The sequence below is a fragment of the Gossypium hirsutum genome, chromosome A03 (assembly GCF_007990345.1).
Source record: "Gossypium hirsutum isolate 1008001.06 chromosome A03, Gossypium_hirsutum_v2.1, whole genome shotgun sequence".
NCBI lineage: Eukaryota > Viridiplantae > Streptophyta > Magnoliopsida > Malvales > Malvaceae > Gossypium > Gossypium hirsutum.
Genome location: NC_053426.1, coordinates 104,796,127 through 104,868,215, shown reverse-complemented (window position 1 = coordinate 104,868,215; position 72,089 = coordinate 104,796,127). Strand labels below are relative to the sequence as shown.

The following is a 72,089-nucleotide window of genomic DNA, read 5'->3' as shown; positions in this document are numbered from 1 at the left end:
AACTTCATGGTAGTTGGAGATCAAATTTTAAATCAGAGAGAGTTGATAAAAATTGTGATAGAAAACCGATTGTGTCTACGGGTAGTGTCCAAGGTCCATTCAAGGATACTGATATTCTGAATTGTGAGCACTACTAGAAAAAGCATCGTGGTGAATGTTGGAAGTTAACTGAGGCTATTTTCGCTGTGGATCTATGGAATATTTTGCTAGAGAGTGTCTGAAGAATGTACACCTATTACTTCTCAGAGATCTATGCCTGCTTCTAGAGGTCGCGAGTTGAGTCGAAGTGGTTCATTTTCGAGAGTGGGTGCTAAAAAAGGAAACGATGCTATACTTATCAACCGGAGGCTAGAACGCTAGGTAGAGCTTATGTTGTGCAGACTCGTGAAGATGGTGATACTAATTACAGGTATCTTTTTATTACATTCAGAACATGTTTATGCTTTGATAGATTCGAGATCTTCACATAAGTATGTTAATACTAAATTGGTTAAGTTGAGAAGTTTAAAATCTGAGACGTCTAGAGTATCGATAGTAGTGTCTAGTCCATTGGATAATTTGTGTTAATAGATCAGGTGTGTAAGAGATGTCCGTTAGTGATACAGAATATAACCTTCCCTGTTGATTTGTTGATAATGCCGTTTGGTGATTTTGATATGATTTTGGTTATGGATTGGCTTACGGAGCACGGAGTGATTTTGGATTGTTGTAAAAAGACGTTTGTTGTTCAGAGTGAAGGCGGTGATATTATTGAGGTGAATGGTGTTCGAACGAGTGGTTCAACTTGTATCATTTCAGCAATTCGAGCTGACAAACTTCTTAATTAAGGTTGTGAAGCTTTCCTAGCCTATGTTATCAACTCGAATTTTGATGATAGTCAATGCAGTAAAATTTAAACTATTTGCGAATTCCCTGATGTCTTTCTCGAGGAATTACCAGGATTACCAACAGATCGGGAGGCTGGGTTTGCAATTGAAATGTTTCCTGGGATGGCTCCAGTGTCAATGTCCTCCTACCGTATGGCACCCACAGAGTTGAAAGAATTAAAAAGACAATTGCAAGACTTATTGGATCGTGGCTTTATACGCCCTAGTGTATCGCCTTGGGGAGCTTCAGTGTTTTTTTGTCAAAAAGAAAGATGGTTCGATGCGGTTTTGTATTGGACCATCAGTAATTGAATAACTTGACTACTAAATACCTTCTACCCTGTATTGATGACTTATTCGATCAACTGAGAGGAGCTTCCGTCTTTTCAAAGATCGATTTGAGATCAGGTTACTATCAGTTAAAAGTGAAAGATAGTGATGTTTCGAAAGCAGCATTTCGTACGCATTATAGCCATTATGAATTCTTAATGATGCCTTTTGGATTGACGAATGCTCCGGCGGCATTTTTGGATCTCACGAATCGTATTTTCCAACCATATTTGGATCAATTTATGGTAGTTTTTATTGATAATATTTTGATCTTTTCGAAATTCGAATCCGAACATGAGCAACACCTCAGAATTGTTTTTCAAGTGTTACAAGAAAAATGATTATACGAAAAGCTTAGTAAGTATAAATTCTAGTTATCAGAGGTTGTATTTTTGGGTCATGCTATCTCAGCAGATGGAATTAGAGTTGATTCAAAAATATCGAGGCAATTGTTCAGTGGAAAGCACCGAGAAATGTGTCAAAGATTCGTAGTTTTCTTAGACTAGTTGGTTATTATCTAAGATTTGTAAATGGATTTTCGAAGATAGCTTTGCCGATGAAAAAGTTATTGCATAAGAATGTTCAATTTGTCTGGGATGATCAGTGTCAAGAATGTAACACTCCTAGCCCGAACCCAACACCAGGACAGGGCTCGAGGCATTACCGAAACTTTACACTTTCAGTATACTAACTTGGATCACAAAATTTCATTTGAATTTAAAACCTTTCAATCATGAACATCTCATCCCTTGTATAGGCCTTCAGGCCTATAACATATCAGAAAGCAATGCGGGACAAATATGGGCATGTTCGATTAACCTTGGGCTCCTCAGAAAATTTTCCTTAACATAAAGGGACACACGCCTGTGTAGGTGGGCCGTGTGGACCCACACGCCCGTGTATCTCGGGGCACGCCCATGCCCTTCAATCGTGGGCAATACTGACTTATCAACACGGCCATGGAACATGCCCATGTTGCCTACTCGTGGACGACACTGCCATTTTAAGACGGCCATGGTGCACGCCCGTGTGGCCTACCCGTGCACAACTTTGAGCTAAAATTTTTAAGTGCAGGGGACACACGGCCATAGCACATGCCCATGGGAGGGAACCGTGTGTCACATACAGCCTAGACACACGCCCGTGTGTCCAACCATGTCGAATTTATTAGGCTATTTTCCAAGCCTTTAGTCACCCTTTTCTACTACTTGTGCCCAGTGGTTATCAAGTTTGAGAGAAAACAAAATTTTACTCTTGTAAATGATCTTAATGAAAATAGTTGTATGGAAACCTCGTATCATTGGTTTCATACAAAAAGCTATTTCCCATCTAGTATTTATAGGTTCTTATGTGATTGTAACACATTCAAAATTTGGCTCGTTCTTGAACTCATTGCCACTTGCAGCGACCCATTATAATAGAGCATAAACAAGCATATAAAGGCAGATCATAGCCTACTTTTAAATATGCCAATTTCCATGGCCTTATACAAAAAGATGAATGCATCTTTACATGCCTTCATTTGGAAATTCAAATGAAACATATGACAAAATACTCAGAGCCCTATACATACCATTAACAACATAGAAGTGTCTTTATACCAAAGCTTGACTAGTTTATAGTGTGTTGCTTCTCCAACCATCTTCTAATCTTTATGAGTCCTCGAGCTCTGTAAAACAGGAAAAAGAGAGAGGGTAAGCATTTTCATGCTTAGTAAGCTCGAATAATCGAAAAGTAAACTTACCGAGTAATTAGCATACATCCATACTTAATTCATGAAATCATCCATTATGAAATGATTTCCTATCACATGAACTCAATCAATGAGTTAGTCACATAATCACATATCATGTAATTTAACTAGATGAGTTCACCATTCTACATTTCATTCATATATATATATCCCATGTTAATCTCGTTGAGTTTCTAGGAAATCTCGATGGAATACCCATTATCCATCAATTCATAGGAATGATCATACCACATATGCATTCCCGCGAACCTCACATCTCATGGCAGGATTACCAGTCTAGGCTAAATCCCTTCTAGTGACAAACACCCTTAATGAGCTCAGATCTGAATTACCAGGCCAGGCTAATTTTAGACCCTAATAGGATTACCCGTCCGGCTAAATCCTCAATGCACATATATTCTTTGGGAGGCTCGAATATTTAAGGAATACCCGTCCGGGCTAGATCCTTTCCATACTCGATATCATGGATTACCCGTCCGGGCTAAATCCTTACTGCAACTCATGCAGGATCTCAATTCACATATAAAACATGGTTTATCCATCGAATCCCCTTTTTAACCTTAACCGAGATAGTTGTCATCAAGCCATTATCAAAGGTGCATTTCATGTATTTTCATGCCATCAATAAATGCAAATATCATGCATTCCTAATTCATACAATTATGTATATTAGAAGTTTACTTTAAGTTATCCTAACTTACCTGGTATTCTTTTCGGGATTGTGTTTCGGTTATTCCGAAACCTTGCATTTACCACGATTGACCTTCAAAATTTGTTCCTTGGGGTCTATAACAGTAAAATGAACTCATTAATACCCCATATTTTTCATTATTTTTTCATTTCTACCACACATTTACATCTTTTGCAAAATGGTCCCTATAAGGGTTTCTCATGAAAATCAACTAGGATAAGATGTTTAATACACATTCATCTTTTATATCCCTTCATAATCCATCACAATACAAGCAACTCATGCATGGGTAAATTTTCAAACATGAACCCTAGCATGAAATATCGGTAGAAATGGAGAGAGCAAGTTACCGGGATTTCAAAAATACAAAAAACATGAAAAACGGGGCTTGGGAGCACTTACTATTGAGCTTGAAAATTGAAGAAACCCTAGCTATGGTGTCCTCCAAATTTCGGCAGCTATGGGAGAAGATGAGCATATTTTTGCTTTATTTTTCCCTTTTTATTTCATTAAAATGCCTAATGACCAAAATACCCTCATGCCCTTTCTTTAAAATTTTATCCATGCAAGCCCATTTTTGTCAAAAAATTTAGAATTTGGGAAAATTGATCTCTAAGACCTTCTAATTCATAATCTAAAGCAATTTCATACAAATTGCTTCTAGAATCCAAGTTTTGCAATTTATTCAATTTAGTCTTTAATTCCAATTGGACATCTTATACTTAGAATTTCTTCGTGAAATTTTAACACATGCATATATTCATATTCTAGGCCTCATAATAACCATAAAATAAATATTTTGATGTCATATTTGTGGTCTCGAAATCACTATTTCGACTAGGCCCTATTTCGGGATATTACAAAGAAAGTTTTAAACAATTGAAGCAGATGTTGACTAAAGCATTGGTTTTGACCTTACCAAAATCGAAAAATGATTTTTTAGTTTATAGTGATGCTTTCTTGAACGGTCTTGGTTGTGTTTTGATGTAAGACGGGAAAGTGATCACTTATGCATCTCGTCAGCTAAAAATGCATGAACGTAATTATCTGACATACGATTTAGAGCTAGCTACTGTGGTTTTTGCTCTAAAGATCTAGAGACACTACCTGTACGGTGAAAAGAGTCATATCTATATTGATCATAAGAGTCTCAAATACATCCTATCTCAAAAGTAGTTGAATTTGAGACAGCGTCGTTGCATCGAACTTCTGAAAGATTTTGATTGCGTTATTGATTACCACCCTGGTAAAGCTAATTTCGTAGTTAATGACTTGAGTAGAAAAACAGTGGTTGAATTACTAGAAATGTTTGCTCAACTCAGTATCAACGACGATGGAAGCCTATTGGCTGAATTAAAGATCAAATCAGTGATGTTTGATCGAATCAAGTCAGTGCAGTTAGATGATGACAAGTTGACAAAAAAAAAGAGAAATGGTTCATAATGGTATATTAGAAAATTTCAGCATTGATGATTGTGGTTGCTTGAGATTTCATAACTGAATTTACGTTCCAGATGTTTCTGAATTAAAATAGTTGATACTTATGAAGTTCGTGATAGTCATTTTGCTTTGCATCCTGGAGGAATAAAAATGTATCGTGATCTGCGAGAATATTATTAGTGGCCAGGAATGAAAAGAGACGTGGTCAACTATGTAATGCCCCAAAATTTATGTTTTTGTTTATGCAAATATTTGATACAATTGTGTATCTGCTTTAGTGGTTACTGTGTGTGAGGTCCCAAGTTCAAGCCTTGTCATTGGCAAATTTTGGCTTTTTCCTGAATTAAGTCCTAACTGCTAGTACAAAAGATTTATATTAAGTTATGTGTAATTTCATATCAAAATGGGCCTGGTGGTCTGATGGTTAAGTGGAGTGTTGGAGTGTTAGAGATTCTGTGTTCAATTCCCTGTATCAGCTTTATTTTTTTTGTGGTTACAAGGAAGAGTTTGAGTTGGATCAGAAATCTGAGTAGTGGAGAGAATTAAAGAGAAAATCACTAAGGGGTTATTAATTTTCAGTTTTCAGTTTTACTGCTTCATTTTTTTGGTAATTTTCGGCTACTTCCTCTCTTTTTGCTGCTGTTTCCCCTCTCTTTTACTCCTTGTGTTACCGAAATTCATTTGTTTTCCCTCATTGTTCGACTTTACATTCTTCATTACTTGCAATAGTCCTGTTTTTTCACTGTTGAGGTGCGTGTGGTAAATTTTTGATTCACTAACTCTTGTGTTACTCTAGTTAAATGTTTAATAGGGTTTTTGGTTGCTGTTTAGAACTCCCTCTTGAGGTTGGTATAATCGTTTCGTCGATTTAATTCATAGTAGTGTTCGTTCTGTAGCAGTAAGCCGACTTTTCATTTTTGCAAGTAATTGTTTTAGACTCATTTTTGGATTTCTTAAATTATCAAAATATACTGATTTTAGGTCTCTAGAGGCTCAGAAGTATTCTGCAGCAATTCAGAACCAGGTGTGCACCTGAAAACACAAAAAATAAAAATCGGCGAAAGCCAAAAAATGAAACTGTCGACGCCACACGGGTGTGCAGTCGCCAATGTGGTAGGCCGTGTGGCAGTACATGGGCGTGTGATCGACGATTCAGGCCGTGCGCACAAGACACGAACGCGTGACACGGTCGTGTGATGGCCAGTGAAGCCGCGTACGAGACACGAGCTTAACTAATTGGGCGGTGTGGGCCATACAGGCATGTGGGCCTATACGAGTGTATGGAATTCTAGGGCAAGCTGGGCCGTGTGATTCGCATGGCCAAGGCCAACTTGGGTCGTGTTGGCCCACACGGGTAGGCCATATGGGTGTGTGAGCTTTATTTTCTAAAACACTCTAAATGGCTGCTCGGGTCGCCCAAGTCGACTGGGACCCATTGTAGGGTCGGTGAGAGTTACTTGACCCTATAATTTCGTGATTTGACTATGTTTTATATGTGCCTTAGCATGCTCACCGATTTGTATGTATGATTTGTTAATTGCATATTTGCATGTCATTTATTGTATGCTGCATTGCATCGGGGTTGGGTAATGTATATAGAGGAAGTATTCTGAAAGGCTCCTAACCTTGATATCTGGCAGCACAACTGCAATTATTTGATTATCTGTCGTATTCGGTACAGCATGGTGTGTAGGGATGGGTGGGTCGATTTTATCCCCACATTGTGTATAGGGTTGGACAGCGTTGGTGTGTAGAGGCTGGTGGCTAGGACACTGTTTAATCTGTTCTATTCTGTATACTATATCTGAGATGGGCCAAGGCCCTAATATACATATCTGATTCTACATCTGAGTGGACTAAGGCCTACACTGATTTCTGTAAGGGGATTCGGCCCAGACTGATTATGATTATGATTTGATATGTGATTGTTTACATGTTTTCTGTGGGGAGTACACACTGAGTTTGCGAAAAATCTCCCTTTCTCTGTTTAATCTGTGTAGGTAATCCCTAAACTTGATGGGTCAGTGCAGCGAAGGACTCAACGGTGGCCACACGGTTTTCCACTTAGACTATATTCTGTTTACTTATGATTTAATTATTATTTGGGGAAAATTTTATGTAATTAAAGTCTTTACGGATTTTTACTTAATTTGGGACTTTGAAATGCTTTATGGTTTTTACTGCTAGTGGTAGGAAAACTCGGGTTTTCAATAAAACCAGATATTTTACAAAACTACCACGCATATGAAAATGCTTTTAAAAGCTTCCCCGTAAAAGTAATAGTTTAAATTAGATCGATTAGGACGCTTTTTCCCGGACTAAGTACAAGTTTATAATTGGAACTATTTTAAGGTCAATGCGGTTTCAAAATCACTCTCATGTGACATCGCCAAATTCGACCATAATGTCCAGGCTAGATTTAGGGTGTTATAGAGTATGTGGCTAAATGTTTAACTTGCCAACAAGTTAAGGTAGAACATCAGATTCCCACCAGAATACTGCAGCCTATTTATATTCCTGAATGGAAATGGGATCGTATCACGATGGATTTTGTAAAGAGGTTACCTTCATCAGCAAGTAAAAAAATGTTGTATAGGTGATTGTTGGTCGACTTATGACATCAGCTCATTTCATTGCGGTTAGGACTGATTGGTCATTTCAAAAGCTTGCTGAAGTTTATATTCAAGAAATCGTAAGGTCGCACAATGTCCCTATGTCAATGATCTCTGATCGAGATCCGCGGTTCACTTCAAGATTTTGGAAACAGTTGCACGATTCTTTTGGTATGCGACTTAATTTTAGCACATCTTTTCACCCACAGACTGACGGACAATCTGAACGTGTTATTCAAATTTTGGAAGACATGTTTCGTACTTGTGTTATTGATTTTGAATCGGGATAGGAGCATTACTTACCATTGGCTGAATTTGTATACAATAATAGCTTTCAATTGAATATTCAAATTGCTCCGTATGAAGCCTTATATGGTCGTAGGTGTCAAACCCCTGTTTGTTGGATGGAATTGAGTGAAAAAAAAATGATCGAATAGGAATTAATTCAAGAAATGGAAGACATTGTTAAGAAAATTCGAGATAGATTGAAAACGGCTTTTGATAGACAGAAATAGTATGCAGATTTGAAATATCGAGATATCGAATATTCTGTTGACAATAAAATATTTCTTAAAGTTTCGCCTTGGAAGAAAATTTTGAGATTTGGTCGAAAAGGGAAATTGAGTCCTCGTTTTATTGGACCATATGAGATCACGGAAAGAGTGGGACCAGTTGCGTATCGTTTAGCTTTGCCTGCGGAACTACGAAAAATTCATGATGTTTTTCACATTTCAATGCTTGGAATATATCAATCGGATCCATCTCACGTTATTTCGACAGAAGATATTGAAACTCAACCTGATTTTTTGTACAAAGAAAAACCGGTTGAGATTTTGGCGCGTGAGGTGAAAGAGTTGGGTAATAAGTGAGTTTCGTTTGTGAAAGTGCTATGGCATAGTCATAGTGTCGAGGAAGCGACTTGAGAACCGGAAGAGACAATGAGATCTCAATACCCCTACCTCTTTTCAGGTAAATTTCAGGGACGAAATTTAATTAGGGGAGAATTGTAACGACTCGATAGTCAAGAGTGTCAAAAAGTGTATTTTCGGGACTCCGTTTCTGTAAATCGGACTCGTAAATATGAAGCTACTTGTGTAGTTAATTAGGTTCTGGTTAAGTGAACTTGCATGAATTAAGAGTTATTATAATTTAAGGACTAAATTGCGCATAAGGTGAAAGTTGAATTATAGATTAAAGAAAAATTAAATGGGCTAAAGAAGCAATTATGCCTTATTCCATTAAGTGGACAGCATTAGTATGTAAATTTATTTTATATATTATAATGGTTAAAGTTAAAATATATTACAATATTAAGAAAACTTAATAATTAAGTAAATGTATATATATTATATAATAATAAAAGTTAGTATAATAGACAATAATAAAAAAAAGCCATACAAACTAAGAAAGAAAAAGAAAGAAAGAAAGAAAAAAAATGAGAAAGAAAGGAGACGCACGGTTATGGCTCCAAATTGTTCAAAGTTCAATTGGTTAGTCAATTTAGTTTATGTTATTAGAATCCCAGTACTACGGTTACCCAACCCATGTTGAAATTTTAGCAATTATTAAGTTTTTGAAGGTTGTTAATGTTGAATAATTTTGGTATTAGGGATTAAATTGATAGATTTTTAAGTTTGAAATGGAAAAGGATTAAATTGTAGAACAAATTGTAAATTTTGAGTAAGAGGGACTAAATAGTGAAAATTTTGAAATTTAGGGGTTTAAGTGAAAATAAGGATTTAAATTTAGTTTAAAGTGGATTTTGCATGAAAATATAGAATTAAATGTGAAGAATAAAAATTAGTCTCGGTTTAAGGACTAAATTGGAATTCAGACAAATATTGAGTAAAAATTTAAATATTCAATATGAAATATGAAATTGAAATTGAAATTGAAATTGAAATTTTATTGTATTGATGAATTTTAATTGTTTTAATTCCGTGGCTAACGTCATACTGGAATCCTCGACTAAAAAAGGAAAAGATAAAATCGACGTCGAATAGCTCAGAATTCCTTGTCTGTATTTCCATAATCTGAACTTAGTTACTAGTTGTTGTATTTTGATTTAATGCATATGGTAAGTGGTTGAGGTGAGTATTTGGCACTTTGATATTGAATTGAATTAAAGTTGATTGAAATGGATTGAATTGGTATATATATTACGAATGTATTGATTATTTGAATTGAAATGAATATTCATGTGTATATGTGATTATATGAAAATTTTATAATGGATATTGGTTGTTTTTGAAATGTGAAATTAAACCCTATTAACTGTATCAGGCTGAGTCGAATATAGATGGCATGCCATAGGATAGGAAGAGTTTAGGGATTTCTTCGACTTCAAGTCGATGAGGCAATAGGTGCCAATTTACTTTGGTTTAACCGATGAGACACTGGGTGTCAAATTTATGTAATGCTAGGTGCAGTTATTGCTCCGACTTTATCCGATAAGGCACTGGGTGCCAAATTGGTGTGTTGGTTAGATCCATGTATCCGTCCAAGTCTGAGTCATGTTAATAGGGGTAATTAAATAAATGGTTCTATAATTGATGTTGGATCATATTGTATGTGAATTGAAAATGGGATAGAGAATTGAAAAACGAAAAATGAGAATGTTGTGAATATAAAAGAGATATATGAGTAATGTACTCATTGATTGAATATGGAATGGATAATGCTATTGTTTAATTGAAATGTGAATTAAATTGTGAAAAAGCTATTGATATAGCAAGTATGAGAATTGGCATATTTGTGAACAAATGAAATATGATAGCATGTGTAAGTTGAATATAATGTGAAATGATATGCTGTTATATATGAATTCAAAGAGTTGGCATATGGTAGTTGTGATTTTTAAATATTAATATGTGTTTATATTTCAATTATACAATTGTAATCTCTTGTCTTTAAATATTCGGATTATAGAAATACCACTAAGTTTTACTCAGCATACGGTTTTGTTTTTCGTGTGCAGGTTAGGTATTTAACTTTTGATCACTGATTCAACATCCAACAACGGTCCTGAACTCAAATGTGGTGATGTTTATCTTTTGTGTCGACATGTACCTAGGATGTCTAAATGATACTTATTTTGTGGATGGATTGTAAATGAGGTTATAAGTGTAATGTTAGTTCAATATATATATAAACATGTGTTTGTTTTTGAAGCCATAGTATGGTATGTATAACATCCTGATTTTGAGTCTAGTCGGAACAGTGGTTTCGGGACCACAAATTCGACTAAAAAATTTTATTTTTATTATATTTTTATGGTCTACGATTTCACGGAATAATTTCGTGAAAATTTCGTTCAAAAATTTTGACGTTTGGGCACTCAATTTAGTCAAAAGGACTAAATTGTAAAAGGTTGCAAAATATGTGTTCTAGTTCACAAAGGTACTAAGTACTTGTGAGTAATGGGTTTTTAAATTGGAGATCCTTAAATGGTAAATAGCCCATTTTGTAATTAGTGGACAAAAATAGACATGGTTTTCATTAAGGTTATTTTAGTAATTTAGAAAATAAAGCCAAAATAACTAAGAAAAAGATGTCATCTTCTTTATTTTTCACATGCCATAACCGTATATGGATATGCAAGGCATGGCTAGGGTTTGCAAAACTTCCAAGCTTGATTGTAAGTCCATCTTTGCCCCGTTTTTATGTTCTTAGCTCGATTTACTTATTTCTACCATTAATTTGAGCTAAGGTTCATGTTTAAAAATTTACCCATATGTGACATGCATGCATTTTGATGTTTAATGGTAGAAAATGAGTGTTGGGTGTTAGATAAACAACTTTTGCTAAGCGATTTTACGTGAAAACGAGTAAAACGACATAATCGGTAAAAATACCTATTGTTCATAAGTACATGTTAGAGTGAGAATTTGATGTTGTTATAGAAGGGAAAAATTATCAGCATGTCATAAAACATAAGAAAATAGGATGAAGTTTAATTTCCGAACCTTGGGGAAAAAGTGCAAATATGTAAAAGTTTAGGGGTCAATATGAAAATTTGTAAAAATATGATTTATTGGCCCATTTGAATAATGTGAGTAATAAATATTTGTAATTTTAGATCAAGGAAATCGAGATTCGGGCTAAAATCGAGAAAATACCAAGTAGTGGACTTAAATAGTAAAGATGGTCATTTTCATATACGAGGTAAGTTCATATGATTTTTAATAATGCAATGTGTATTTTAATGTTATTGATTTGATAGTATATGAGATGTAAGTTTATATGTAAATAATGTATTGTTTTATTATGTTATAATATTTTATTTTCTGACATGTGATATAAGTTTTAGTATTGTTCAATTAATGGACACAAACGGTGATTTGTGGTTGATGAATTGAGATCAAATGAGAAAATCTCAATTGAACCTTCGGAATGAAAAAACGTGGTGCTAAGTGGATATACCACGGTTATACGTGTAACGTGGTGCTAAGTGGATATACCACGATTACACATATTGATACATGTAATGTGGTACTAAGTAGATATGCCACGGTTACATATATCGATTCATTAACGTGGTGCTAAATGGATATACCACGGTTAAACATGTAACGTGGTGCTAAGTGGATATGCCATGGTTATACATGTTAACTTGAAAAGTGGCGCAAAGTGTGTATGCCACAATTACATGTTAGCCCAATAGTGTGGTGCTATGTGCATATACCACTAAGTTGGGCATTAATTACGGAAGGTGGAGCTATGTGCTAAAACCATCGATATTGTTACTTTCCGAAGTGTTCACTGGGAGAAACAAGTTTGCTAAATGAAATTTAACATGAAAAAAAATGTGGGATAATACCGGAATATGAATATATGAGTTTTGAATTATGAGCTAGATATGTGATTGAATTTTTGATAAGATGAATATGGATAAGTATTATCTTGAAACTTGATAATAAGAAATTTTAGTGAAGGAATGAAATTTGGGATAAACAGTCTAAAACAGCAGTAGGGGAGTGACTTTGAAAAATCACCAAAAATGGTAGAAGTTAAACTAGAAGTGGAATGAGATATGGAATTAAAACTTATTTAATCTATTTTCATATAAAAGAAACATAGAAAACAAAGGAATTCTTTATTTTGAGATATTTATATTTTTGTAAGACTGGTTCAGACTGATTTCTTGATCCCCTATTTTGAATTTTAAAAATCATTAAAAAATGTAAAAATATATTTAAGGAACTTAATTTATATGTTTGGATTCCTTATTGAATTTATTTTTAGAAGAAATAAACGAGAACCTCATTTGAATTTGGTAGCAAAAGATAATTAAATTTTAGTGAAGAGTGGTCAGAGCTACTGAACCACGAAATAGGGGAGACTTCAATGAATAAACTGTACTAATTGGCCCAACCAAAAATTCTGAAATTTTTATGGTAAGAATACATGTGAATCTTGTTTCTAGGAAAATTAACAGATCTTAATTTGGAATTCTGTATCTCAATTTATAAATAAATTACTGACTATGACTCGAGTAGATAGCTTGCCAGAATATGAATAAAAGTGTATAGTTGTTTAACCTAAGGAAACATATTAGTAAATTGCTTATTAATTTCATATGGACTTACTAAGCGTAAAGCTTACCCCCCTCTCCATTTCTTTTAGTATTGGCAGGTCGGGGTTGGAGATTGTCGGAAGTAGCATCACACTATCAGAACGTTGATGTGAAGCGTCGATAAACTTCAAGTGTTTTCAAATGAGTGGCATGTATAGAGATTTAGTTTGTATGATAGTTGTTAGTATGATTTAGTCAAACATATTAGCTTATTATGGTTAAATCGTATATAGCCATGTAATATGGTTTATATTAGATTATTGGGTTGTAAGTCTAATTGATTATGTGTGCTTGATCCATTGCTTTATGATATGTGCATGTGAATGAATATTTCGAAATAAAAATGAAATTTTATAGCCCGTATTTTAGTTTGATGTTTGTATGTTTGTCCGGTAATGCCTCATACCCTTCCCGATCTCGAGTACGGGTAAGGGGTGTTACAGTATGGTAATTTGAACCAAAGCTTGGTATGTGCATGTGAATTTAAGTTAATGTTTTAGGTAGATATGAGGTAGGCCAAATTGATGGATTTTGGCATGTTTATAATTTTAATTTAAATGATGCATTAATGATATGTTTTGATGAATCATTTTATGATTTTTGAAATGTTTGAAATGAATGATTAGATTACGATTACTCGGTAATGCTTCAAAACCCTATTGTGGCGACGGATACGAGTTAGGGGTGTTACACAGGCGTGTCTATTGGCCGTGTGAAGCACACGGTCTGGCCACACGACTGTATAATCCCTACAGCTTTGAAATTTTTAAATGTTTTCTGAAAAATTCTTTGAGTACCTGATCTAGTCCTGGCTTGTTTTTAACCCATATTTTGGGCCATGAGGGCTCGTGTAAGGGACAATATGTTTGATTTCAATTGGTTTCTGACATGAATGTTATATGATATGAAATGTCTATTTATTTGATCTGTAAACTCTAGTAATGCTCCATAACTCAGTTTCAATGATGGATACCTGTAAGGGGTATTGCAGATATGTTATAGTTCAAAAAGTCTGTTTTACAAAACATGGATTCTCATGGTTACTGATTCTGTTGTTGAAAGATAGCATGTCTTACATGCTCATTACTCTGATTCTGTATATGCATGCCATGACACAATGCATGGGACTTGGGTTGATGTTAAAGGAGGAAGATTTTGTACTGACAGTTAATGATCTGCGTAATTAGTGGCTTGACCATATATATGTGATTGACAGTTTAACTGCATATTGACAAGCCATTGTTGCCGGGCAACTCGGGGTGGGAGGTCATCGTTGCCAGGTAACTCGGGATGACTTTATTGGTGTGTTATGGATGGATGAGTTCGGGTGAGAAATTTATTTTGCTATGTAACGGAGTTTGGGAAGATTGTTTCTAATAAATCTACATTCTGATCTGTTTGAAAAATACTGCATCTGCATAAACATACATGCTCTGTTCTGCTTTGTTATGTTCTGCTTTACTCCATTCTGTTCATTTCTATTCTGCTCTGTACCATTCACTTTTGTTCTGCTCTATTCTGTTTTGCTTTGTTCTATTGTACTACCTTTAATTAAATCTCTATATGACTCTAGATTTGTTCGTACTGGTTATACAACTGCTCTTAAGTTCTTTGCATTACTACGATTTATGTAGTATGCTCTGCTTAATTGTAATGTGTCTGGTTACACATGATGATTGGTAACCCACCCTTTGCCTTACCTTCAGATTTGGGATCGGACAGCGTACAGAAGCTCAGATTATCTTGCACTATAATAACTGTGATTTGATCTTTTGGGTTTGTAAATTATATTTGGATTTCCCTTACTTTCCTTTTGATAATCTGGTCCATATCAGTCAATTTCTGACACGAAACTATAAAATCACCTAAACTTAAAAAAATGAATTTCTGGTTTTCAAAGTTAAAATTCTGAAAAGAAATCAGTTTTCAATGCGTTGGTGTAACTCATCCAAGTTCAGCTTAAACTTCTAGGCTGGGTTTGGGGTATTACAGAAACTTAATCAAATCAAAGTCAATAATGATTTTCTTCAGGGTTCTCTTGATGAACAAGTCTTTATGAGACAACTGTCGGGATTTGAAGACTCAGTTAATCCAAATCATGTTTGCAACTTATTTAAGGTTATCTACGGGCTCAAGCAAGCCCTTCAGCAATGGCATGAAGAAATTGCCAAAGTTCTCTTGCAAATGGGGTTTCAACGCTCTCTGTCAGATGGCTCGTTGTTCATCAAATACATCAATGGAAATTGTATATCCTTGTTAGTTTATGTCAATGATGTTGTTATAATAAGTTGACACATCCCTTATCAAAACTTTCATTTCCTCTTTGTCTGCAAAATTTTTCCAATTAAATATCTTGGTAAGCTAAAGTTCTTTCTAAGTGTTCAAGTGATTCATACTCCTAATGGCTTATTATTATCTCAACCCAAACATGTTCATAATATTCTTCATCAGACAAATATGCATAAAAGAAAAGTTGTTCAAACTCCCATGAGTCCTTTAGAAGTTTTGGTCTAAAATGACGAAATTAGTTTCATTGATTCTACAGAGTTCAAAAGGTGCTTGGAAAACTACAATATTTGACATTCACAAGGTCATAGATCTATCACTTTGTCAATAAATTATCACAATTCATGCACAATCCATCTAAATTAAACTAGAGAGCAGTCAAACGACTATTGCGTTACTTGCAACAAACAAAAAATCTTAGTCTTTGAATATCTGATTGTTGTGACTCTAATCTCTACATGTATAGTGATGCTGACTGGGCCAGTGACCATAATGATTGTGGAACTACATTAGACTATATTCTATTTTATGGTTGGGTAAACTACACCCATGGTCACTTTTGTTTACTTTAGGCTACATTTTAGTCACTTATGTTTATAATGTTACATTTTAGTCCCTTACGTTATCGTGTTGTAACATTTTAGCCACTGAGCCGTTAATTGTTGTTAACGGTGTAATGGTAAGCTGACGTGACATATTAAATCATCATTTCAAACAAAAATTTTAGGTTGAATTATACAATTGGTCCCCATATTTTTTTTTGTTTTGAGCAATTTAATTTTTGTTTTATGATATTTTAACTTTCCTTTTTTTTCTATTCTTTTCTGCTTCTCTCTCTGTTTTCCTACCTTCTCCATTTCTTTTAACGTATCAGGAAGTAGAAAGTCGTCAATGCCTATAGCCAAAACCCATAAACATATACCATATGCTCACTATCAAAACCCTCCACCACCACCCATCATCTTCATTTCATCCACTAACACATTCACCACTACCATGACCTTATTCATGAAAAACCTAACAATATCATCTCCTCACCAAATAAATCCACGTTCATATCAGTCAAAAATCTAAGTAAACAACAAATAATAAGCCCTAAAAAATCACAGAAAGCCAAAGATTAAACTTGCAACAAAGAAAAAGAGTGTAAAAAAAGAGATAAAAATGGAGAAAAATATAGGGGTTAGATTCAGGTCAAGGGGTTCAAGGTACTCCGACAAATTTTGTAACACCCCTTACCCATATTCAACACCAGAATAGGGTACGAGGCATTACCGAACTTAAATGTAAGCAAACACACAAAACTGAGACATAAATTTTCGTTTAAATTTAAAACTTTTCATATACATTCAAATCGTCCCTATAACGAGCCTACGAGGCCCAAAACATGCTTTGGTAGTGGTTCGGGACTAAACTGAGAACTTTGGAAAATTTTCACAACACTTAGAAAATTTTTCATCAAACAGGGGTCACACGCCCGTGTGGCTTGGGACACACCCGTGTCCAGACCCCGTGTAACTCTCTATTTGTCATTCATGAACAAAATGAAGTTACACGGCCAAGGCACAACCCATGTGCTTAGGAAGTGTGGTCGATTTAATTTTCCAAAATTTTTATAAAATAGGTGCAGACTTCACACGCTCAGGGCACACGCCCGTGCCTGAGGCCATGTCGTCCACACGGCTGAAACACATGCCCGTGTCTCTGCCTGTGTACTTGATATTGAGCATTCTGTTTTGCAACTATTATGGTGCAGGGGACACACGTCCGGATCACACGCCCATGAGGCAAGTCGTGTGTCACACGCGGCCTAGACACACACCCTTGTATCTACCCGTGTGGACAAAAATAAGGCTATTTACCAAGCTTTTTTGTCGCCCTTCCATGCACAACCTATACAACAACATATAATACCAATCCAAGTATATACATTCAACCCAATCAGCCATAAGCAAGGCATCCATACATCATTCACATACTATCATATATTACATACAACCATCACATGCTATTCAACTTAAACCATACAAATTTCCACATCCATGAAAGGCATCATCATATACATATACTTAAACCAATATTAGCCAATTTCAATGGCCATTTACAAAATGAATTATCAACCAACATAAGCCAACACATTTGGCCAAATCAATTATGACACATAACAAAAGAACAAGTCCCTATACATGCCGTAACTCAAAATATTAAAATCATTGGTACGCAAAATGTTAAGTTGATAGTGTGAATGGATCTCCGACAGTCTTCGATCCCCGAGCTGGCTTGGTAACACTATAAAACAAGGGAAAAGAAAGGGAGTAACCTTTCAAGCTGATGGTCGTGAAACTAACTAAAAATTCGACTTAAGGCAAGCGCACCTATCGAACAACAGTATAGTTACGGTGAGACCGGAATATCGTATCTACGAGGACTAAGAGTACCAGTAGTTACTCTCTTTTTGTTATCTAGCCTAAGAATTAAAAGGTGTTTTTAAACTAAACTAATTATCTAGTTAACTAAGACTACGACAAAGATGAAAGTTGGAAAATACTTTAGAAAAACCAATGGAAAAGGCAATACCCAAGGAAGAATCCCCCTAGACTTCACTTATTACATTTTACTTAGACGATTTATTCACTTGACTTATTTCGTGGAAATCCCTAATTTATGTTAATATCTCTCTTGAAACTAAGAACAACTGACTCTAGGTTGATTAATTGAAATCTCTTTCTAATTAAAACTCCTATTGTCGTATTAACTCGATCTATGGATTCCCTTATTAAAGTTGACTCTAATCCGGTAGATTTATGTCATCCTATCTCTAGGATTGCATTCAACTCTACTTAATTATGAATGATCTACTCTTAAACAGGGACTTTTGCTCCATTGAATAAGCACATCAAAAACCTGGATTAATATCCTGAATTATTAAAGCAAGAATTAAAACTCATAATTAAGAATAAGAACAAGTATTTATCATATAAATCAAAGCATAATAAGATTCTTCATAGGGTTCATCTCCCTTAAGTATTTGGGGAGTTTAGTTCATAATAATAATGGAAAACATCTCAAGGTTTGGAAAACAACAAAACATAAAGAAACCCAAGAACTTTTAGGAAATTGGATGGAAATCTTCAGTCTTGATGTAGATCCTGGTTCCGAGGTGATTCCGATGGCTATTCACGAGTATTTTCTGCCTCCAACTCTGTGTGTCCCCCTTAATCATCCTCTAGGGTGTTTATATAGGCTTTAAAATGCTTCAGAATCCTCAAAAGTGCCCTTTTCCGAGTAGAATTAGACTTGGGCTTGACAGGGACACGGTCGTGTGCCATGACCGTGTGCAAGTGCTTCAAATCGTGTGCAATTCTGACTTGGATTAATGTTGACACAGCCATGACACACGGGCGTGTGGTCTACCGGTGTGCCTCACACGGGCGTGTGGATTGCCTGTGTGAAAGTGCCTAGGCCGTGTGAAACACTTTTTTAAGCCCAATTTGTCCGTTTTTGGCCCGTTTCTTGGTCTTTTTACTATCCTAAGCTCTCCTGAGTATAAAACATGAAATTAAAGGATTAGGAGCATCAAATTCACTAAAAACAATGAAAGATCATTCTTAAATATGCCTAGCATGGGGTAAAAATATGTATAGATTACGGTTTACCAAAAGCTTAGTAAGTTCCTATGCAAATAATAAGCATCATAAACACACATTTATCATGCAATTAACATGAAGTGAATTAACATATATGTCATTATAAATCTCCTAGTCCAACTTGGCATAGATATTATTATAACCTTAGTATCATAACTTGCACAATCATAATCTTACTAGGGGATTCTTCACATATCTAGCTCATTAAGCATAAGTCTTACGTACATACCTGTACCACTTTGCAACATATCATGGTCTTTAGCAACATTAACATTTCCGTTACGGTTCCCGTTAAACCACTTGGAATACTAAATGATACTCGGGAAATCTCACACTCATAGTACCATACCAATGTCATATCCCAGATATGGTCTTACATGGGATCTCATATCGATGCCAATAGCCCAGCTATGGTCTTACACAAAGTCTCATATCGATGTCATATCCCAGATATGGTCTTACACGTAATCTCAAATAACCCTAATGTCATGACATTTGTATCCTATCTATTCCTAAGGTTCAATCGGGATTTCTCTCTTATCGAACTTTGTCGATTACATCCAAGAAGTAAATCATAATTCATACAATATTAACGCAATTAAAACATAAATAATAATGCATTATTTACATACGAACTTACCTCGATACAAAAATAGTGGAAATGGACCTAATCCTCAAAGACTTTGTTTTTTCCCCGATCTAGGTCCGAACCTTGTTTCTCTTTATCTATAATAGAAAATTTAACTCGTTTATTAACCACATTACTCAATTCAATCCAAAAATCACACTATGAAAAAAATTATATTTTTGCCCCTAAACTTTATCATATTTACATTTTGGTCCCTAGGCTCGTAAAGTGAAATCTATTTTATTTCATCAAGACCCGAGCCTAGCCAAACACTATACATGCTTATAACATCCCACATTTTTCATTAAATTATACTATTACGAACATTTTGAAATCTTTTTACAAATAGGTCCTTTTGACATTTTCATCAAAAATCACCTAGTAAAAGTTGTTTATCTAACATTAAACTTGCAAAATCTACCATTAGACATCAAAATGCACAAATATCTAACATGGGTCAAACCCTATACCTTAATCATAGCTCAAATTAATGGTAGAAATAGCTAGATCGGATGATAACGACTTCAAAAATGTAAAGAGCATTAAAAACGAGGCTAGGATGTACTTACAATCAAGCTTGGAAGTTGAACAAACCCTAGCTATGGTGACCTTCTAATTTTCGGCACATGGAGAAGATGGACAAAAATTTTGGCTTTGTTTTCTCTTTTTATTCATTTATTTAAAATGTCCTTAATGCATAACTTTGAAATTTCATCTATTCATGTTCATTTTTGTCCACTAACTTATAGAATGGTCTAATACCAAATAAGGATCCCTAATTTAAAATCTCATAACAATTAGACACCTCTAGCATGTAGAACTCAACTTTTGCACTCTTTGCAATTTAGTCTTTTTTGCTAAATTGAGCGCTCAAACGTCAAAATTTTCGAATGAGAATTTCACGAAATCATTCCGTAAAATTGTAGACCATGAAAATGTAATAAAAACAATTTTTTTACGTCGGATTCGTGGTCCCGAAACCACTGTTCCAACTAAGCCCAAAATCAAGCTGTTACAACTTTCTTGTTGATCTTAACAGTTAGGAAGGAGGTATTAGTGAGGAGGAGCATATATCAGAAAATCGAGTCGATCTAATGGCCAATGATGGAGACAGGGGTGTAGCTGGCCCCAGCCCCCCTAAAATGGAAAATTTCTATTTAAGCCTTTTAAAATTTTTAAAATTTTAAATTAGTAAAGGTAAAATTGCACTTTGCCCCCAAAAATGATAAAAATTTGATTTAATCCTTAAAAATTATAAATATATAGACTATTAAAATGGTGAAATTGCATTTTTGCTATCGTAAAAATTACAATTTAATTTTGGTCCCTCCTAAAAAAAAATTCTGGCTTCGCCCCTGGATGGAGATTCAATCTTGGGTTGTCTAGAAGTTAGGGATTTTTTTAGATGTTTTCGAAATGAGGTCATGGTAGTGGTGAAGGCGTTAGTGGATGAAATGAAAATGATGGGTGATGGTAGAGGGTTTTGATAGTTAGCATATGGTATGTGTTTATGGGTTTTTGTTATAGGCAATGATGGCTTTCGACTTCCTGCTTCTTTCTTCATTGCCAATTTGACTTCCTAATACGTTAAAAGAAATGGAGAAGGTAGGAAAACAAAGAGAGAAGTAGAAAAGAATGGAAAACAAAAAAAAAAATTAAATTGCTCAAAACGAAAAAATATGGGGATCAATTGTATAATTTAACCTAAATTTTTTGTTTGAAATGATGATTTAACGTGCCATGTTAGCTTATGATTACACCATTAACGACAAGTAATGACTCAGTGATTAAAATGTTACAACACGATAACGTAAGTGACTAAAACGTAGCATTTCAAATATAAGTGACTAAAATGTAATTTGAGGTAAAAAAAAGTGATCATGAGTGTAGTTTACCCTTTTATGATTTCACTCCAATTAGTTGGACATAGAAAAAGTTATAATTGCATGACCTTCAAGCAAAGTTGAATATCGTGCTCTTGTGACTATTTCTGAAGCTCTTTGGTTCAAACATCTTTTCAAATAGCTTTAGATACCATTTGAATCCACCTATAATATCCTGTGACAATTTGAGTGCCACCCTACTTTGTCGACATCCTGTGTTGCATATTAAGATGAAGCATTTAGAAGTTGATGTTTACTTTTTTAACTGCTATGTTGATCATAAAGAACTTGAAGTTCTTCATATCCATGCCACTGATCAAGTTGTCGATATGCCCACCAAAGCTCCTAAAGCAACCTTTCACCGTATCTGTTAAGTCTTTTAGTTATTGGATAAATTTTATTTTGAATTAGCCTTTAAGCTTTATTTTGAATTTGCTTTATAATTTTTAGAATTATTTTGTTGGGAATCTTTAGATTTTATTAGTTTTTATTGTGTATAAATATTAAAGCTAACCGATCAATAAAGTTATAACTAATTATTCATCATATTCATACTGATATTATTTTGGACCATTTCAACTATTTTTTAACAAGAAAGTACTATTTTGGTACATAAAAGCGGACGATGACATTACATTTTTCCAATACCATGCAGAGGGAGAAAACAGAATCAAAATCAAAATTAAGAATTAAAGTAAAAATAAAATCCCTCTCTTTGTCTTATATTTTTTCCTCTTTTCTTTTATGGAGCCGGAACTTACGCATGATTTCTATCATGCCTCTTTTCACCGATGGAATTACGTGCCTTCCTCGATCACACGTGTTTTTGGTGACATCCATTTTTATTTGCCTATGTTCCTCGTCAATTTGATCTGTTTCTCGTTTGTTATTTCTTGGAGCAGTGGTATTATGGTTACGCCGTTTTTCAGCTGTTTTATTAGCCTTTGAAATGAATCCCTCTTTTGAGAAAATTCAAATTCGAAGTTCACATTAAGTTTAAACATTATTATCCAAATTTGAATTAATTAAATAATTAAAATTTAAACTTGCTAAATATATACATTTAAAATTAGTAAATATAAAAGTATTTTTTTAAATACCAATCAAACAGATAATAGTTTTAAAATAAAAATAAATCCTTTATTTATAAAATTGATTTGAATACTAAATTTCAAAAAGTTAAAATACAACCGTAAAAGATAAAAAATATATATATTTCTAATTATCCCATCAGTGATTAAAATTTAATATTTCATAAAATATAAAACATAATCCAAGAGGAAGAAAAGTAACTATTTTACCCAATCAGCTATTCAATTGAAAGAGAGATTCCCAATCACAATCAAGATAATATGAAAATCCCAATTTTGTGAGTAAGGATTCGGGATCCTAGAGAAGACATCATTATTCGCTTAGCTTGGAATGCATACATAACATTGGACATAATTTGGCAGGCATTAAATGATAACTTAAGTTTAATCATAAAATCCAATTTATCCCACATTATGATATGTTTTCTGTTTACTTACTCGGCTGCAAAAGGGCAATTTTTGCTCATGAACAAATCATGAATATTATATTAACTAGAAAATAAAATCCAGAGAATGCTCACAAATAAAATCAAAAGTTCCAAAACAGATCAAAATAGGCCAACATTTTAAAAAAGATAAATTAAAACTGCTAACGATCCCAGGTACATTATGTTTGCTAGTCAACAGAAAGCTGTCGCCGCTTGTAACGAACCATCACCTTCCCTTTCACGCCAACCACCATAGCATTCCAGTCAATCTCAGGGAAAGGTGACACAAGCTCAAACTCGAAGTTCCTCAACAAATGGCTCCATATAGCCTTTATCTGAAGGTAAGCAAACGGTTCACCTAGGCAACCATGCCTGCCGCCTCCAAAGGAAATATACGAGAAAGCCCCTGCTGCCTTGTCTTCTTCCCTCCCAACACTGAATCTATCAGGATCATATGTGTCTGGATCCTTGTAAATATAAGGAAGCCTGTTTGCAAATGCTGGTGATGTTGCAACTATGTGACCCTTCGGGATGTCATACTCTTTCCCGTCTCGTGTTTTTACTCTAAAATCACTGTGTGAGCTGCGCAGAAGCATAATCAGTGGAGGGTGAAGTCTCAGGGCTTCCTTAATGCACCGGTACAAGGTGTCCATCTCAGATAAAACATCATGATCAACATTGCTTCCATGCTTTCGCATTAGTTTTTTCTGCTCCTCCACCACTGCTGATAGGAACTCCTTATGACGAAGGAGATAGGCACCTGTCCAAGTTGAGGTAATGGAACTGGTATGCTGCCCGGCAAAGAGCGCAGCAATGAGCAAGCCAGTTATTTCAGTCTCTGTAGTTGGACGACCATCTTTGTACTTAGAGTCAATGAAGTATTGCAACATATCATTCTCGTACTTGCCAGCATTTTTACGAGAGGAAATGATATTTGCAAAGATTTCTGCAAGCTTCTTTCGAGCTTGATCACGACGGCGATGAGCAGGGATGGGCAGGTAAGGGAAGATAACACTGATAGGGAGCATGCCGTTATCAAGATCATGAAAGAGTGCAGACACATCATCGAAAAGCTTATCACGTACTTCTCGACCCAAAAGACACCTGCTAGCCGTCAAGATAATCAGATGCTCCAACTCATATTTGAGGTCCACCTCACCACTATCCCCCCATTTAGAGAAGTAGTCCTGCGCAATTCCATAATGAAGTTACACCATTGAACATATGTAACATGGAACCATTTATTCGGTAACAGAACATATCTCTTCAAATGTAGCAAGTGTTTATTATGCTTTATTCCTTTTTGTTCACAGGAGTAAACCAAGGAGTAGACTTTAAGCATGTTAAGCACAACAAATCATCAAGTAATAACGACCCTTCACACTCATCAAGGAAACAGTAGGAAACATAGATTTTATGCACGAATCACAAGAACACGAAATATGACATTGATTTTAAAGAAAGCAATATCAATGTTCAAAATAACTTTATAAGCATGTGCAGCTTGTATTTCACATAATCCACATTCCACAATGAAACAAACAAACCAATTTTACTTAACTGGATTCGTTTATCACCCACCAAACTACAATTTACTCGAAAACATAAATGCAAACTCCATGTCAGGTAAAACTTCATTTTCCCTAGTCAGATACTATGGAATTGTTGTCGCTTCTTTATGAGGGGTCAGATACGGGATCATCCAATAATGCACAATATATAAACAAGCACAACACGAACCAAATTCATAGCAAACTACTCACCTCAGCTTCAGTAACCATCTGATCTACATAACCCTTAAGTTTATTAACTCGAAGGGCCTCCGTAAAGAACCGGAACTGCTCTTGCCTTATTGAGTAATCCACATCAAACACCACACCAGGGCCGAAAGTCGGCACATTGAACTGATAAACTTCCTGTTGGCTGAGGTCCGATTCTGAAGCCTTAAAGAAGTGTGCTGAAACCTCAGGTCCGATCAAGAAAGTTATCTTCTTGTTAAACATGTTCAACGTGAAAACACTGCCGAGCTTTGGGTACTCCTCCCGGATCATCACGATGGGCCCTTTCATGAATCGAAGGAGCCCACCAATTACAGGCCAGCTTTTGATTACTGGCGGCACCTGCCTCTTAGATCTGGGCATTATGAGGAACGATATGAGTTTGGCCACTACTAGAGTGGCAACTATGAGAATACCCATGTTCAAAAACTTGTCGTCTGCTTCCATGGTGCCTCGGATTTGATAATTTCCTATCAGTAATCAGCTGAAAATCAAATAAAAGTAATAATTGTAAAACTTAAATATAAAAATTAAGCTAAGGAGAAGAATCTTTAATCAATACTGTTAGTCAAACGTTTGACTAACTTGAGTCACTGAAAAAGAAAAGCAAAAGCCCAAATCGTTGTAGCAATCTTTCGTTATATAAAATTATTTTTTGCAGGAAAATCAACAAGAATGTGACGGAGAATCCAATGAAAGTTAACCAAAATGTAAGAAAATAAACCTTACAAATAATGTAGGAACCCAAGAAATTAAAGATAAAAAACGAAGAGATTAAAGCTAAAAAATGAAGATTAAGTACCTAATTTGAGATTCAGAATGCAGGAGATCGGCAAAGAAAAAGGAACAGAAAGAGAGAGTCACGTAGATTAAAGAGAAAAGTAACAAACTGGGAGAATCATTTTTCTTCTCTGAATTTCTCAGCACCGAGAAAAATGGTTAGACAAAGTTGGTTTTAGTGAGGGATTAGTGGAAGTAAGGAGTGTTTATATAATCGAACCGAGCCGTGATTTGTCCGGAGCCGGTTTGGGAGGCCGAGTTGCATGGGCGCTCGTTGATTCTGGTAAAACCTGTGGGTCACCAAAGCCAAAGGGGCAGTTTTGACGTTGACGTGGGGTCTTATAATTGGACGAGAGGACTTTGGTTGCAAAATTTATAATCCTTGCTGTTTTTTTTGGTTGCATACGATAACACGTGAGAAGTCGGGAGGAAAGAAATTTGATACATAATTAAAGGCAAAGGAACAAATTTAGGGTAAGTGGGAGGTGTCAGACCCAAATTAGAAAACTCAAGATCCCAATATCAAATCAACCAACTTGATTCATCCCAATTAATTAAATCCAAATTCATCCTAACAGATTTTAGTTTCTGGAAGACAGACAACTCTCGTTTCCGTTAATTGTATCAATTAAATCGAAAATTAATTAATATATCTATTTAGATTTAGAAATTTAACCAAATTTTGTGTAAACTTTTTATAAATTTTAAATAATTTATTTAATTGATACATGATGATATAACTGATTCGATTATTGATCTAATTTTTAAAACCATGTTTTCCAACTCCTGGGTAGTCTTTTATTTCCTTATTGGTGCTCAACTTCCTCCTTTCGTCAGTCTTTGAGCTTTTGTTTTTTAAAGTAGCTTTTTTGCTCAATGGCCCAGCATTTAAATTTCGCCTGCATCGTGTCTCATTCTCCTTGTCTTGCTCCTTTATTGATTTAGTCCACCATCCTCTAATGTTGTCACACGCCAGCCCCTTTTCAGCTTTCGTCCGACACCTGGAGTCCAAACACATCGCCACTCCGTCTTGTCGCTTTTAGTCTCAGTCACCAGATTGCTTGGATCTCTGATCGGAGATCTCTAGATGTTGCATTTAAGCCTTAACCTTAAAAGTTTTGATTGTTACCATGGTTGTTGACTCCATATCAATGATGTTATAGACCAATAGACTGATCCAGAGAGTAACTAAAAACCATTTGGACTGTTTTTGGGAAATTTGGGTTTGTATTGCCTGGACCAAGCTGAAAAATAAAAAGCCCAACCAACTCAAAACCATAAAGCCCAAAACATTTGTAATTTTCGGCCCAAAAGGAAAAAAATGGTAATTAAAAGAGCAAAGGAAAAAATAAAAAATAAAACACTACTCCCTAGGCACCCACGCCACTCACTAGTCAATCCCTCCTAGGCTTAAGTTGGATGGGGGGTGTGTTTACCTCCGGGGAGGTTAAAAACAGCGGTGGCAGTGAGATTAGTTACTGTAGCGGTAATATTGGATACTGTAGCGGTGAGATTAGAAACAATGATGGTGTGTGTGTTTGGATTCAAACGCAGTTGTAGCGGTGAGGTAAAAATAAAAATGATTATTAAGGACATCATATTAGAATTAATATATAATAGAAGTTTTTAAATTATTTTACTTATATAAAACTATTAAAATATGTGAATTTATAAATTTATTTAATAAAATATTAAAATTTATCTTCCAACATTTTATTATAAATATTTTAATGAATTTGGCAGAGGTATTTCTTCCCCGTTATCAGCAAAATTTGGCTGCCAAATCTGAAAAAAAATAAGATTGATAAAGAAACTTTCAAGGATAAAATGGTAAATTAATAAATAAAAGTAATACCTCTGCTGTAATAGCCTAAATTTTCAGTGGTGTCGGAACAGTGATTCGAGATCACTAAATTCGAAAAATGAGTAGAAAAATATTAATAATTTAGTGAATATAAGTTAAATGTGAAGTTAGGAAAATTTTTGAAATAGCGAATAGTGTACTAGAAATAAATATTAAAAAAAATTAGAATCGAAAATGAGGTATCGAGAGTTTGAAAATTTTTAAAACGAGCCATAAATATTTTTATAAATATTTATGGAGTGTTAATAAGTTAGTATTAAAGTTTCGTCAAGAAATTTTAAAGTTTCGATGGTTAATTGAATAAAAAGGACTAAATTGTAACAAATGTAAATTTATAAAGAATGATTAAATAGCTTAAATGATAAAAGAAAGAGGGTTTAAAAGGAAAATAGACTCAAGGTCTATTTGGGCTGGACGGCAAGGGGTTTGAAATCAAAGGAAAATTGATGAATTAAGGGAAAAATTGGAATATTGCAAAATTAACTAAATAAAACTAGGACTAAATAGGAAATATCTAGATTTCTCTTCATTTCTCTTCAATTCCAGCAGCTAAAAACGCCATAGGAGGGTTCTATAAGCTGTTATTTCATACTTTTTGCACCAAGTGAGTTAATCCTTACCTTTTTCTTGTAATTTTTGTGTTTCTAAGACTTTCACAACTAGGTCCTACTATTAAATTCATTAGTTTTTGATTTCATGGATGAAATTGAAAGTCACCATGGTTGAGTGATGTAATTTTATGATGAAATAGAATGAAATTAAAGCATTAATTTGTTTATGAGATGATTCTATTAGGTAATTTCAATAGAAATTGATTTTTAGGACCTAATTGTGAAAATGTTTGGAATTAAAGTTTATTTCTGAAATTTTGATTCCTAAAGGTTGTAAACTAGTTAAAGGTGATAGAATAAAGTGTTAATTGAGAAATATCAGCTCCATTGAGAGGCTAATTGAGTAGGGACGAAATTGTTATTTATTAAAAGCTTAGGGGAAAAATAGTAATAAACAACTTGCACTAAAACAGTTTGGACAGCAGCAGTAGACTAACTTTGAAAAATCACCATAAATTGATTAGAAGATGAACAAAATATGAAATTAAATCTTATTGAGTCTAGTTTCTCATAGAAGAAACGGTGTAAGCAAAGGATTTGTAAATTATGAGATATAATTAATTTTGTGAGACAAGATCAGAATGAATTCGAGTTCCCCTGTTCTGACTTTGAAAAATCATAAAAAATTTAATAAAAATAATTAGGGACTTAAATTTATATGTACAGAATTCTTAATGAGTCTATTTTCAAAAGGAACAAACGGGAATATCATCCGAATTCTTTATGAAAAGATAATTAATTTTTAGGGAAAAAAGGTTAGAACTTTCAGACAGCAGAACAGGGGTGACTTTAAAGAATAAACTGTAATTATTGGCTAAACCAAAAATTCTGAAAATTTTATGATAAAAGATATGTGAGTCTAGTTTCAGCGAAAATTAGAGGATCCTAATTTGGAGTTCTGTAGCTCAAGATAAAAATAATTTAGTGACTATGACATGGATGGACAGCATTGAATATACATAGGTAAATAGTAAAATTACAGATAATGTTACTTGTAAGCGGGTTATAAACATTAAGGATGTGAAATAGAATGAATGTGAAGTCAATACTGATAAGTGAAAATTTTATATTATAGATCAAGAAATTGAGGATAAACGAGGAAAAGAGAGAAAATTTTGGAATAGTTCAAGAAATCTCTACAACTACGGCAAATTGTTCCGGGTAAGTTCGTACGGTTAAATTATTAAATTTCAATGTTATTTTATGAATGGTGATTAATATTTATGTATGTTAATTGTTGAAAATAATTAAATCATGTACAAAAGTTACAAAATTGAACTGAGTAATTCGGAGGAACGGAACGCAGGAAATGAGTACGATCGTTCGGTGAAAAAGATGAATTCACAGTAAATTACCCAAGTAAACCGAGATTCAGCATTTGTTGCGAACTCTCGTGTTTGCTTTCTGTTTAGCTCTTACGAGCTTCCATTAACTCATATGAGTTTCAGTTAACCCCTTTTGGGGTTTCAGTTCAGCTCTGATGAGATTCAGTTAGCCTTCGGGCTTCCATTTAGCACTTATGTGCTTCAGTTAGCCTTCGGGGCTTCCGTTTAGCACTTTTGTGCTTCAGTTAGATTTCAGGTATTAGATCACGATGTACTCAAATCCGTAAGTCGTTCCTTAAATTGACAAGTCAGTAAGTCGTAATTGTAACGTGTGGAAAAAGAAATGTAAATAATGTTATCATTATTTTTAGCTCAATTAAGTAAATTATTTTTAAAATGAGATTATGATTTACAGGATGAAAGTAACTTACTTGAAAGGTCCATATGATTTGAATTTTTGAAACTAATATTGGTAAGGTTTATGGTTTAAGCCGACGAACTTACTAAGATATAGTTAGCTTCCCTGTAATGTTTATTTCTCTTTGTAGATTAACGGGAGGGTCAGAGGATCGGATCATCATGCTCAAGTCACACTATCTCGATTTTCCGATAGATTTTGTTATAAATACTTTAAATGGTTTATATGGCATGTATAGGAGCTGATATGACTATGTTTTGTATCAACTCATGAATATATTAGTTAAGTTAATATAAGTTGATATATGATATGAATGGAAATTAATTAAGATGTTTAAATACTACTTGAAAGTATGAATGGATATAATGTTAGATAAAATAAGGATTAGTGATATTGTTATAAGACGAATATGATTTGGATGAAGATTGTATTTTTTGAGTAGTTGTTGTGTTGAGTTAGTTGCAAATTTGAAATTGCAGGGAAGGTTAGATGTTTCTAAAGGGGTTATATTGAATTTTTTTTAAAAAAATAATTATTATTATATTACGAAAAATTTTCGGAGTACTTGAATAAGTCTCTATTCATTTATAATACATGATTTAGGCCTCGAGGGTTCATAAAAGAGACTTAATGATTTAATTTTAATATATTTATTGTTTATTCATAAAATTGTTTGTAAATTAACCAATATGTTCGGTAACGCCTCGTAACCCTATTCTGGCGACGGTTTGGGATTAGGGGGTGTTACATTTATTGATATCAGAGCTCGGTTTAGCCGATTCTCGGAATAGACATGATACGTAAAATGTTTAGAAACACATGCCATATAAATCTGTGATAGTGTAATGTGTATGATCCGATTTAACCCTTGTTTTTTTATAGATTGTAAAGATGTCGGATAGACCTAAACATACTGAACAGGAAGAAGAAAATAGTAGAGTACAGACATCTAAACAAGGGACAAGTAGCGATGTTCCAATTTCCTTGATGCGAGAACAAGAACTTAGAAACATGATTATTGGAGTAATGAATCAGTGGTATAATGAAAGGATGCAGGAAAGGAATCAGACCCAGCAACCTCCTCCCCCTACAGTACCACCAGTGGTATCCTCGGTTGCTCTTCCACCTCCTCCTCTGGCAACTGAATCAAGTAAGAGAACTCCGGTAGAAAAACTCAGAAAATTTGGGGCTGAAGAATTTCGGGGCAGGTCAGATGATGATCCAGTAAAAGCTGAATATTGGTTGCATAGCACGATAAGAGTTTTTAAAGAAATAGCTTGTTCTCCAGATTACTATTTAAGGTGTGTTGTTTCCTTGTTAAAAGAAAAAGCATATCACTGGTGGGAGACAATAGAAGCTGTGGTACCAGCCGATAAACTTACTTGGGAATTTTTCTAAGCCGAATTTAAAAAGAAATATGTTGGTAAAAGATATTTAGAAAAGAAAAAGAGAGAATTTCTTGATCTTCGACAGGGAAATCGGATAGTAGCTGAATATGAAAGGGAGTTTGTATACCTTAGCAGATATGCTCGAGAGATTGTTCCTACAGAAGAAGACATGTGTGTTAGATTTGAAGAATGTCTGAATGATGAAATCAGAATGATGATAGGCGGTACGAAAATTCGAGAATTTATGGTTTTATCCGATCGAGCTCAAAAAATGGAAGAAGTGTACAACAGAAAGATGCAACGAGAAAGAAGAAATAAAAAATCTTATAAAAGAAGCTCCTCCAAAACATTTTCAGCATTTCCAATTAAAAAGTTTAAGGAGGATTCCATTAGAGCTACATCGGTACCTGAACGATCGAAGACTAGAGTAACTCAATCTGATCGTGGAATATCAATCAGATCAATTGCTAGTGAAGCCAGTGTACAAAATACTCCCAGGTCTAAATGTCAACACTGTGGAAAATACCACTTGGGTGAATGCAGAGGTAAAACAGAAGCTTGCTACAAATGTGGAGCCACTGATCATTTTATTCGGAATTGTCCTCTGTTAGAAAAAGATGAAGAAGAACAGAAGGAGAAACAGATGACTACTTCTCAGAGAAGTAAACGTGCGAGTCAAAGCAGTGCTGCAAGAGCTACTCACTCGAGTGCAAAAGATTCTGTTGCTCGGTCAGAGGTTAGAGCACCAGCACGTACATACGCCATCCGAGCTAGAGAAGAAGCCACGGCTCCAGACGTTATTGCTGGTACTTTCTATCTCTTTGATGTTATTGTATATGCATTAATTGACCCAGGGTCTACACATTCTTATATTTGCACAGTATTAGCATTAGAAAAGAAATTGTCTGTTGAACCAACTGAATATGATATTCAAGTTACTAATCCGTTAGGGCAAAAGGTGATAGTAAATTTAGTGTGTCGAAATTGTCCACTGAAAATAAAAGGCTGTGAGTTCCGTGCTGATTTAATGTTGCTACCCTTTCGGGAATTTGATGTTATATTGGGAATGGATTGGTTGACAAAATATGATGCTGTGGTAAATTGTCGTGAGAAGCAGATCAGTTTGAAATGTCAGATAGGTGATATACTTTCTGTAGAGCCTGAGAATTCAAATGATGTTGTTAAAATTATTTCAGCTTTTTCGGCTAAGAGGTTAATGCGGAAGGGTAATGAAGTATTTTTAGCTTACATCCTTGATACTCAAGGATCTGAACCAAAACTAGAACAGTTGTCGGTTGTTAATGAATTTCCTGACGTATTTCCTGAAGAATTACCGGGTTTACCACCAGATCGGGAAGTTGAATTTGTGATTGATGTAGTACCGGGGACAACTCCTATATCAATAACACCATACCGTATGGCACCAGCTGAGTTAAAAGAGCTGAAGACACAGTTGCAGGAATTACTAGACAAAGGGTTTATTAAACCGAGTATGTCACATTGGGGTGCACCAGTTTTGTTCGTGAAAAAGAAAAACGAATCTCTAAGACTGTGCATAGACTACAGGCAGCTAAACAGGGTTACAATTAAAAATAAATACCCTTTGCCTCGCATTGATGATTTGTTTGATAAGTTGAAAGGTGCTGCCGTGTTTTCAAAGATAGATCTTCGATCCGGATATTATCAACTGAAAGTTAAAGAATGTGATGTGCCGAAAACTGCCTTCAGAACTAGGTATGGTCATTACGAGTTTTTGGTAATGCCTTTTGGTTTAACTAATGCCCCTGCTGCATTAATAGACTTAATGACTCGGATTTTTCAGCCTTATTTGGATAGATTTATAGTTGTGTTTATTGATGACATACTGATCTATTCAAAGACAGAACCCGAGTATGCTCAACATTTAAGGATAGTGTTACAAACTTTGCGAAAAAAGTAATTATATGCAAAATTTAGCAAATGTGAATTTTGGCTTCATGAGGTGGGATTTTTGGGTCACATTGTTTCAGCCGAAGGGATTCGAGTAGATCTGAATAAAGTATCTGCAGTGGTAAATTGGAAAACTCCAAGGAATGTAACAGAAGTACGAAGTTTTCTGGGTTTAGCTGGATATTATCGCCGTTTTATTAAAAAAATTTCAATGATTGCTTCGCCTATGACACGATTGCTACAGAAGAATGTTAAGTTTGTGTGGTCTGACGAATGCCAACAAAGTTTTGATCAGTTGAAGAATATGTTAACAAAAGCTCCAGTGTTGACTCAACTAGAATCAGGTGTGCCATATGTTGTATACAGTGATGCATCTTTAAATGGTTTAGGTTGTGTGCTGATGCAGTCGGGAAAAGTGGTGGCCTATGCTTCTTGGCAGCTAAAATTACACGAGAAGAATTATCCTACGCATGATTTGGAATTGGATGCAATTGTTTTTGCTTTGAAAATTTGGAGACATTATTTATATAGTGAAAAATGTTATGTGTATACAGATCATAAAAGTTTGAAGTATTTGATGACGCAGAAAGAGTTGAATTTGAGACAGAGAAGATGGCTTGAGTTATTAAAATATTATGACCTTGTTATCGATTATCATCCGGGGATGGCTAATATAGTTGCTGACGCACTCATTCGGAAATCATCTTTGTTTACACTTCGGTCAATGAATGCCCATTTGTCTGTTAGTGAAGATGGATCTGTAATAGCGGAATTGAAAGATGAAGATTCAAAGTTGGTATTAAAGAAACAAATAGCTCGAGACAAGCAGGATTCAGAGTATAACATTGATGAGAATGTTATGTTATACTATCGTAAAAGAATTTGCATTCCAAATAATTTAGACTTGAAAAATGATATTCTTTCTGAAGCTCACAGTAGTAGGTATTCTATTCACCCTGGAAGTACAAAAATGTATTGTGATTTGAAATAGATGTATTAGTGGCCTGGTATGAAAAGGGAAATTTGTGAGTTTGTAACAAAGTGTTTAATATGTCAACAGGTGAAAGCAGAACATCAGGTACCAACGGGTTTATTACAACCTATTATGATTCCAGAGTGGAAGTGAGAACATGTTACGATGGATTTTGTATCCGGGTTACCTATGACCCCGAAGAAGAAAGATTCAATCTGGGTAATTGTCGATAGATTGACAAAATCAGCACATTTTATTCCAGTCAGAACAGATTTTCCACTGGAAAAGTTAGCAGAATTGTATATCTCTGAGATTGTGAGGTTACATGGGGTTCCAACATCCATTATTATGGATCGAGATACAAGGTTTACATCGAGGTTTTGGAGCAAACTACAAGAAGCTTTAGGTACAAAGCTAAATTTTAGTACCGCTTTTCATCTTCAGACTGATGGGCAATCAGAGCGAGTAATTCAGATTTTGGAAGACATGTTGAGATGTTGTATACTTGAGTTTGGTGATAGTTGGGAAAAGTATTTACCACTGGCCGAATTTGCTTACAACAACAGTTATCAATCCAGTATAAAGATGGCGCCATTTGAAGCTTTATATGGAAGAAAATGTAAGACTCCATTGCATTGGTTAGAATTGAGTGAATCCAAGTTAGTGGGGGTCAATTTAATTCGGGAAACTGAAGAAAAGGTTCGGATTATCCGAGATCGTCAGAAATCATATGCTGACTTGAAAAGAAGAGAAATAGAGTTTAATGTGGGTGATCAGGTGTTCTTAAAGGTGTCGCCGTGGAAAAAAGTATTACGATTTGGCAGAAAAGGAAAACTAAGTCCAAGATTTATTGGACCATACGAGATTATTGAAAGAGTCGGCCCTGTAGCATATCGGTTAGTTTTACCTCCAGAGCTTGAGAAGATTCATAATGTATTCCATGTGTCTATGCTGAGACGTTATAGATCAGACCCTTCACATGTGATTCCGCATACAGAAATTCAGCTTCAGTTAGATATGACTTATTCAAAAGAACCAGTAAAGATTTTAGCTCGAGAAATTAAAGAACTGTGGAATAAAAAGGTACCATTAGTTAAAGTGTTGTGGCATCGACATGGTGTGGAGGGAGCAACCTGGGAAACAGAGGAATCAATGAAAGCACAATATCCGAACCTATTTTCAGGTAACAAATTTCGAGGACGAAATTTCTTAAGAGGGGGAGAATTGTAATAGCCTAAATTTTCAGTGGTGTCGGAACAGTGATCGAGATCACTAAATCCGACAAATGAGTAGAAAAATATTAATAATTTAGTGAATATAAGTTAAATGTGAAGTTAGGAAAATTTTTGAAATAGCGAATTGTGTACTAGAAATAAATATTAAAAAAAAATTTAGAATCGAAAATGAGGTATCGAGAGTTTGAAAATTTTTAAAACGAGCCATAAATATTTATGGAGTGTTAATAGGTTAGTATTAAAGTTTCGTCAAGAAATTTTAAAGTTTCGATGGTTAATTAAATAAAAAGGACTAAATTGTAACAAATGTAAATTTATGAAGAATGATTAAATAGCTTAAATGATAAAAGAAAGAGGGTTTAAAAGGCAAATAGACCCAAGGTCTATTTGGGCTAGACGGCAAGGGGTTTGAAATCAGCAGGAAAATTGATGAATTAAGGGCAAAATTAGAATATTGCAAAATTAACTAAATAAAGCTAGGACTAAATAGGAAATATCTAGATTTCTCTTCATTTCTCTTCAATTCCAGCAGCTAAAAATGCCATAGGAGGGTTCTATAAGCTGGTATTTCATACGTTTTGCACCAAGTGAGTTAATCCTTGCCTTTTTCTTGTAATTTTTGTGTTTCTAAGACTTTTACGACTAGGTCCTACTATTAAATTCATTAGTTTTTTATTTCATGGATGAAATTGAAAGTCACCATGGTTGAGTGCTGTAAGTTTATGATGAAATAGAATGAAATTAAAGCATTAATTTGTTTATGAGATTATTCTATTAGGTAATTCAATAGAAATTGATTTTTAGGACCTAATTGTGAAAATGTTTGGAATTAAAGTCTATTTCTGAAATTTTGATTCCTAAAGGTTGTAAACTATTTAAAGGTGATAGAATAAAGTATTAATTGAGAAAAATTAGCTCAATTTAGAGGCTAATTGAGTAGGGACGAAATTGTTATTTATTAAAAGCTTAGGGAAAAAATGGTAATAAATAGCTTGCACTAAAATAGTTTGGACAGCAGCAGTAGACTAACTTTGAAAAATCACCATAAATTGATTAGAAGATGAACAAAATATGAAATTAAAGCTTATTGAGTCTAGTTTCTCATAGAAGAAACAGTGTAAGCAAAGGATTTGTAAATCATGAGATATAATTAATTTTGTGAGACAAGGTCAGAATGAATTCGAGTTCCCCTGTTCTGACTTTGAAAACTCATAAAAAATTTAATAAAAATAATTAGGGACTTAAATTTATATTTCCAGAATTCTTAATGAGTCTATTTTCAAAAGGAACAAATGGAAATATCATCCGAATTCTTTATAAAGAGATAATTAATTTTTAGTGAAGAAAGGTTAGAACTGTCAGACAGCAGAACAGGGGTGACTTTAAATAATAAACTGTAATTATTGGCTAAACCAAAAATTCTTAAAATTTTATGATAAGAAGATATGTGAGTCTAGATTCAGTGAAAATTAGCGGATCCTAATTTGGAGTTCTGTAGCTCAAGATAAAAATAATTTAGTGACTATGACATGGATGGACAGCATTGAATATACATAGGTAAATAGTAAAATTGCAGATAATGTTACTTGTAAGCGGGTTATAAACATTAAGGATGTGAAATAGAATGAATGTGAAGTCAATACTGATAAGTGAAAATTTTATATTATAGATCAAGAAATTGAGGATAAACGAGGAAAAGAGAAAATTTCAAAATAGTTCAAGAAATCTCTACAACTACTGCACATTGTTCCGGGTATGTTCGTACGGGTAAATTATTAAATTTCAATGTTATTTTATGAATGGTGATCAATATTTATGTATGTTGATTGTTGAAAATAATTAAATCATGTACAAAAGTTACAAAATTGAACTGAGTAATTCGGAGGAACGGAACGCAAGAAATGAGTACGATCGTTTGGTGAAAAAGATGAATTGACGGTAAATTACCCAAGTAAACCGAGATTCAGTATTTGTTACGAACTCTCGTGTTTGCTTTCTGTTTAGCTCTTTCGAGCTTCTGTTAACTCATATGAGTTTCAGTTAACCCTTTTGGGGTTTCAGTTCAGCTCTGATGAGATTCAGTTAGCCTTCGAGCTTCCGTTTAGCACTTTTGTGCTTCAGTTAGCCTTCGGGCTTCCGTTTAGCACTTTTGTGCTTCAGTTAGATTTCGGGTATTAGATCACGATGTACTCAAATCCGTAAGTCGTTCCTTAAATTGATAAGTCAGTAAGTCGTAATTGTAACGTGTGGAAAAAGAAATGTAAATAATGTTATCATTATTTTTGAGCTCAATTAAGTAAATTATTTTTAAAATGAGATTATGATTTACAAGATGAAAGTAACTTACTTGAAATGTCCATATGATTTGAATTTTTGAAACTAATATTGGTAAGGTTTATGGTTTAAGCCGACGAACTTACTAAGATATAGTTAGCTTACCTGTAATGTTTATTTCTCTTTGTAGATTAACGGGAGGGTCAGAGGATCGGATCATCACGCTCAAGTCACACTATCTCGATTTTCCGGTACATTTTGTTATAAATACTTTAAATGGTTTATATGGCATGTATAGGAGCTGATGTGACTATGTTTTGTATCAACTCATGAATATATTAGTTAAGTTAATATAAGTTGATATATGATATGAATGGAAATTAATTAAGATGTTTAAATACTACTTGAAAGTATGAATGGATATAATGTTAGATAAAATAAGGATTAGTGATATTGTTATAAGACGAATATGATTTGGATGAAGATTGTATTTGTTGAGTTGTTGTTGTGTTGAGTTAGTTGCAAATTTGAAATTGCAGGGAAGGTTAGATGTTTCTAAAGGGGTTATATTTAATTTTTTTTTAAAAATAATTATTATTATATTACGAAAAATTTTTGGAGTACTTGAATAAGTCCCTATTCATTTATAATAACATGATTTAGGCCTCGAGGGTTCATAAAAGAGACTTAATGATTTAATTTTAATATATTTATTGTTTATTCATAAAATTGTTTGTAAATTAACCAATATGTTCGGTAACACCTCGTAACCCTATTCCGGTGACGGTTTGGGATTAGGGGGTGTTACATCTGCTGCACCAGTGAACTTACTATTGCTTTCAACTCTAGTTGGTTTTTGGGATATCAGTGTGGTGAAAATTGATTTTGGTTGCACTAAAATGCTGAACCAAACAGGTTGCCAGTGAGGTTGGTAGCCCAACTGCACGTCACTGGGGTTAAACAGTGAACCAAAGGTAACCCTAGTCTCCCTTTATTTTGACGTTATGTATTTGATTAAAAATTCACAATGTGATCAATAATCATAAAATTAAATCACATAATGAAATTTTAAAGTGGTTAATAATATTTTAACTTTTAATAACAACTTATTTTATCATTGCATAAATTAAATCAAGAATTTGCAATAACAATTTGTGTTGATTTAAATTACCTAATAATATTTTAAAATTGTTGCTAATATTATTACATTTAACAATTTTTTTCTTTATGTATAAAATTTCAAATTTACAACCATAAATTTTGTTACTATTAATACCCTAAAATATTAAATTAGATCATTGCTTATACTATAACATTTAACAATTTATTTTACCATTATGTATAAAATTTAAATTTCATAACAATAGCGGATAGAGTTTTAACTTGATTGGTATCGCCATTATTACTAATGCAAGAGAATGTGGGTTCGAGTGCGCCGAATTGTATTATCCTCCCATTTAAGGGTTAGGAATGGACTATGAGTAATTTTAAATATTGTATCAAAAAGAGCAAATATAATAAGAATTTATAATGAGATTAATATCACAACAACAAATGTTGATGATGCTATTAATACCTTATAACTTCAAAAACAATATCTAAAAATTGGAATTAATATGAAATATACATATACATAAAAGGAACAACAAAAATTCGTGCAATTTGATTGAACTCTAAACCCCAAAGAGGGTCCAATAGCAACATATCACTGTCTTGCTGCATTATCAAGTCAAAATTAATGGCACAATTCATCGTCCGAATAGTATATATAATATTTTATTTCTCACAATTGAAAAGAAATAGTTATAAAATTTTGTTTTAATAAATTGAGCGGATTGATGTTAAGCCAACTAAGCTAAATGGATTAGAATATGCGATTAATGAATTAAGTAAATTTATTTATTTTTAATCCAACCTATCGAGTCGACCCTAATAACATTTTGTTGAAAATCTATTTGCATCGCTAAAGCTTATGGGCTTTGCGGAAGCCGTTAAACAATCCAACATCAGCACCCATAATCCAAAAAAGCTTCATTGCTTCTTGGAAAAGCCCGTCTTTGCTGAACCCATCAAAGATGGAATATCTCATTACCATCTTCTGCCTAATTATGTATATTGAAATTATATTGTTTCAAAACATAAATGTATTATATTTTAATTTTATTAGCAAACTATATTATATTCAGTAGGTCTAGATAAGATTTAAAAAATTAATTTTAATATTTTTTTTCTAAATACAAAACTAATTAATTTAAATATATTTTTAAAAACATTATTTTGTATGATGATAGGTGGTAATTTTCTTAAGAATTTAATTATTGAAAGATTGGTTCTCTGTTTGATATACTAAAAAGTATTTTTTTTTTCATGAACGTAACTTTCATTTCAGAATTGCTTTCCCTTGTATATAAAAATGTTATTCCTTTGAATAATCGTTAAAAAATTAAAAATTACCTTTTTGAAACAAAATTATTATTTTTTCTTCATTATTTTTGTAAAATATTTTTTTCAAACTACATATCATAAAGTTCATTTAATTTTAAATTTATTTTAACAACTACTGAATTAAATTTTAATTTTATTCTAATTTACATATTTATTAAATATTTAAAACTTATATTAAATTCATATATCAATTTATTTTTATTAATTTAAAACTAAATAGGTTATATTACGTGTTTATTAACAATAAACTAACTTTTTCTAAAAAAAGGAAAATGTTAAAACTAAAAGTGTATTTGATCAATAATTTTGAAATTTAACATCATATTCTCAATAAAGTATTTAGTGTACCCAACGTAATCTTTTTAGAATTGTAATAACACCTTATCATGTACATCAAACTCTATAATGTTGTAAGTATTCACATTCGCATTCAATTAGAATCTTATATGGGAACTACCAAACACTTAAATAACATCTTTTTGAAAAAAAAAATTAAGGCGAGTTATAAATACATTGAAAAGGATAAATTATTACTTATTTTGTCAAATTCTACTATTAATTCATATGTTTTTTCTATTTTCGAGTTTTAAAATTTTAATCTTGATTTAAAAAATAGTTATTAAATTTTATTATTTCTAAAATTATATGCTGAAAGTGTACTATTATATTGTAATGTCATGTAAACTTAATATTTTTACATGATACTCATAAAATATAATGTTATTTTATTGATAGAATTAATGGATTTTAAAATTTTTAAATAATTAAATTAAAGAAGCTGATCTAATAGATTTATCTAATCAAAATTAAAATTTTGGTATTGGAAAAGTAGATAATGACTTACACGTAATTTTAATGCCTTATCAAGCACATACATAGTTATTATGTTCCGCCTTTTAGAATTATGATAAAGACAATTTAACCTTTTTATTATGGTCTGCTAGTACCTTTTACGACTCTGCATGATATCACAAAAACAAGACGTTGACAAGAACCCTAAAAAAGCGGAGCCAAAAAGTACCATATCTTCCAACATTAAGGCCTCCAAAAGGGTCGACTTGATTTGCTTGCACCTATATTTCACACTTTCGTTTAAATCAAAACTTAAAAGCCACCATTTTCATGTTGCTACTAAAGCAGTAGCCAGAGAAAGCGAGAGAGCTATAGGTAGAGTTTTAGGCCTTGAATTTGAAGATACAAAGGCCACCATTTTCGTGTTGGTACTTCAAAACATGGAGTAGATGTCCAAGTACAAATCTTACGTTTGTAGCCATTAATGCCGCTTCACAGCTAACACTGTCTATTGCTATTGGTTTCTACTTTTCTCATTCCATTTATGACTCTTTAACCATTTTCTGATTGGTCCTTGTGGACGGTTGGACCTCCCTTTATTATGGTGTGTGAGAGTGTTCTCATTTCATTCAATAAGTATTAGAATAGGTTGTGATTACTAACTGCCCCCCAAGAACATGAATTCTCTTCTCTCTCACCTTTAAGCTTCCATAACTTGCACGGTTATCAACTTATGATATTAAGGAAGCACTGCTTGCTCTACAATCTCAGTGATGTGAGAGTACAGTTAGTGAATTTAACACTGCAAGTTCCTTAGTATTGAGGTAAGTAGCCTGTTCATGTTTCCCTTTCTCACTGGTCATTCAATTCAAGTGATCACTCATGGAACTCAGAAATCATGCATTTCACATTCTTGTTCAACATTAATTGGTATGCTCGGTACTGGCCGTCAGGTTTGAAAATTTTCTAACCCAATGATTTGACACAAGGTTGCTCCCACTTTTACCACAACTATTAGAAGCTTAGCTTTCTACCCTAGCATGTTTGTGGCAGTAAGCTTGAAAAATCCATTGATAGGAGGGTTTTTAAATTTATTTTCAAGGAGAAAAGAGATATGGGTAGCAGAGAAATCAAATCGCCTGAAGATATGCTTGAGACACCAGCTAGTTTGGAAGTGGATGGAAGGTCCAGGAAGAAACTGGGGGTGTTTTTTATCGAGTCTGATAATAGACGAACAGCTTTTGGGCGTGGTTATACTGGGGGCACAACGCCTGTTGATATCCATGGGAAGCCTATTGCAGATCTTTCAAAGACTGGGGGATGGATTGCCGCCTTATTTATTTTTGGTAAAATAACACAGTTTCTTCTACCTTAGGTCACAATCTATACAGTTCCTGTTGTACTTTGCACGTGTGGGATTTGTGAAAATTAAACTCTTTATCCTTCCAGGAAATGAGATGGCCGAACGAATGGCTTATTTTGGCCTATCGGTGAACATGGTGGCCTTTATGTTCTATGTTATGCATAGACCCTTTTCAAGTTCTTCAAATGCAGTTAACAATTTCCTGGGGATATCTCAAGCATCCTCTGTCCTTGGTGGTTTTCTAGCCGATGCTTATCTCGGTCGATATTGGACAATAGCCATTTTCACTACTATTTATCTTGCGGTGAGATATCCCTTATTTATAGAACCCTTTGTTAAGTAATTTGGTATTTTCCTTTCCTCACTTGTCAACCTTGATTCCTACAGGGTTTGATAGGGATAACTTTATGTGCATCCATGAAAATTTTTGTGCCAAATCAAGATCAATGCGATCAACTGTCCCTGCTTTTGGGTAGTTGCGAGCCTGCAAAACCATGGCAGATGCTTTACCTCTATGTTGTCCTTTATATAACTGCTTTCGGAGCCGCAGGTATAAGACCCTGCGTCTCGTCTTTTGGGGCTGATCAGTTTGATGAAAGAAGTAAAGATTACAAGACCCTCCTGGATAGGTTTTTCAACTTCTTTTACCTCTGTGTTACTATTGGGGCAATTGTGGCATTCACTCTGGTAGTCTACATCCAGATAGAGCGTGGATGGGGAGCTGCCTTCGGTTCATTAGCTATAGCTATGGGAGTGTCCAACATGTTGTTCTTTGCTGGTACTCCTTTATACAGGCATAGGTTGCCTGGAGGCAGCCCCCTAACCCGAGTTGCTCAGGTCCTCGTTGCTGCCTTCAAGAAACGACATGTCCCTTTTACTAGAAGCGAGTTAGTAGGCCTCTACGAGCTCCCTGGAAGACATTCTGCTATAAAGGGCAGTGGAAAGATACCTCATACTGACGATTTCAGGTATAGGCTGCTCTCGTTCCATTTCTCAATTGCAGATCAAATTGATTTATTTGTTACATCTGATTTCCAATTGTTTTTGGTGTTGCAGATGCTTGGATAAGGCAGCACTCCAATTGAAGGAAGACGGGGGCAATCCAAGTCCCTGGAGGCTCTGCACAGTGACTCAAGTAGAGGAAGTCAAGATACTCGTTAAAATTATTCCAATACCAGCTTGCACGATTATGCTGAATGTTATCTTAACAGAATTTATAACTCTCTCAATACAGCAGGCATACACCTTGAATACTCACATTGGTAAACTCAAACTCCCAGTAACATGCATGCCTGTATTTCCCGGCCTCAGCATATTTCTTGTACTGTGTCTCTATTACTCCGTATTCGTTCCTGTATCACGACGCATCACCGGTCATCCACACGGTGCTTCTCAGCTTCAGAGAGTAGGCATTGGTCTGTTTATTTCCATCTTATCTGTAGCCTGGGGTGGGGTTTTCGAAAGGTTTCGAAGAGGCTACGCTATAAAACACGGGTACAAGTTTAGTTTCCTAACTCCCTTGCCCGATCTAAGTGCATACTGGTTGTTGATCCAGTATTGCCTAATTGGTATAGCTGAAGTGTTTTCCATAGTGGGGCTATTGGAGTTTCTATACGAGGAAGCTCCGGATGCAATGAAGAGTATAGGCTCTGCATATGCTGCTATAGCTGGTGGCTTGGGTTGTTTCGCTGCCAGTATAATCAACAGTATCGTCAAATCGGTTACAAGGAACCCAGAGAATAAGCAGCAATCTTGGCTATCTCAGAATATAAACAATGCGAAATTCGATTATTTTTACTGGCTGCTTACAGTTCTTTCTATAATCAATTTCTGCATTTTTCTGTATTCAGCACATAGGTACAAGTACAGGACAGAGCAGACATTTGAGGCGTGGGAAACCAAACAAAACATCCTGGCTGAGGAGAGCTAAATAAGTATCTAAAATTTATATTTCTTTTTTTGGGTTTGTAATGGAGCAAATGCTCTAAAATACGAGTTCCACAAGTTTCTGGTCCATGTCAATTACTGTTTCCTTTATTTATTCATTATTGTTATTATTTGCTCCTCATACCCGTTATGTTACTGCGTGAATAAGCTGCTACTTTTATATAATAATAATAACAAATAATAAAAGTCTTCTTTTTAACATACTAGATTTCTTAATACTAATAGAGGCATCGGCTTATGCTTATGCTTATCTTCAATCTCACTAAGGTCGGTTGTCGGTTGGTTGCATGGGGCTTTCAGGGGTTTGTGCCCACCGCCAGCTGTGCGGACTGCGTTCTTCAACTGCTACAGGCTAAGGCTGATGGCTCATGCTCCCTGTGTGCTTTAAAGAGCCTATGTTAACAATGATGGTACAAATAATTTAAATGAAGTTGCTCCATATATGACCCTACCATGGCCTCTCTCTTCTTGTGTTCATTAATAGATAACTGGTTTGTCCACTATGTTAATGTTGGGTCCTATGTTATAAAGAGAGCGCTGACAGATGGTGGTTGGATGTTAGACCTCAATTAGTATTCAGATTGAAGACGTTAATTATTATTTTTAGAGAGAGATTAATTTATTTTTATTAGAAGTATATTTATCCTAATAAGTCTTTTATTTAAATAAATAAACTTACAGAACTTATAGCTAAGAGGCTAATTGTCAACAATAAAACTAAGTGAATTTATTCCAATATTTCAAAGCTCTAAGATTCTCTTATTGAATCCAAAGTTTGGAATTCCTTTTGATAAGTTCCTCTTGTTCATATCTAATTGAACCCAGTGGTTCAAGTGATTCATGCACACTGAATCCAGCCCTAGAGTGTTTAAACTCTTCGAACTGTTTTTGGAATTCAGTAAGTTAAAGCACAAAAGATTTAAGAAGACACGGTGCCCATACCATCGACATGGTTCACTCTGGCATGGAAGGAAAGATCAGCTCCTGCAACTGTGATGTTGGTATAATAATAACCTATAATTCAGACATTTAGAATTTACAAGAATAATGGCTTACTGCAATGGAATGATTAGTCTTGTAACTTATCTTAAAAGCATAGTGTTTATACATATAAGAAATAAATAGTTATGATTTGTTGTGTAATAATAACAATAATCTTGCCTTTCAACAAACTATAGTTTGCTGGCTCGAGAATCACAAAACAACATGATGTTAAAGTTGAATATAACCCCAGATCTAATCTTACTACTTGTCGTCCCATCATCATATTTAGAATAGGAAACAAATTACAGCTAATATTGATAGTTACACAACCGATAAGTTTTGGGTATGGTAGTAAGGCACGTTACACTCTCTGGGAGAGAACTCAAATCCGAACCCTAGAGACAACATTATTAAGAGAGGCAAACAAAAATCCCGAAAAGATAAATTTTCATACACCATAAAACAGACATTAAAGGTACCTTTGTCATACCGAAAATAATATTGATAGTTACACATCATTTGAGTTGATCCATGATAAATTACGTTTACAAGCAAATAATATAACTTCACACAAACTGTTAGTTCTTTTACGTAGAAAGTAATATCAGTTATATTTAAGTTGGTGTAGGAAGAGATTACCGGGTAGATCAAGTAGTGACAGATAAAGAACAAATGCTTCTGTACACGTGATGCTTCTTTAATGAAAGATCAGTGAGTTTATATATACAGACACTTCCTGCTCCTCAAATATGTATTTGCTCTTATCTTACCTTCTGCATCAGACTGCAGATTAATGAAATGGAAAATTAACTAGTTATTCACCAAAATAAGGTATAAATTGGATTATATGCGTCATTGAAGCCACAGCTACTTACCTTGCGAGAAACGAAGTAGTGAAGTACACATAACACGTACAATCTTTGTAAGCCTAATTTAACATCTAAAGAACTTGTTCTGAATAAAAGCTTTCTTAAAGAGGGTAATTTATATGCAAAATGAGGCTGAGAGCAATTGACAAAGTGACATTGATATCTGCTTTTTACCTTCAGGCAACCAATCAAATTAGAGGTAGAAGAGTCTTAGGCGAATGCAGTGCCTATATATTGAGTTGCTAAAATAAGAATATTATTACTAATGATGGATTAACTTACAACAATGTTAAATTTACAAATTAGAGCAGACACATAGAACATAGTTTTTTCCTTCAAATTCAAATAAAACAAGAAAGAAGCAAAAGACGGTGATAAAACAATGCAAATAATCAAACACGTTGAACATAGTTTTTCCTTCAAATGCAAAGAACAAAACACATTTAAATTTTCCTTCAAAGCTGCACAGCTGACAATGGACAATGCAAATAATCAGCACGTTGGGCCTGAAATGTTTTAAGTAGATGAGATATCGAACTATTTAGTGAAATAGACAACTTTCAACAATGTAGCAGTTGAATTCAGCATGGAGAAGTACCAACTTTGAAGTGGGCTTAAATTTCTTCATGCACGCTTTAAGCTTCTGCATCCTCATGTTGACCTTCCATAGAATTTCTCGTCCTCCATTCCTCCTCCATCAAACCCTAAACTTAAATCCTGTAATAAAGTGAACCATGAGTTTACTGTTAAGTTTGCTGCAACTTGTTCCATTGCTCATGTCCTTTATACTGTTAAGTTCACTGCAATTTATATGGAGTAGTTGTGAAGCCATTGACTAGAAAATATGCATATCAGTAACCTTTATATTCTGTGCCACAAACAATGATCAATGACAGTTATTCGGAAACAATAAAATCAGAAAGAAAATTTCGCTTGAAACTAGCCCACATGCCCGTCCATGTGTTCGATCGAATTGAGTCGAATCAAATAAAAAAATTTTGAGTTAATCAAGTTCACAAGTCCTATTTTATAATCCTAACTTGATTTGAAATATTTTTCGAATTGAGTCGAATGAAATGAAATTTGAGTCGAGTCAAATTGAATAAAATTATTTGAATGAAATTAAAAAACTAAACATGTCAAATTAAAATATTGTTACACTATAATGTTAGAGTACATAAATTTAAAACTATATGTATTTAAGATACTTACTTGAATCATTAATTAATTTTTATTGAGAGAAATGAATTTTCTCAATTTCAAAGTTGACAAGGGATCAAAAGAATATTTACATTAATTTTTCATTTGAATTATTCGAGTTATTCGAATTGTAAATTGCCTTGAACTCGAAACTCGAATAAATGCTAATGAGCTCATGATCATCACAAGGCTGCAAATAGCTTGCAAGCCCAGTTTTCATTTTTTTTTCTCCCCAGTTCTTTATGCCAAATACATGGAAAGGCACTATTTGCAAAGTTGCACAACTCTTTGGGACTGTTGACAGGTAACATGGAAGCATTAAAATGAGGAAGAATCTATATCTAAAACTGCAAGCAAATATGAATTGAAAAAGACGCATTCCAAAGGAAACAATTAGGGGAAAGCCTGGAATCGATGATGCTCGAGAAATTAGGCAATAATAAAAGTAGAATAATGGTTCAAATTGATTATTATCGGTGTTAGTTCATCACAAGTACAGGGGTGAATAAGGATACATATGGGGGCAGGAAAATTCAAAGGACGGTAGAACCTTTGAGAACTCCATCCAGCAATCCGTGGGTAGTGGAATCAGTTGAGGCGGTGGTGTTGTGAAAGCAGTAGACGGGGGCTTGCCACTTGGAATCCTCAAGAACTGCTCCCACATCAAATGTCATCACATGTGCCTCCCTCCCTGCAGTTTTAATTTATGATAGCTTATCAATCCCAGCCCCAAATAAAGAGTAGATTAAAAAAAGTGAATAATTAAAAAACAGGGAATTACCCGTGTAGAAGACCCAATGAACGGGCCTCTTAGTGACAACATCCTCAAAATACCAGATAAATTCCACCTTCTCCCACACATTGCAAAGGAACCCATCCACGTGTTGCTGACCCAAGTACGTAGCACCCTCTAGCCAGTTGGGGCGTAAAATCCCAACCTCAAGGTGTGCACTACTGCAGGTTTTGAAGGAATCGAGGGTGTAAAAGAAGGAAGTGCCATTATTCCACTCAAGATCATAGAGGACATTGCCAAGCTGGTGCTGAATTATGTTGAAGTTTCTTCCGTTGGGCCAGTCGTACCAGAGGTCGATTACCTGCAGAATTCCACTATAGTTCATCACCAGGATGGAGTGGAATTGGAGCGGCCATGGGGTTGGGGTCGGGTCTTTGTCAAGTGTGGGTTTGCAGAAGCCGAGTGAAGAAGTGAAAATGAGAACGAGGCAGAGGAAGAGGATGATCTTGGACAAGGGCTTCATAAGGCTTAGGTCGGCGAAGGCCATCTTTGTGGCTTTAACTTTATCTCTTTTTGTTATTATGCAAACGATCGGTTGTAGCCATACCGATTTCTAAATGTATTTATCTTTTAAGACGTGACTGACCGATGAAATTTGTGCATTACCAAATTTCATTTTTCCTTCTCCCTTTATTCGTTCTCAATTTTTTTTTAAATAACAAGTATTATTTAACAGCTAAAATAAAGTTTGATACATAACTTGTTATTGGGAACCATCCATCAGCAAACAAAGCAAACAATTAGATGGAGAAACATACACAAAAGATAAGTCATCAAGAAAAAAACATCGACTGTTCCCCATAAGGATTAAAGCATCCTCACATTTGTTCCTTTCACAAAAGATTAGTAATATAGAGCTAGAATTCATAAAGTCGTTGACCATCTATTAAAGGAGATGTTAGGGCAAAATGTGGAGAATAAAGTTGAGTGGTTGACCGTCTCCGAATGTATTAACGTATAGAGTATAATTCCTGCAACTAAATAAGAGTTAGGCTGTTTAAGAAAGTATACGGGTTAGGTTGTAATTTAGTTTTTATAACGAAGTATAAAAGTACTCCAAAGATCTTAGCTAAGGGAGACGAATACTAAATTAAGAATAACTCTAACGTTAATAGATCTAATTAGTATTTTAATTAAATTATATTACGATAAAACATAGAGTGAAGAGAAATTATTTTATAAGAAAAATAAATAAATAGCATAATAGAATAAAAAAGGGAAAACTAATTTGTTGAACCAATCAAATCTAAGCATGGAAGACTAACTCGTTTCAGTGTTCATAACAAATTCCTATGTCGGGTTCTACTAAATCAACTAGTTGCTAACCTAGTAGGATCTCTTGATATTCCACTAAACTAACGAGTGACAAGAACTACTTATCTCTCAACCTCACAGTCCAAACCAGATTGGGGTAACGGGTTCACGAATAGGCAATACCGATTTTGGGTTCATCCCACTTAGATGATTTCCTAGGGTTGTTAGGCCTAAGGTTTAAGTTCTTCCTATCTCAACCAGCTGATCCGCTAAGAAACTTTACATAGAAATTAATTACTCTTACATCTACTCGCTAATTCCCCACAAGAGGATTAGTTCCTCATGGATCCTATAAACCACATAAACTTGATAAATAAGATAAACATGAAGAATAAATCAAGAGTAAAAGTTTAAGAGAAATCATGAATTGTATTGATGAATTGAAAGCGCAGAAATCCACAAGAGTTTGATGAATTTACAAACTAGATCTTTCGTCGAACAAAAGTGAAAATAAAACTGCAAAAGAAACAAATTTGGTATGAATGAAGGTTTTGAATGTATGATGCTTTGTTAATATGTTTGAAGATATAATATGTGGTACCAATGAGGGTACACTGGTTAGGTACTTAGATGGTTGCTTTGGCTTGTTTTGAGCATGTTTAATAGTGTTTTGAATAGGTTATGTAACACCCCTAACCCTTATCTGTCGCTGAAATAGGGTTAGGAGCATTATCAGACTTTTCAGAACGAATACAAACATTAAACAATTCAATTAGCATACACTTTATAAATTAATCATATAGTTCATTTTATGAGCCCTCGAGACCTTAAATATGTATTAGAAACAAGTCGGGACTCAACCGGAAACTTAGAAAATTTTTCGTGAAATTTCAAAAAAAAAAATTCTGGGTGCAAGCGCACAAGTTCGTATGGTCCAGGGACATGCCCGTATGACCCTATGACATGCCCGTGCTTCAGGCCGTGTCCTACCCCATATAACTCTCTGACTACATCACACGGCCAAGTCACACACCCGTGTGCTAGACCGTGTGCCTCACACGACTGGGACACACGTCTGTGTCTCTGTATGTCTCAACCCATGTGGAGATTCTTGGGCATTCTGTTTTGAAAATATTAAGTTGCAAAGGACACATGGCTAAATCACATGCCCATGTGATAACCGTATGTCTCACATGGTCTAGTCACACACCTGCGTGCCAAGCCGTGTGGACTCAAAATGAGCCGTACACATCAAGTTAACCAACCCTGCAAATCTTGAACATCAAACAATTCAAAAACTATTGATTCAACCAATCCAAAACACATTCAATTACGTCTAAAATATATTAAATAATCTTCTCAATGACCTATTCAATGTATTTTCATAGGTATTTTACATATATTGTTCAAATAATCCATCATACCACCATTTAAGCTAACCCAAATTTTCATACCATTTCAACCCTAAATTTGCCTATTTCATATTCACTTGAGTATCAACTTAGAACAAACCACATATAATTATTTATAAAATAACTATTATCATTACATAACATCATTATATTTTCTATTTAAAATGACAAACATAACATCCTAGGTACATGCCATTACCAAAAAGAAATATACTTCACCACGTTTTTGAGTTCGAATTAGCTTTGGATGTTGAATTGACAATTTGACTTCAACCTAATATGCGCATGGAAAACAAACCATACGCTGAGTATGAACTCAGTGGTATTTTTATAATCTGAATACTTTTAAGTAAATAACATAGTAAACATGTACATTTAATCTTACAAACATTAGTTAACCAATAAATCAATTTATACACTAACCAGCATTTCTCAATTTTAGTTATCTCAAATAGCCTTTCTTACTTTGTTTCACACATCATTTAACAATAATCATGTTCATTTTATAAACCCATAGCTCATGCAATTTCATGCATTTCAATTGCAGAATTCATTTCATTGATCATTCCAATCCATATTCAATATTTTAATATCAATCAATCTGCCAATATATTTATTTACCCCTATTAACGCGACTCGGACTAGAACGGATACATGGATCCAACCAAAACACACCAATATGGCACCCAGTGCCTCATTGGATAATTCGAAGTAATAGATTGACACCCAATATCTCATCGGCCATGCCGAAGTAAATTGCTACCCAGTACCTCATTGAATTTACCTGAAGTAATGGTTTGACACTCATGGTCGAAGTATCCCTGAACTCTTCCAATCCTATGGCATGCCACTATATCTGACTCAGCCCGATACAATTAATAGAGTTTCAATTCACTTTTCAATTTCAAACAATATTCATTCTAATTCAATTATTCACATATACTCATAAAATCAATTCATTTAAATTCAACATCATAATATCAATTACTTATCTCGATCTACTTACCATATACATTAAGTAATAAATTTAACAATTATATATTAAGTTCAGATTATAGAAATACAAACTGTAATTTCTGAATTACTCATCGTCAACTTTCTATGTAATAGCCGACTTTCAATGAGCTCGTAAATTTATTTATTTAATAATTATGAGCTAAATGTGATTTTGAGATATTTTTAAATTAGTAATTTGTGTTTTATAAAGATTTATTAAGTCAAGAAATTGAGGAAAACAGGTATCGAGACTTGATTTTATAAATCGAGCCGTAAATATTTTTATAAATATTTGCAGAGTATCAATAAGGTAATATTAAAATTTCGCCAGAAAATTTTAACGTTTGGGTGGTTAATTAAATAAAAAGGACTAAATTGAAAAAGGTGTAAAAGTTGCTAAAAGGATTAAATAGCTCAATTGTCAAATAAGGAAGGACCTAAAGTGAAAATAAGCCCATAGAAGATATTTTGGGAGGAAATAGCCGAGAAAAATCTGGAAATGGGTGAATTAAGGGTAAAATTGGAAAATTATCAAAATTAACTAAATAAAAATGGGACCAAATGGGAAGATCTAGATTTCTCTTCAATTCTCTTCATTTTCATCAGTTGAAAAACAGCCATGGAAGAGGGTTCAAGCTGGTTTTCATACTCTAGCTTCATGTAAGTTTAATTCTTGCTTTCTCCTTGAAATTTCTATGTTTTTGAACTTTTACAATTGGGTCCAACTTACTATTTCAATAGGTTTTGATTTCATGGCTAATTTTTAAAGTTTTTATGGATGAGTGCTGGAAGCACATGATGAATAAACATAGAATTGAAGCTTTATTTTTTATATATGATAATTTTATCAAGTAAAATTGATGGAAATTGATTTGAGGACCTAATTGTGAAAATGTTTGGGATTAAAGTCTAGTGCTGAAATTATGATTTCCAAGGGTTGTAAAGTAGTTTAAAGTGATAGAATAAAGTGTTAATTGAGAAAAATCATCTCAATTGAGAGACTAATTGAGTAGGGACGAAATTGTTAATTATTAAAAGCTTACGGGAAAAATGGTAATAAACAGCTTGCACTAAAACAAGTTTGGACAGCAGCAGTAAACTAACTTTGAAAAATCACCATAAATTTTAGAAATCTAATTAGAAGATGAAAAAATATGAAATTAAAGCTTATTGAGTCTAGTTTCTCATAGAAGAAACAGTATAAGAAATGGATTTGTAAATCATTAGATATAATGAATTTTGTGAGACAAGGTCAGAATGAATTCTGGTTCCCCTGTTTTGACTTTGAAAAATCATAAAAAATTGAAGAAAAAAATTTATGGGCTTAAATTTATATGTCTAGAATTTTGAATGAGTCTATTTTCAAGATTAACAAATGGGAACATCATTCAAATCTTGTATGAAGAGATAATTAATTTTTAGTGAAGAAGAGTCAGAAATGTTAGACAGTAAAACAGGGGTGACTTTAAAGAATAAAATGTTCTTGTACAAGCCCGTTTAGCCCAAAAACCAACAACTTCAAAAGCCCAAACCTAAAAAAAAATTATTATTAAACCCAATACACCTACCCAAACCTAAGCCCAATACCTAAAATAAAACTAAAAAACCCTAGCCGTTCGGTCAACCCCCCTTTTGCCCCCACTTGTATCTGACGACGCTTGCAGCACCGCTTTCGTCAAATCCACCGCCACTGGTACCTGCAAACATTAATAAGAATAGACAGAAAGCAAGAATAGAGGCATGTAATGGCTATAAAGAGCAAAACAGAAACCATTGTATTTTCAGCAATCTTTAATATATACAAAAAATTTTCAATCTTTTTAAACAAAAAACAGCAACTCTAGTGAGATCAAAGTAAGGAGATTAAATCGAATCAAACCAAAAAATCCCAGAAGTTGAATCTGAAGGCTTAAGGTGACCCTTCTTTTTTCTTTTTTTTTTCATTTCCATCTCAAGGCCGAATCTACTCTTTCTAAGTTTATTTATATATAAATATTTAATATAAACAAAAGAAAAAATAAAACACATCTTCAAAACGCAAAAAGGGGAGATTTTTACCTCCGACCGCCGTGCACGACGGTTGCCGGCAGCGGAGATGCGGCGGAGGGCGGTGGCAGCTCGTCGGAGTGCTGACCGAGCTTGGACCTGCAGAGAAAACAAAAAAACTTAGTTTTTTTCTTAGAAACAGACAGCAAAATAATTTCAAAGGGTAATTTTTAACTTATATAGATGTTACAAAACGACGCCATTTCGCTCTACCCGACTTGCTCCACAGAAGGATCCGCGTGTTTTTGATATTTGGGACAATTGCGTATGCAGTCCTTCCGCAATTTTTTCTGTTTTAATCAGGTCTTTTCATGTCTTTAAATTTAGCTTTGAAATTTTAATTCTGTTTTAATTTAACCCTCTGACCGTTTGAAGGAGGGACATTTGAACGGCGTCGTTTGGAAAGGTTGGACTATTTACTCCTTTAGGCCCTTCTGATTGCCCGCGTATTCAAATCAGTCCCCTTCCCCTTTATTTATTTTAAAATTCGCCTCTAAAATTCCGTTTTCAACCCAATTTCGTCCCTTTTTAACTTTTTCCTCACTATTCTAATTTAATTTTAATATTATTCATAATATTATACTTTATTACTGTTATATTTTTATTGATTAACGTCCCACTTTTATTTAAACTTACATATATATGTTATAAAGTGTTATTAATAGTTTAATATTATTGTTTTTATTAAGGTATTTGTATGTTATATATGTATTCATTTGATGTACATACATTGTACTACGCATATATGTATTAGTATTATTACGTATATTTGTTCTTTTTAAACATTATATATATATATATTTTATGTAATATTATGTATATATTTTAATATATTATGTGTATATTTTGTTTTGTATATTATGTATATATTATGTATATGCTTTTAATATTATTATATATTTATTTTTAATATATATTTATATGATATTATTAATTGTTTTTTTTATCATTATCTTTGTATTGTTATTATTATTACACCTTTCATTAATATCACTATTGTATTATTACTTTTATTATTATTATAACATTTTTTTATATAATTACCTATACCTATTACTTTTATACTAACTAATTTAATATATATATACACATTTTAGCGTACTTATTCTGCTTATATATATCATTACTCTCATCGTTATCGTTTCATCACCTATTTATTTATATCTTTGTAAATTCTTTCAAACCTTAAATCATTCATTATTTGTATCATCATCATTATTATTACTAACATATATATATACTATGTAATTTTTATTATATTACGTATACATTTTTATATATGCTATGCATAGGTATCTTTTAATATTGTACTATTATAATTATGTATATATATATTTCTGTATTTCTTATTACTTCTATTATTATGTACGTACTTTAATACATATATACTTTTATATCATTATTATCGTTTTTGTTATCATTGTCATTTTATTTTATCATTTTTATATTTATTTATTTATTAATTTACTTATGTATTCAATCATTTCATTTTCCTCATGCGCTTGTTTACTAGCCTTGTTATTATTTCACCTTTCATAATTACTCATATTATCGTTTTTGACACTGTCGCACCTATTATTATGTTATTATTCATATTAATATTATAATTTGCTTTTATGTTTTACTATAAATCACGTTATTTTTCTTCCTCAATATATTAAAACAATTCTTTCATAAAAGTAATATTCCGTATTAGGTAATTCGAGATAATCGTGCCCTCACTTACTGGTTTCGATTTCTCATTTAACCTAAATAATGGAATATTGCTTTTAATCACAATGTGAGTTTAAAAAAATGTTTATTTTCGGAGATATAAGGTGTGGTGCCCTAACTTACCGGATATGACATTTTGTTACCTCGAAATAAGATTTTTCGCAAATAAAGGCAATATTCGGTGTTTAGAAATTCGAGGAAACGTACCATAACTTACTGGGTTTTGATTTTCCTCGTTCACTCTAACTAACCGAATATCCTTTTAAAAGAAGTTAAAATACGTTAATTTTAAATAAAAGGCAAGCTTAGTCTCAAAGTTTGAGATGTCGTGTCCTAACTTACTGGGCATGATATTTTATTACTTCGAGATGAGAGAGTCCTTAACATCCGCTTAATTTATTCAATCATTTTTAAGTTAGCATTAATACAAAGGGGGATCGTATTTTAAATTCTTTCAAGTTTCCAAATTTTCGACACTAAGACACTAATTAATCAACTAGGTACCAATCTTGGGCGTATCGAGGGTGCTAATCCTTCCTCGTGCGTAACCGACTCCCGAACTCATTTTCTAATTTTCGTAGACCATAAATTATGTTTTTAGTAAATTTTAACTTTTATTAAAATGATTAATTAAGGTGATCCGATCACACCTCATCAAAAAAGGATTGGTGGCGACTCCTATTTTCTCGCTTTCGTTTCCAAAACCAAAGTCGATTCTCGTTTTTTTTAAAAATGGTTACGATAGCTTGGCGACTCCAATGGGGACACCAAATAAGAGAGTCAAGCCACAAGTTGATTAACTTTTATCTTTTTGTCAAAAATTGAAAATTTGATTTTTATATACGATCTTTTCATTGCATTTCACCTGTTTTTCTTACGGTTTTCATCATTTTATTCCTATTTTCTTTAATCGCTTCAAGTTTTTATGTATATATCCTCGCACATTGCATTGCATAACCGCTGTGGTCACACCCTTTTAAGTGGGAGTGAGAAACTACTCCTTCGTGAGGTCTTCACCTCCGTGCAGGATAGTGGATCGCTTTTGGGATACATCCGTACCTATGTCTTCGTGAGAATTTCATCTCCGTACAGCCACAAGGAAATGTATTCCCTTGAACTGAACTTGGTCTGTATGAGCCTATAATGGGTGAAGATCGAGGAATCTGCTGGTCCAAGTACCTTTACTCTAGAACAAAACCCCATGTAGCGAGCCTTAAGAACCCACCCTAGGTAGAGCCACTCCGAAACCCTAGTGGATACCTGAGCAAGTGCTATATTATTCTTTGTTTGCTTTGAACTGCGTATGAAATACTGACTTGCTTTACTTTGATTGTATTTGCATGGCATTTTCATCACAAAAAGTGTTGATTCACATTCGGTTCCTAAGTAGATAACTTATCATGGAAAAGGGGTTTTTTGATAAAGTAAAGGACAACGCGACTGTCCGGATATGGGCTGAGATGACACAACAAGAGAAAGGTGACAGTCTTACCAAGGGGTACGTGTTAGAGTTGTGGGATTTTACTCGGATCAGCATAACTCAGAATAATCTCCAAGAGATGAAAGCAATTTCGGGTCAGTGGGACGACGAGGTCAAACAGCTATTCTATTGTCATTACAGTGATTTACCTTATTTGCTCGATGTCAAGGTAAATGAACACCTGTTTCGAGCCCTTGCCCAATATTGGAATTCTGCTTACAGTTGCTTCACTTTCGGGGAAGTAGATTTGGTACCTACTATAGAAGAATACACGACCTTGCTCCATTGCCCGAAGATTCAGGTTGACAGAATTTATTCCAGACTTGCTAACGTCCTAGCATTTTCAAAAAAGCTGATGAACATCACAAGGATGAGCGAACAGTGGGTTACAACTCGGATCAAACAAAAAGGAGATTGTAAATGTATTCCTTGGAAGAACCTGAGGGATCTAATCTCAGCACACCCCGATGTGAAGAAAAGGGTAGATGTCTTCGCCCTGAGCATTTATGGACTGGTTATCTTTCCCAAAGCTTTGGGGCATATAGACAAGGCGGTTTCTGATCTTTTTGACAGGCTTGGTAAAGGGACCACACTTGTACCCGCAATCTTAGCTGAAACTTTTAGATCATTGAATGCTTGTCGAAGAGCGAGTGCAGGGAGATTTATCGGATGTGCACAGCTCTTACTATCTTGGTTTCACAGCCATTTTTGGAAAGTGGAAAAGGTTTCGTATCGTATCTTCTCTAAAAATTACTCTCCACTGAAAGAGTTAATAGCTACACCGAGACGAGATGATATTAGAGAAGAAAATTGGATGACGGTTCTCTGAAATTTGCAAGAAGAAGACGTTGAATGGAGAGACCTGTGGATGGTTCCTGATGAAATATTATACCGATGCGGAGATTTCGATTGGGTTCCCTTGTTAGGAGTATCGGGAGCCCTCGGATATGCTCCTCTGCTTGCATTAAAACAGTACAGATCCAGACAGTTTACACCACCAACATACGGGTTAGCCCAGTTCGAGTTCGTGTTCACAGGGAATAATTACAAAAAGAAAGTTTACGAGATATCAAATGCCTGAAACTAGACTCGTAGAATAAAAAAGTTTGCTGCCAATCCCATGACTACTCCTGAGTACGACCGATAGAGGGATCAGAGGATTAACGACAACATCCTTACGTCAGATCAAGGGAATCCTCGGTCGATATAAGAACACTTGAAAGTAATCCCATCTGAGCTAGAAATCATCAGGCAAGATTTCGAGAGAAAGAGTCTGGAGCTAGAGAAAAGGATCGAGCAATTGGAGGAAGAAAAAATGCAGCTGGGGTTAGATGTCGATGTCCAGAAACTAGAAGCTGAAAGACTTAGAAAAGGAAAAAACAAGGCTGAAGAGGACTTGGACAGTTTGAAAACGGACTATAAGAAGCTGCGCAGATTAATGAGAACCGCTGGGTTAGGAAAAACATCTGAACAGTGGCCACAGGAAGTTAAAGAAGAACAAAGCAAAGCCAACTAATGGGAAGAAAAATTTTGGGATGCTCAAGCTCGAAAAAGTGCTTTGAAAAGAAGTTTGGTAGAAAGCCAAAACGAGAATGAGGGATTAAAGATTCGAATGTCAGAGTTAGAGAGGTCCTTGTATCAGTATCGTTCGCGTAACTCTGTAATCGAGTTGAAAGCTAGTCAGAGCAGAATCGAAGAATTAAAAGAGAATATAAAAGAACTTAAAACAGAGCTACAAAATCATGAACTTCAGATGGAACTCCTCGAGGTAAATAATGAGCGATTTAAGGAGTAACTTCATCAATCTCAAGATCAAGTCTGGAACAGGGACTACGTCATGGGCGAAGCTTTGACTCAAGTGCAAGAAGTGGCTGATCACTTGCAAACATTAGCAGTACAAGCCGATGTGCTGAGTTTAAAACATGAGTCGGAATCGGACCGAGGCCGAGAGCTAGCTTGGCTTGTTAGGCAGGTCAAGGCCTTAAGTATCAAGGCCAAGCCTTATATGTAATCTATTTTATGTAAAGAAAATTGTTTTCTAAAAAAGTTACTCTAATGAAATCGGATTGGAATCAACGCTTTTTTGCATTCATCACATTCATTGCATTCATGCATCAGCATTGCATCACACGCACTAAAACTCACAAAAACCCTAAAAATCATGGTAGTTACCTTGGAACATCGTTACGGTACAAGAGGAAAAACAAGAGCAATGGACCAAAGATTAGAAAGATTCGAACAAATGCAAAAAGAGATGCAGGATCAACTACAAATACGTATGCAAGAACAGCTGGCCAAAATCCAGCAAGATGTAGGGGACCAGATACTGAAGTCCCAGAAAAGTATGATGGAGCAATTAAAGCGTCTATTGGCTGGCAGATTAGAAAAAAGGAAAAGCCCATTGATCAATACGGGAGATGATAATAAGGATCCTACCTATCGTTCGGGTTTTGCCCCAGTAGACGTTCAGACACAACCTGATATGTACCCAAGAAGCCCATCGGTTACAATTAGGCCCCAACCATTTCAGGCCAGTGTTTCAGTACCGATGAATTATCAGGCTGGCTCGGGCTCCAATCCGGGGGATAACCTGACTAACCCTGTGGTCCACAATCTCGATGAAGTAACAGAAACAGAAAAAACAAAGGTAGAACTCCCGAAAGAGCTTGAAGAAACGTGTAGATGGTTAGAAGAAAAATTTCAAGAAATTGAAAGCACTGAACTATCGAGGTGGAATCGATGCTAAGGAATTAAGTTTGGTTCCGGACCTGGTACTACCTCCCAAGTTCAAAACTCTGGAATTTGAGAAGTACAACGGGACTAGCTGTTCCGAAGCTCACATCACTATGTTCTGCAGACGTATGGCAGGCCATATTAATAATGACCAACTATTAATTCATTGCTTCCAAGAAAGTCTGGTTGGGGCCGCTTCTGGATGGTACAACCAACTGAGTCGCGCCCAGATCAGTTCATGGAAAGATCTAGCACAAGCTTTCATGAAACAGTACGGTCATGTGCAGACATAGCCCCTGATAGAATCACTTTACAGAATATGGAGAAAAAACATAATGAGAGCTTTAGGCAGTATGCCCAGCGATGGAGAGAGGTGGCCACACAAGTCTAACCCCTTCTGTTGGAAAAGGAAACCACTATGCTCTTCATCAACACCCTGAAGGCACCTTTTATTAACCACATGCTGGGTAGTGCAACCAAGGGTTTTTCAGACATAGTAATGTCTGGAGAAATAATAGAAAATGCGATAAGATGTGGGAAAATAGAGGCTAGAGAAAACGCTAAGAGATCAACGCCGAGAAAGAAAGAGCACGAGGTGAATAATGTGAGCTCATATTTAAAATCGATCAGCGTAAGCCAACTAAGGTCGACAACTACTGGACAGCAAGGCCCACCCAGACAAGAGTCCAATACAAAGCAAAATAGGGAGAAACTCTAATTTACGCCCATTCCAATGACGTACAAGGAGTTATACCAAAGTCTATTCAATGCACATGTCGTGTCTCCCTTCTATCTAAAGCCAATGCAACCTCCATACCCTAAATGGTATGACCCAAATGCCCAATGCAAATACTACGCGGGAGCCACAAGACACTCGATAGAAAACTGCACCACTTTTAAGAAATTGGTTGAAAGACTCATCAACATGGGCATTGTGAAATTTGATGATACATCCAATGCAGAGAATCCATTACCTAACCATGGGGATAATGGGATAAATGCGATAATCGAGAGTTCTGGGAAAGAAATTAAGATGAATATTGCAGAAGTGAATACCCCACTGAAAGAAGTATGGAAGAAAATGGTGGAAAAAGGGTTGATAGCACAGAGTTCAAGGGTTAGACCTCGAGAAGTAAAGAATTATTACGAGTTCCATGATCAAGAAGATCACGAGATTCAGAAATGCAGCGAATTCAGGGCTTTAGTGCAAGGATTGATGGATAATAAGGAGTTAGAATTCTTCGAATATGTCGGGAGCCCAAAAAAAACAGATATGTGTGCCTCCGAAGAAGGGTCATCGAAGGATGTTTACAAAGTCAACCACCCAGTGGTTATCATACCACGTCTGAGAATGAATGAAGCCGGGGCACAAGTTGCGCCAAAGGTCGTAATCCAGAAGCCCGCTGCTTTCCCTTACAAAGATAGCAAAAGGGTACCGTGGAACTATAGCTGCAATGTGATAATCTCGGGAGAGGAGATCCCGATTAATGCATCAGAGGAAGGTCAAGACGAGGGTTTTTATATATGCAGCAGAAGGCGTTATACTCCAAATACAAAATTCGGGCAGGTTAAAGGAAAATCATTGGCAATTGAGCAAAATAAAGAGAAGCCGGCGGGACCTGAACCAACTGTTAATAAATGAGTGACTGAAAAAGAAGCAAAGGAATTCTTAAAATTTTTAAAGCATAGCGAATATAATGTCATAGAACAGTTGCACAAACAGCCAACTCGTATATCGGTACTGACCTTACTCTTATGCTCCGAAGCCCATCGCAGCGCATTGATGAAGGTGCTGAATGAAACTTATGTTGCTAACGATATCTCTGTAAACAAACTGGACCGCTTAGTCAACAATATAAGTGCCGACAACTTCATATTCTTCAATGATGATGAAGTACCTCCAGAAGGCCGAGGATCGACTAAAGCTTTGCACATCACGACTCGCTGTAAAGGGTACACATTACCGGGGGTATTGATTGACAATGGTCTGCACTAAATGTCCTACCCCTATCTACACTGAGTAGGTTGACAGTGGATAGTTCCCATATAAAGACATGCCAAAATGTAGTGAGAGCATTTGATGGCACAGAAAGGGAGGTAATGGGGAGAATTGAAATACCCCTCTTAATCGGACCGAGCACGTACGAGGTAGATTTCCTGGTCATGGATATTAAGCCTTCGTATAATTGTCTATTAGGGAGGCTATGGATACACTCAGCAGGGGTAGTCCCTTCATCGCTGCACCAAAAGTTGAAATTAGTAACCGAAGGTCGGTTAGTAATGATCAATGCTGAAGAAGACATCATCGCACCAATAACCAGTGACGCCCCATATCTAGAGGCAAATGATGAAGCAATTGAATGCTCTTTTCGGTCTTTAGAGTTTGTGAATGTGACGTTCGTTACCGAAGGAAATAAGATTCCGAGGCCCAGGTTATCTGAGACTACAAGAAAGGGACTACGGCTAATTGTTGGAAAAGGGGCCCTCCCCGAAAAAGGACTCGGGAGATACCTCCAGGGAAGGATTAATACACCAATGGTGAAGGACAAACAAGACCATTTTGGGTTGGGATTTAAAGTAGACATAAAACAAAGAAAGAATGAGCTAGTAAAGAAGCAAGAAAGAAGGAGAGCGCGATTGAGCCGAGGAGAAATCGAATGGGAATCAATGATCTTCCCCCATATATCAAAGGCTTTTGTGTCTGGAGGGGTCATTCACTCCGAGCGGAAGACGTCGGGAAAGGAAATTGTGGAAGGAATGATGGAAAGTTTGGACATCAACGCCACATACGAAGGAGGAGCTAGAGTAGAGAATTTGTCGGGCATTAACCTTTATGAGCCGGGAAGTGTTCTGAATAATTGGACTGTGGAAGAGATTCCTGTAGTCTTTAGAACTAACTCAGAGTAATCTCCAAAACACACTTATTACTCTAGGCCTAGGAGTAATAAGTGTCCTTTTGTGAAATAGGCTTATGTTCAAAATCGTTATTTCAATGAAATGCATCCTTTTGACTTATTCCGTGCAAATATTCTTTTATTCTTTCATTCAGGATCATACCATACATATCATTGTTCTTAGATTCTCTTGTTCTTTGTATCTTCCTTCGCACCTACAGCAGGCCTCCAGATATCAACGATGCGAATGACGTTGCTATTAACTCAGAGTCTCCTTTTGAGTGGGATACGTATCTAGAGGGATCTCAGGACTTTGAGGATGACGGAGACTGTAACTTATCCCCTGACTTGTTAAGGATGGTAGAACACGAGGAGAAACAAATTCTACCCCACAAAGAGATAGTAGAAGTCGTGAACTTCGGAGATGAACTAGGAAAGAAAGAAGTAAAGATCGAAGTTTGCATTACCATAGAGATAAAGCGGGACCTTATTGAGTTACTTCAAGAGTTCAAAGATGTCTTTGCATGGTCGTATCAAGATATGCCTGGGCTAAATACTGACATTGTGGTACACAGGCTCCCCATTAAAGAGGAATGCAAGCCAGTTCAACAGAAGCTCCGAAGGATGAGGCCAGATGTTTTGTTGAAAATAAAAGAGGAGGTCAAGAAGCAATTTGATGCTGGTTTCTTACAAGTAGTTAAGTACTCGGAATGGGTAGCCAACATCGTCCCCATCCCTAAAAAAGATGGAAAAGTACGAATGTGTGTAGACTACAAAGACTTAAACAAAGCCAGCCCGAAGGATAATTTTCCGTTGCCTCATATTAACACCTTAGTGGACAACACGGCAGGTTATTCACTCTTCTCCTTCATGGATGGTTTCTCAGGGTATAATCAGATCAAGATGCATCCTGAAGACATGAATAAAACCACATTTGTGACCATGTGGGGAACTTTTTGCTATAAGGTGATGCCGTTCGGATTGAAAAATGTTGGAGCAACATACCAGAGAGCCATGGTAACCCTATTCCATGATATGATGCATAAAGAAATTGAAGTCTATGTCGACAACATGATCGCCAAATCTCGGACTGAAGAAGAGCATGTGCAAGTCTTGAGGAAATTATTTTTGAGATTGAGGAAATTCTAGTTGAAACTTAATCCAGCAAAATGTACCTTCGGGGCCAGGTCAGGAAAACTGTTAGGATTCGTGGTCAGTGGGAAAGGGATTGAGATTGACCCAGATAAAGTCAAAGCCATACAAGAGCTACCTCCGCCGCGTACTCAAAAGGAAGTTCGGGGATTCCTAGGAAGATTAAATTACATCGCTCGGTTTATTTCACAACTAACTGAGAAATGTGAACCCATATTTCGTCTCTTTAAGAAACACAACCCTGGTGTTTGGGACAAGGAATGCCAGAAGACTTTTGACAAGGTTAAGCAATATTTGTCCAACGCCCCAGTGTTGACACCTCCTAGTCCAGACAGGCCATTGATACTGTATTTAGCGGTGTTTGAAAATTCTATGGGATGTGTGCTTGGCAAGCATGATGAGTCTGGAAGGAAAGAAAGAGCGATATATTACCTTAGTAAGAAGTTCACTCAGTGCGAAACAAGATACTCGCCAATTGAAAAGTTGTGTTGTGCCCTAATCTGGACTACCCGAAGACTGAGACAATACATGTTGTATCACATAACTTGGCTAATCTCTAAAATGGACCCTCTGAAGTACTTGATGGAGTCGACTGCTTTGAACGGGAGAATGGCCCGATGGCAAATTCTACTCTCTGAATTCGATATAGTCTATGTGAACCAGAAGGCCGTAAAAGGGAGTGCGATAGCAGATTTCCTAGCCGGCAGAGCCCTAGAGAACTACGAGCCTCTGAATTTTGACTTCCCAAATGAAGATCTAATGTACATAGCAACCACTGAAGAAGACCCTCAAGAAGGTCATCCTTGGAAGTTAAACTTTGACGGAGCATCAAATGCCGTGGGTAACAAAATCGGGGTAGTCTTGGTATCCCCAAACGGAGATCATTATCCATTCACTAGTAAATTGGATTTTGACTGCACGAATAATATGGTAGAGTACGAAGCATGACTCATGGGAATTCTTGCGGCCATAGGGCGTAAAATCAAGGTGTTAGAAGTATACGGAGATTCTGCCCTAGTGATTTATCAACTGAAAGGTGAATGGAAGACAAGAGACCCCAAATTGATCAATTACTGAAGGTTGATCCTTGAGTTAATTAAAGAGTTTAATGATATTGTCTTCTGCTACCTCCCACAAGAAGAAAATCTGATGGCTGACGCCCTAGCAACTTTAGCCTCTATGATCAAGGTGAATAAGCAAGAAGATGTGAAACCAATCCAAATGAGCATTTATGAAGCTCCGGCTCATTGTTACAATCTCGAAGAAGAAGAAGAAAATGATGATCACCCTTGGTACCATGATGTCCTGCGATATGTGAAGAATTTTGAGTACCCCGACCAATCTGCTGAGAATGACAAAAGGACGTTGAGAAGACTGGCAATGACTACGTCTTGGACGGGGAGATCCTATACAAAAGAAGGAAGGATCAAGTACTGTTGAGATGTGTAGATGCTGTGGAGGCTAAGAAAATCTTAGAGGAAGTCCATGAGGGCGTCTGTGGGACACACGCTAATGGCTTTACAATGGCTAGGCAAATTATGAGGTTTGGTTATTATTTGTCCACCATGGAAGGAGATTGTATTAACTACGCCAAAAGATGTCATAAGTGCCAAATCTATAGAGACAAGATTAATGTGCCTCCTTCACCTTTGCATATTATGACTTCTCCATGGCCTTTCTCGATGTGGGGCATGGATGTGATTGGGCCAATTTCGCCCAAAGCTTCAAATAGGCATCGATTCATCTTTGTGGTCATTGACTATTTCACCAAGTGGGTGGAAGCTGCTTCATATGCTAATGTAACTAAATCGGCAGTTAGCAAGTTCTTGAAAAAGGAAATTATCTGTCGATACGGAATGCTAGAAAGGATTATATCTGAAAATGCATTGAATTTGAACAACAATACGATAGCAAACGTCTGCAGTCAGTTCAAGATCAGACACCACAACTCGTCATCGTATCGCCCGAAAATGAATGGTGCAGTTGAGGCAGCTAATAAAAACATTAAGAAAATTTTGGGAAAAATGACTGAGACTTATAAAGATTGGCATGAAAAATTACCATTCGCCCTTTATGCTTATCGAACATCTGTCAGGACTTCCATCGGGGCAACGCCTTTCTCATTGGTCTATGGAATGGAGGCGGTTTTACCTATCGAGGTCGAGATTCCTTCCCTCAGAGTTTTGTCGGAGGAAAAGTTGGATGAAGCAGAATGGATCCAGTCCCGATACGATCAGTTGAATTTGATTGAAGAAAAGAGGTTAAGGGCTATCCGTCATGGTCAAATGTACCAAAAACGAATGATACGAGCTTACAACAAAAAGGTGATACGAGCTTACAACAAAAAGGTTCGTCCTAGAGAATTCAACGAGAGAGACCTAGTATTGAAAAAGATCTTGCCCATACAAAAGGATTTCAGAGGAAAATGGATGCCGAATTGAGAAGGACCTTATGTGGTAAAGAAAGCCTTTTTTGGAGGAGCATTGATATTGGCCAAAATGGATGGCAAGACTTTACCTAATCCTGTAAATTTAGATTCGGTTAAGAAATACTTCACTTAAAAAAAATGGAGAGGCCAAGGTGAAAACTCGCAAAGAGCACCTTGAGACCAAAGGGATTTTGAATTGAAAACCCGTAAAGGGAGATTCAAATTTTGATCAAAGGTGGGGTATGCGGTAGTCTTATGATACCTAAATCAACAAATATGAGAGATGTTACATCTTGGGGAATCTACAAGGGTACTCTAGATCTCCTAAACACATATTGGGTAAAAAAGGGAGTCCTCAAGAAGTTAGTACAGAAAAGCTCACGGTGCGATATCTGGAGCACCTATTCCCTTTTTTTATTCATTTTGTATTACAGCAATGTTGGTTGCCTGTGATTAATCTATTCCCTTCAAATTTTTCTTCTGAAAAATTTCAGTTCTGTCATTGTTATGATCATTTTTCAAGCATTTTGCATTGGAATGATGATTAATGGACTAATAATACTCTCACAAAAAACGTTCTGCATACTACTCTGAAAGTTTCTAAATAGTACAGGAACCTGAAACAGGGCTATTATTTAGAACTAACCAAACCTAAAGATTGGAAACATTTGAGAAGAAAGAGTTTAAATCAGGACTACCTCTTCGGGTTTTCTGTTCAAAGAACTAAGCTGAACAAGAAGACAGGGTACCGTTTCAGTGAAAGAACCTTGATGTACAAAGAGCAATGACAACCCAAACATTAAAAAGGGATTCATGCTCACAACATGCTACACTCATACATTAATAGATCATTCATAGCATATCTAGTTAGGAACATTTGATTCATTGCGATCATGGCATCCTAATTCTTTGGCATAAGCATAAATACATAGAACTGATTCTACAGGTCATGTCCCTAGAATCAATGAACTCACAAGGGCCTTAAATCCCTAAGCAGTAGGGTAACACGCTGAATTTACAGATCTTAACCCCCTAAGCAGTAGGGAAACAGATCGAAGACGAAGGGTCTTAAACCCCTAAGCAGTAGGGTAGCAGACTAAATTTACAGATCTTAACCCCCTAAGCAATAGGGAAACAGATTGAAGACGAAGGGTCTTAAACCCCTAAGCAGTAGGGTAACAGACCGAATTACAGATCTTATCTCCCTAAGCAGTAGTGGAGCAGATCAAAGACGAAGGGCCTTAAACCCCTAAATAGTAGGGTAACAGGCTGCACTTCTAAATCTTAACCCCCTAAGCAGTAGTGAAACAGATCGAAGACGAAGGGTCTTAAACCCCTAAGCAATAGGGTAACAGGCTGAAGATTTACAGATCTTAACCCCCTAAGCAGTAGGGAAACAGATCGAGGTTGATGGGCCTTAAACCCCTAAACAGTAGGGTAATGGCTGAATTTACAAGATCTTAACCCCCTAAGCAGTAGGGAAACAGATCGAAGGAGATGGCCCTTAAACCCCTATGCAGTAGGGTAACAAGCTGAAAATTATAAATCTTTTCTCCCCGAAATTGCAGTGGAGCAAATCGAAGCCATTAACCTTAAACCCTTATGCAGTAAGGTAAAAGGCTAGAAATTACAAATCTTTTCTCCTTAAAATTGCAGTGGAGCAGATCGAACCCATTAACCTTATCTCCTTGAAGTTTCAGTAGGGAAGATCGAAACTATAAGACTTATCTCCCTGAAGTTGCAATGGAGTAGGTCGAAGTTACAAGCCTTATCTCTCTGAAGTTGTAGTAGAGCAGTGAAGCGGATTAAAGCAACAGGAGGCACTAGGCTGAATAATGTTACCTAAAGAAGAGGAGCACCAAAAAAGTCAAGACTCGACGTGGCTGGGCCAAACGGGTCTTTCTTGAGAGTCTTTGCTTTTTTCTCGTTACACGACAACAAGCAAAGAGGGGTAGCTGTACAAGCCCGTTTAGCCCAAAACCCAACAACCTCCAAAGCCCAAACCTAAAAAAAATTATTATTAAACCCAATACACCAACCCAAACCTAAGCCCAATGCCTAAAATAAAACTAAAAAACCCTAGCCATTCGGTCAACCCCCCTTTTGCCCCCACTTGCCTCTGACGACGCCTGCAGCACCGCCTTCGTCAAATCCACCGCCACTGGTACCTGCAAACATTAATAAGAATAGACAGAAAGCAAGAATAGAGGCATGTAATGGCTACAAAAAGCAAAACAGAAACCATTGTATTTTCGGAAATCTATATATACAAAAAATTTTCCATCTTTTTAAACAAAAAAACAGCAACTCTAGTGAGATCAAAGTAAGGAGATTAATTCGAATCAAACCCAAAAATCCCAGAAGTCGAATCTGAAAGCTTAAGGTGACCCCCCTTTTTTTCTTTTTTCTTTTTTTCATTTCCATCTCAAGGCCGAATCTACTCTTTCTAAGTTTATTTATATATAAATATTTAATATAAACAAAAGAAAAAATAAAACACATCTTTAAAACGCAAAAAAGAGGAGATTTTTACCTCCAACCGCCGTGCACGGCAGTCGCCGATAGCGGAGACGCGACAGAGGGCGGTGGCAGCCGCCGGAGTGCTGACCGAGCTTGGACCTGCAGAGAAAACAAAAAAAAAACTTAGTTTTTTTCTTAGAAACAGACAGCAAAATGATTTCAAATGCTACTTTTTAACTTATGTAGATGGTACAAAACGACATCGTTTTGGTCAGCACCCATAAGCCCCAAAACGACGCCGTTTCGCTCTACCCCACCCGAAACCCGACCTGCTCCACAGAAGGATCCACGTGTTTTTGATATTTGAGACAATTGCGTATGCGGTCCTTCCGCAATTTTTTCTATTTTAATCAGGTCTTTTCATGTCTTTAAATTTAGCTTTGAAATTTTAATTCTGTTTTAATCTAATCCTCTGACCGTTTGAAGGAGGGACATTTGAACGGCGTCGTTTGGAAAGGTTGGACTATTTACTCCTTTAGGCCCTTCTGATTGCTCGCGTATTCAAATCAGTCCCTTTCCCCTTTATTTATTTTAAAATTCGCCTCTAAAATTCCGTTTTCAACCCAATTTCGTCCCTTTTTTACTTTTTCCTCACTATTCTAATTTAATTTTAATATTATTCATAATATTATACTTTATTACTGTTATATTTTTATTGATTAACGTCCCACTTTTATTTAAACTTACATATATATGTTATAAAGTATTATTAATAGTTTAATATTATTGTTTTTATTAAGGTATTTGTATGTTATATATGTATTCATTTGATGTACATACATTGTACTACGCATATATGTATTAGTATTATTACGTATATTTGTTCTTTTTAAACATTATATATATATTATGTAATATTATGTATATATTTTAATATATTATGTGTATATTTTGTTTTGTATATTATGTATATATTATGTATATGCTTTTAATATTATTATATATTTATTTTTAATATATATTTATATGATATTATTAATTGTTTTTTTTATCATTATCTTTGTATTGTTATTATTATTACACCTTTCATTAATATCACTATTGTATTATTACTTTTATTATTATTATAACATTTTTTATATATAATTACCTATATGCTATTACTTTTATACTAACTAATTTAATATATATATACACACATTTTAGCGTACTTATTCTGCTTATATATATCATTACTCTCATCGTTATCGTTTCATCACCTATTTATTTATATCTTTGTAAATTCTTTCAAACCTTAAATCATTCATTATTTGTATCATCATCATTATTATTACTAACATATATATATACTATGTTATTTTTATTATATTACGTATACATTTTTATATATGCTATGCATAGGTATCTTTTAATTTTGTACTATTATAATTATGTATATATATATTTCTGTATTTCTTATTACTTCTATTATTACGTACGTGCTTTAATACATATATATACTTTTATATCATTATTATCGTTTTTGCTATCATTGTCATTTTATTTTGTCATTTTTATATTTATTTATTTATTAATTTACTTATGTATTCGATCATTTCATTTTCTTCATGCGCTTGTTTACTAGCCTTGTTATTATTTCACCTTTCATAATTGCTCATATTATCCTTTTTGACACTGTCGCACCTATTATTATGTTATTATTCATATTAATATTATAATTTGCTTTTATGTTTTGCTATAAATCACGTTATTTTTCTTACTCAATATATTAAAACAATTCTTTCATAAAAGTAATATTCCGTATTAGGTAATTCGAGATAATCGTGCCCTAACTTACTGGGTTTCGATTTTTTTCATTTAACCTAAATAATGGAATATTCCTTTTAATCACAATGTGAGTTTAAAAAAATGCTTATTTTCAGAGATACGAGGTGTGGTGCCCTAACTTACCGGGTATGACATTTTGTTACCTCGAAATAAGATTTTTTGCAAATAAAGGCAATATTCGGTGTTCGGAAATTCGAGGAAACGTACCCTAACTTACTGGGTTTTGATTTTCCTCGTTCACTCTAACTAACCGAATATCCTTTTAAAAGAAGTTAAAATACGTTAATTTTAAATAAAAGGAAAGCTTAGTCTCAAAGTTTGAGATGTCGTGTCCTAACTTACCGGGCATGATATTTTATTACTTCGAGATGAGAGAGTCCTTAACATCCGCTTAATTTATTCAATCATTTTTAAATTAGCATTAATACAAAGGGGGGTCGTATTTTAAATTCTTTCAAGTTTTCAAATTTTCGATACTAAGACACAATTAATCAACTAGGTACTAATCTTGGGCGTATCGAGGGTGCTAATCCTTCCTCGTGCATAACCGACTCTTGAACTCATTTTCTGATTTTCGTAGACCAGAAATTATTGTTTTAGTAAATCTTAACTTTTATTAAAATGATTAATTAAGGTGATCCGATCACACCTCATCAAAAAAGGATTGGTGGTGACTCCTATTTTCTCACTTTCGTTTCCAAAACCAAAGTCGATTCCCCTTTTTTTTCAAAAAATGGTTACAACAGTACTTTTGGCTAAACCAAAAATTCTGAAAATTTTATGGTAAGAAGATATGTGAGTCTAGTTTTAGGGAAAATTAGCTGATCCTAATTTGGAGTTCCATAGCTCCAAATATAAATAATTTAGTGACTATGACACAGGTGGATAGCTTGAATATTTACATAAGTAATTAGTGAAAATTATAGATAAGGTTACTTACAAGTGTGTTATTTATACCAAAGATGTGGATGGAGAGGAGGATGAAAAATATATGAATGACTCGTGTATAAATTGATCACATGCCCGATTATAATCGATAAGTGTTGAATTAGAAATGATATAATATTTTATTTGGAATATTTATTATGAAATTATGATTATCGTTATAATAAAAAAATTGAACTTGTAAGTTTATATGGCTAAATTTTAGTGATTATTTGTTAATTTTTTGAATTTCATGATGTGTTATTTCATATGTATTGATGATAAAATCGTGAATAATGTAAAAGCATGAAAATTGAATAAATGATCAAATTGAGCACTTCAGTTCAGTGACAAGGTGAATTGATGGAAAAGAACATGGTTGGACTATGGCAACTAGTGATAAGTGATAGCTTCGGCTACACTTATCTGATCAAGGACAAGTGAAAGTGATAAGTGATAGCTTCGGCTACACTTATCTGATCAAGGACAAATAACAAGTGAAAAGTGGTAGCTTCGGCTACTTGATCAGTGAATAGTGGTAGCTTCGGCTACAAGTGACAAGTGATTTCCAT

At 34.9% G+C, this 72,089-nt stretch overlaps 3 protein-coding genes across 8 annotated transcripts; 1 reads left to right on the top strand and 2 right to left on the bottom strand.

Moving 5' to 3' along the window:
* Positions 1-23,268: 23,268 nt before the first annotated feature.
* Positions 23,269-26,091, bottom strand: LOC107896963 (sterol 14-demethylase). Of its 2 annotated transcripts, none has more exons than XM_016822282.2 (3): positions 25,811-26,091; positions 24,994-25,492; positions 23,269-24,417 (listed from the first exon to the last, which is right to left on the bottom strand). In XM_016822282.2, the coding sequence occupies exons 2-3, from the start codon at positions 25,453-25,455 to the stop codon at positions 23,419-23,421; spliced, it is 1,461 nt and encodes a 486-aa protein (XP_016677771.2). In that variant the 5' UTR covers positions 25,456-25,492; positions 25,811-26,091; the 3' UTR covers positions 23,269-23,418. The 2 variants fall into 2 exon arrangements, with proteins under 2 accessions (XP_016677771.2, XP_016677772.2); XM_016822283.2 differs by having other exon boundaries at positions 24,994-25,478.
* A 15,337-nt stretch (positions 26,092-41,428) lies between these two features.
* On the top strand, positions 41,429-44,551 carry LOC107896965 (protein NRT1/ PTR FAMILY 6.1). Of its 3 annotated transcripts, none has more exons than XM_016822286.2 (5): positions 41,429-41,866; positions 42,148-42,388; positions 42,492-42,709; positions 42,793-43,373; positions 43,462-44,551. In XM_016822286.2, exons 2-5 carry the CDS (start codon positions 42,157-42,159, stop codon positions 44,333-44,335), a joined length of 1,905 nt encoding a protein of 634 aa, XP_016677775.1. In that variant the 5' UTR covers positions 41,429-41,866; positions 42,148-42,156; the 3' UTR covers positions 44,336-44,551. The 3 variants fall into 3 exon arrangements, with proteins under 3 accessions (XP_016677775.1, XP_016677773.1, XP_016677774.1); XM_016822284.2 differs by having other exon boundaries at positions 41,430-41,866; positions 42,145-42,388; XM_016822285.2 differs by having other exon boundaries at positions 41,430-41,866; positions 42,032-42,388.
* Positions 44,552-46,453: 1,902 nt separating this feature from the next.
* On the bottom strand, positions 46,454-48,872 carry LOC107896966 (uncharacterized protein At4g14100). Of its 3 annotated transcripts, none has more exons than XR_001683967.2 (4): positions 48,187-48,872; positions 47,956-48,096; positions 46,808-46,922; positions 46,454-46,711 (listed from the first exon to the last, which is right to left on the bottom strand). XR_001683967.2 is itself a non-coding variant. In XM_016822288.2 (3 exons), exons 1-3 carry the CDS (start codon positions 48,683-48,685, stop codon positions 46,903-46,905), a joined length of 660 nt encoding a protein of 219 aa, XP_016677777.1. In that variant the 5' UTR covers positions 48,686-48,872; the 3' UTR covers positions 46,454-46,902. The 3 variants fall into 3 exon arrangements, 1 of the variants encoding a protein (XP_016677777.1); XR_005918077.1 differs by having other exon boundaries at positions 46,454-46,674; XM_016822288.2 differs by having other exon boundaries at positions 46,454-46,922.
* Between the last annotated feature and the right edge of the window lie 23,217 nt (positions 48,873-72,089).

What these genes read in the sequence shown, in the direction of transcription:
- LOC107896963 (XM_016822282.2), bottom strand. Translation starts at nt 25,455, where the DNA reads ATGGAAGCAGACGACAAGTTTTTGAACATGGGTATTCTCATAGTTGCC. An exon ending in AGATGGTTACTGAAGCTGAG is followed by an intron (nt 24,418 to 24,993) that starts GTGAGTAGTTTG and finishes GGAATTGCGCAG; the next exon opens with GACTACTTCTCTAAATGGGG.
- LOC107896965 (XM_016822286.2), top strand. Translation starts at nt 42,157, where the DNA reads ATGGGTAGCAGAGAAATCAAATCGCCTGAAGATATGCTTGAGACACCA. An exon ending in TCACTACTATTTATCTTGCG is followed by an intron (nt 42,710 to 42,792) that starts GTGAGATATCCC and finishes TGATTCCTACAG; the next exon opens with GGTTTGATAGGGATAACTTT. An exon ending in CCTCATACTGACGATTTCAG is followed by an intron (nt 43,374 to 43,461) that starts GTATAGGCTGCT and finishes TTGGTGTTGCAG; the next exon opens with ATGCTTGGATAAGGCAGCAC.
- LOC107896966 (XM_016822288.2), bottom strand. Translation starts at nt 48,685, where the DNA reads ATGGCCTTCGCCGACCTAAGCCTTATGAAGCCCTTGTCCAAGATCATC. An exon ending in TCATTGGGTCTTCTACACGG is followed by an intron (nt 48,097 to 48,186) that starts GTAATTCCCTGT and finishes TTAAAACTGCAG; the next exon opens with GGAGGGAGGCACATGTGATG. An exon ending in GCTGGATGGAGTTCTCAAAG is followed by an intron (nt 46,923 to 47,955) that starts GTTCTACCGTCC and finishes ACTTTATTACAG; the next exon opens with GATTTAAGTTTAGGGTTTGA.